Source organism: Falco cherrug, chromosome 12 (assembly GCF_023634085.1).
Source record: "Falco cherrug isolate bFalChe1 chromosome 12, bFalChe1.pri, whole genome shotgun sequence".
NCBI lineage: Eukaryota > Metazoa > Chordata > Aves > Falconiformes > Falconidae > Falco > Falco cherrug.
The window spans coordinates 35,664,458-35,735,244 of record NC_073708.1 but is presented as its reverse complement, the minus strand read 5'-3'; the positions used below and the strand labels follow the sequence as shown (position 1 = coordinate 35,735,244).

General features: G+C 45.5%; 1 protein-coding gene and 1 non-coding gene across 7 annotated transcripts; both read left to right on the top strand.

The window, feature by feature from the left end:
• The first annotated feature begins 28,065 nt into the window (after positions 1 to 28,065).
• On the top strand, positions 28,066 to 56,973 carry LOC129737180 (aprataxin and PNK-like factor). Of its 6 annotated transcripts, XR_008734740.1 has the most exons (8): positions 28,066 to 28,438; positions 30,666 to 30,765; positions 42,601 to 42,701; positions 46,950 to 47,071; positions 49,555 to 49,601; positions 50,897 to 50,934; positions 51,408 to 51,476; positions 55,668 to 55,780. XR_008734740.1 is itself a non-coding variant. In XM_055724681.1 (7 exons), coding segments are annotated over exons 2-7 (366 nt in total). In that variant the 5' UTR covers positions 28,066 to 28,438; positions 30,666 to 30,740; the 3' UTR covers positions 55,670 to 55,780. The 6 variants fall into 6 exon arrangements, 3 of the variants coding, with proteins under 3 accessions (XP_055580656.1, XP_055580654.1, XP_055580653.1); XR_008734741.1 differs by lacking the exons at positions 42,601 to 42,701; positions 50,897 to 50,934 and adding an exon at positions 55,017 to 55,065 and having other exon boundaries at positions 46,946 to 47,071; positions 51,408 to 51,480; positions 55,668 to 55,766; XM_055724681.1 differs by lacking the exon at positions 50,897 to 50,934.
• On the top strand, positions 31,189 to 31,273 carry LOC129737238 (small nucleolar RNA SNORD45). Its single transcript, XR_008734841.1, has one exon. It is a non-coding gene; the product is annotated as a small nucleolar RNA SNORD45 (small nucleolar RNA).
• Positions 56,974 to 70,787: the final 13,814 nt, after the last annotated feature.

The following is a 70,787-nucleotide window of genomic DNA, read 5'->3' as shown; positions in this document are numbered from 1 at the left end:
GTGAGCTCAAATATATTATCTTGACCTCAAATATATTATCTTGGAGTTGTCGTAAGATTTCTTAGCAAGAAGGTACAAAACCAAACCTCTTCTTTAACTAAAGTCGTCCTTATTGCTTTGGTTTACAGCACAGCCCCTAACCACCAAGGCAAGTAAAAGCGCAGTAAGTTCCAGAAAGGGGGCAAAATTGAATAAACTGATGGGAAACTGTTCCTATTTTTAAACTGAAAGTAATATCCCTCTGCTCTTCTGCATAGCTGAAGTGAGGAAGATGATGTTTGGGTGGGGTTGCTAACAGAGTTTCACACTTCAAATTAAACCAGAAGCAGAAATTTTGTCAATGTTGTCATCAAAGCTGAAATCCAGCACCACAGAAGGATGCTGCTTTACCCAAGGAATTAATGGCCTGCGATTCTAGTAAGCTCATGCTGTCATCTTCCCAAGAGGCTTTGCAATTTTTTTCCCCTCGGTAATAACTTATTAAGAATTACGTTGCTCAGTGTAAACAGCCAAAACTTAAGTAAAGCAAATCTGAAAAATCCAGAAAAATGTCCACAAAGAAATGCTTCTTGGCATTCTTGAGGTTGTCTTTTGCATTACTTCAGTGAAATGAATTTGGGTTTCTCTCTCCTTGTGCAGCAAGAGTGCCAGAAGACCATGACTACCTGATGGTGGGACAGGTGAGGTTTTTAGTGTATCATCCGTAACTCAGGGCAGAGCCAGCAATATGTAGTCCATAACTGAAATGCAGAGCATGATTCCCTAAAACTAACACACAGAAACAGCAGTCCCGGCCATTCTTGACTTCAGCTAAAGAGTGGATTCATTTGCCACTTCTTGGTCAGTGGGTTAAATTTGGTCCTGAGGACTTTAATCGTTACTTTACTGTCAAAGATTGTTATTAGCCAAAGGTGATGGGAGCTGCAAGAATAAATAGCTTATTACTAATTTGTGTCATTGACATATGAACTCAGTGCTTTCCTTCTTTTTCACCCATGTGAACTCAAATTGCTGTTAGCCCGCACGCCCCTATTTGCCATGTACCATGGCAGTTACTCTCTGGTGTCTGCCTCTCTCACAGCTGTGCCTTTCTCTGCAGCTAGCTTTCTTCCTCCTTCCCTGCTGCGGGACACCAGAGATGTGTCCATTGTACAGACGAGAAGGTGGGCCTTTGCCAGAAATTCATAATCCTCTTCTGCCAGTACTTAACCTCCATTCCAACCTTTTGTAATAACCTCCTAGTTTTCTACATTTCCCTTGCTTATACATATATATAGCACAAAAAACCCCTACCAACTTAACTATGTAGATTACACATTTTGCAAACTGATTCTGCAGAGCTGAACAAAAATGTTATTGTTAGCTTGTCTACTGTATGTCAGGGCAAGGACAGCTGCATTTCCATGCAGTGTGCTGACCCTGACTACCATCCAAGGACATACCACTGTTAGTAAAGGCAGCACTTAATCCCTGGAAGGTTTTACCAGGTTAAGTGGAGGATTTTTCATCCCTTGGAAAATGTAAATCAATGTGTGCTTTTGTTCAGCTGCCAGTTAGTTGAGGAAGTGACCAGTTTACATTATCAAGCCTGTAATTTGCAGAAGGCCAGACACGCTACGTACAGTCACCCTTCCTGGGCTGAAAATGTCCACCTCTAAATGCATAAGAGGAATGTACATATATAATACAAAGCTGGAAAATAACTGTTCTTACCATGATTATATGCATGTTAGATTTGTGAGTGGTAAGAAGTGTTGCTGTAATTAGTTTCAGTTTTGTTAGGAAGGTAACAAAGAACCGTTGAGAAACATTCCCTAGAGAATTAACATTTTGGAAGAAAAGTGATTTTTCTTACATTTTTTTTCTAGCTAAAGAAATAATTAGCTAGTACAGAAGGATGGATATTATTTTCTTATTGATGTATAGCAGTACAAATCTTTGAGCTCCAGACCTCTTGTAACACAGCTAAGACAGAGTCTCATACTACTACATTTTAATTTGTTCTGAATCAACATAAGTAAACATTGAGTATTTCTATCCATTTCATCTTAGTTAGGAAGGAAAGAAGGACCTAGATGCTTTGCTAATAAGTCAGATAAGACTAAACTCAAAACTGTTTTCAGATCTGACAAATTTTGGCAAATAATCTCTATTTTTAATTACGGATGGGATTAGGTCCGGAAGCACAAGCACAGTACAAAACAACCAACTTTCCTACTCAGCTGACTCATCTGAAACTATGGAACATGAACGGAAGCCTAAGAACATATCATCAGCCCATTTTTCTCAGTTCTGTTTTAAGTGATCTTTGAGAATCATAGTTAACCTCTGTTTCATGTGTTAATACCGTATTAAATTGCCTTATTGCTTTGTGATGTAGAGAAACTTTGGTGTTGATTTCTCTGATTCATTTCAAGAATGTTTTTTTCTTGTAAGCTTGAAAAAAGGATATTCCACTGAAATAAGTTGATTGCAAGGAGTTTCAGTAATTGAATCCCTAGATAGTTGTCTTTATGCTGGGAGGTTTTGTCCCACTTCTAATGGATTTTCAATGCTGAAACAGTTTCATTTAAAACTGTTGCCGTAAAACATGTTAGAATTTTCTAATTTTGTTGCAGGATTTTTTTTCCCCCAAAACCTTTTTAAAAGCTGAGGTTGAAGATAATATTATTACACTAAGAAATACTGTAAAATATATTCTGAGAAATTAGAAAGATTTCTACAAGATAGACCTGTTAAGACTATCATGCTGTCAGTCTGTTGCGGAGTGTTCACCAGTACTAAAACGACTGCATTTAAATACTATTATAAGTTACTGGGGTGTTTTTTCAGCGGGAAGAAAAATCCTTTGTCACCAAAATGTAAACCAAAGACCTATCTTCCACAAAGTTCAGAAGTCTGTGGCTATCCAACTGCACAGCAGTTCTGTCATCAGAGCAGCTTACCTAAACTCACCACCTGTTAAAGGGGGATGATGAACTACTTGCTTCCTTTAATTGCACCCTCTATAAAACCGGTTTCATTTCACTCCCTGCTGTTCCCTGGTGTGGGGTCAGCAGGATGCAGACAGCACCCTTCTGTGCTGTGAATTGGGGTCTGGTGGGTGAGCAGTCTGCGGGGGCAGGGTGGGGGGGCAGGAAGGGTACCGAGGTGACACCCCCCAAGCCCAGGGCACACTCGCTCCAAGGACAGGCAGCCCCCCTAATTCAGCATTTGAGAACCAGAAGATGCTGGTGAGGGCTCCCAGCATAGGGCTCTACTCCATTTTCTGTGGAGGAAAGAGGGTTGATGACTTTGATGTTTATCAAGACGAGTGCTCTATAAATTCATGTTCCCAAAAATTCATGCACTACTATCATGATTTTGGGGTGCAGAGCGCAGGAATTTAGTTGGTGGTCCTAATCCACCAAGCTAATGCAGCTTCATAAGATACTATCTGTCAGCTGAGCTACGGTAGCAACGGGTGTGCTCTGGTCAGCCTGAGTTGCAAAGCAGTTTGGCTAGATAAGCATCTTCTGATACAAAAAGTTTTAAGGGTAGGACAAGCCTTACATGACTGTTTCTTGTAATTATTCATTCACACAGATCATCTTTTTTGACATACTTTGGAAAAATTTTGAAGTGTTCCCAAGATGTAGGACAAGTGGCTGGATCGTAAGAGCATAGATATTTCAGATCCAGGTGGGTAAATATCTGAACTACCTCAGGCAAGATAAACCCAAAGTTTTGGTCCTCACAAACCAGTCACAGAAATGAAAAATTACCGTTATTGTAATATGACTATATGTAAAATGACAAACAAAATATGACAATAGGGAAGTCAGTGGCTTTGTTACATACTCTCATAATCTGGTCCTTAAAAGCTATCTCCTGGCTACATCATTGTTGCAGTGAAATTCATTGCTCTCTTTACACATCTTTGAAACTCTCATGTATCAATGACTATAAGATCAGAGTATGATCATCTTCAAGGAAGAGTTGGTAGCTCACTCTTCGCCAAGGTTGTAGAATGACCAAATCTGGACTTCTGCACACATTGTCAGGAATTTTGTCTGATTTTCTATTTTGAGGGATGTGGGGTGGGGGGGTGTGTGTGTCGCGCAGAATGTGCTCTTAATTTCCTGTATTCAGTTAATGCTGTGATCATGCTCAGGAAGGTCCTCCACTGAAGTCAGGGCAGGTACAACAAAATGAGAATTCTGGATTTGGCTTCATTGTCCAAATTCACAGTGTCTGGGAGATGAATAAGCCAGGCTGATACTTACAATGATGCGTAGCCATTCTCAGACAGTTTAGCATGATACGTTATTCCAAAATTCTTTTGAACATGCCAGCATTTGGACATTCATAAGGTTTTTAACAAAGAACTCTCTAAATGCATTTAAAACCATTTTAAGCCTTGTATCACTAACAAGAAGACCGGAAGAATTAAGTTGCTGTGACTTTGCATTAGTGGCCATGACAGCATACATTCAGTTCTGACATTTACTGTTATTCCCATGACACCCATAAATATTGCAGACAGCTAGCTGGCTGATCACACATTGCTTGGTTTAGCTGCTTCTATAATTTAGGAGGGGTTAAGTTAGCATTTGGAAAATAGAAACTTTTTTACATTTCATATTTATTACTTTGCAATCTTCAAAAGGAAAATCACCCCACACACACCATGTTCTGATCCATCCAGTGAAAAGTTCCTCAAGGACCAATAATTCCTGTTGTTGTTAGTCAGTTCTCTAATATTACAGATTAATGTGGAATATCCTTTTCTGACTCCTGTTTGTGGCCTTGCCCATGTGATTTCCTTCACGATATTTTGGGATGTGTCATTTAATCATTCAAGGTCATCACAGACATTTTGCCTCCTGCAGCAGTGAATCCCACAGTTTACTTACACATGTTAAATATATTTCCCAATAATTGTAAAACATGCCGCTTCTTTCCTTTTCTTTCTCTCCATTCGCACTGCCAAATGTTACAGTAAAAAGACCTCTAAAGCTTATTTTTCCTGCTACCATTTCAGCTAGTCCCTGTTCTTAAAATCTTTGCTTTAGCAAAGCATTTCAAATACAACAGTAGCATTGAAGAATATAAAGATGTCATATGTTTGATTTTCCTCTGCTCATTTAAAAAATGTGTTATCTGTATTTTCTGTAATTTCTGGTGGAGGCTGGGCAGAAATCGATATTGCTATTTATGTTTGCTCCTACGGAGAGGTTCTGCCTACCCAGAGCACAGTAATTGTGCTCAGTAATTGAAGTATGGGATTATTTTAGGCTAATGTGTGTTTACTTACTCCAAGTTAAATTTCATCACTGCTACTTCTATTTCCGTCTGAAATATTTCTTAATCCTCCATAATTTTTCACCACCTCTGCTGAAGCACTTCTCCAATAGTATTACTGACTGCCCTGTTTCTGTCTTCTTCCTTCCGCACATCAAATGTCTTGGATTTTTTGGTGTTATCTTAGAAGTTTAATTTCTATCTAATGCAGATTTGGACCATTATATCAGATACTGAGCCAGAGTCGTGTGGCTTTTGTGATGAGCAGTCCTGTCTCACCAACCTGCAGGTTCTAGGAGTTGACAAGCATATTGATAGGGGCTTGACTGCTGGTTTTCCAGAAGGCTTTTGGCAAGGTCCTTCACCAAAGGCTCTTAAGGAAATTCAGACATTATAAGGAGGAAGGCAGTTGCATGGTTAAATAACTGGGTAAAAGACAGGGAACAGAAGATAAGGGTAAACGTTCAGTAAATGGTCAGAAGGCTGTTTTTCACCTTCATGAGCAACTTAGGAGTAGGTATCAATGACAGATGAGGTATCGATCTTTACAAATAATATGAAGTTATTCAGGATGGAGCAACTGTCAAGGACTGCAGAAGCTGCTAACAAAACTGAGTAACTGTTTAAATGTATTTTGCACCCAGTTATTAAATGTGTTGCTTTATTTGCCTCATCTCATAAAGACAGAGTGGGAAAAAGCTCATAGGAGAACAGCAAAGATCAGGGGTATGGACTATCTTCCATGTGAAGGAAGACTGTGCAGACCAGGACTCTTCAGCCCAGAAAAGCTCCAATATGTGACAGAGGCATATAAAAGCATAAATAGCCAGAGAAGTTTATTGTTTATTTTCTTTCCCTGTGGGACAAATAGGGTTCAGCCAATGAAGCTCGCAGGAAGCAAGTTCACACCGAACAAAACCGGGTGAATCTTTATACAATATGTAGTTAAACTGGTGGAAAGCCTTGCTGTAGGATGCTATGAATGATGGCCATTTACACGATCTCAAGAGGACACTGTGTAAAAGCCTGGACAGGAAATCCTGTTGAGCTATTAAATGCAAAGATTTTCCTGAATCCCTCTGGAGAGGTCCATAAGCTGCACATTCGTGGCAAAAGTGCATACCAGGAGGTGCCACTGGAGGCTTTGCATCCCCAGGCACCTGCTGGTGGCCACGACTGGCGACAGGACACAGGGTTAGACACCGTGCAGCCATTTCTTATGGTCTGCTCCCCTCAGGACACTTGGAACAGCTTCTCTTCTTAAGCGACAGCAGATGTTGTGCCTAACTGATGATATCCCAGTCAGCAAAGTTACAAAAAGACCCGTCAGCTGTATATTGAGGCCAAGAAAGTTCAGGCTGAGACACAGGTTTTAAACACGTAAGGTCATTTCTGTTTGGAAGCCTTAGTCCAGCCGCAGCACGCTCCTGCTCACTGAAAGCTTTGGAAGCAACTAAGATTTCCCTGTGGCTGCTGAGCTCAGCAGAACGGGAACAGTTTGCTCCTGCGGACTGTCCTTTCTTTTGCTAGCTGCATGCTTCCCAAATCCCTCCCTGCTAATGAGGGCCACAGAGAGGCCACCAGGACCCTTCTAGTTGTGAAGGAGAAGTTGAGTAATTGCTAGCTGCATGTGCCCCTCTCTCCGTACCCTTCCCAGCAGGTGCGCTGGCTCTTCCCTTGCTACGCAGCCCCTCCTCGCTTCCCCAGTTGCTGCATTGCTGCCCCTACCAGATCTTGGGAGCTCTCCTGATGTTGTAAACTGAAGGAGGGTGGCTATCCTCATTTCCCACTCTTGCTATTAATCCTACTCCTCTGTCCTTGTTGAGATACTATTTCCACCTTCGCCCTGCTGATCTCCCACCTTCCAGGGCCGATGTCGCCCATGCAGCCGCCCCTGCCAGGCACCACTGCCTGCACCTGCCTGTGGCTCCTGCTGCTCTCCGCAGACCTCACCTTGCCCCCTGCGGAACAGTGGGGCTTGCTGGGCGGCTTTGCCTCTTTGCTCTGTTTTCTTCTGCCTGAGCTCTAACCGTGGAATTGTTCCTTGCTTTGTGCTTAAGGTTAAGAAGCTGAACTAGTTCCCCAGGTGTTCCTTATTGAAAATGTCCCAAACCCAAAAGTAGTTAAGTATTTATATGCCCCTTGTTACTCCTGAAAGTGAAAGGAAAACACACTTTCCCTACCATTGTCCCTGTTTGACATTTGCCATAGCAAAATTTACAGAGGAGTTTGTTGTATGGCCCATTTGTGCATCATATTTTTAATTTGGAAACACAAGAAACCCAAAGCCTCATTGCCATGAAAAAGTAATGCTCAAATCTGTAAGAATATAAACTATACTTTATAAAACAAGCTCTGCTTTTCTCTCACAGCTCCCATCTCAGGTTGCTTTCACTTGGTCCTTAGTGATAAAATGGCACCATAAACTTGTTTTATGTCCTGCTCTGTAGTAAAGCACAGTGTAGTAGGTGGCAGACACAAGAAATTTATATTCTTAGTCACTTCACTGTGAAAGGTATTGATCACAAATGAGCGGTAGCCTCAACATGTCAAATTTATAAACAGCAGAGAAAATGGAGACAGACCAAAGTAAAGGTATGAAGAAAAGTTCAGTCTTTACCAGCCCCTGATGACTGATGGTGTGATTTGCCTCTGAGTGGTGGAAGGGAGTCAGAGAGGGTCTTAGACTTTCTCTTGTGCTATCCTCCTGCAGATGGCTGGGCTCGGGGCTGGTGGGTGTGCACGTGTTCTTCGCAGAACTCTGCAAGGGAATGCTGAGATGTGGTGCTAGAAAACATGAAGCTCGGTGCACGGCAAATGCTGTGTCTGCAGCTCACTGCTTGCAAGTCCCGATGCAGACGGAAGTGGAAGGGTGAATGATGCATCTGATACTGCAACTGTGACTAGCTGTGGCTTTGGAAAGAGCAGAAAACTAGTCATGCAGTAAGTGTGCCTGAAGCTTTGATCTCCCTATAAAATTATCACTTTTCTCCACTATTGAAATAGACGTACCACATATGCATTAAGCCAAATGGAAGAGAGCATTAGTTTTTGGCCTGTCACTGTCTTTAAGCACCAGCAAGAAAAGAGGAGTTTGTTTTCCTGCTTCAGATACTACAGATTCTGTGGGACGTTGACATTTTCTTACAAGCCGTCTGTGAACTTACTCAAGAGAAGGGCAAGCTAATGAGGCAAACATTGTTTGCCTTAAGTGTCTGTTTCTCCTGTGTGTCCGGGGGCTGTGACACAGTCCTGCAGACTAAAATGCAACCCCCAACAAACACTAACGATAAAAAAGGAAAGCAAACAGAAAAATACCTTACCGTCTCAGAGATTTGCTTTTCCTTGCTCTTTCTTCTTACTTCCTCGGTGTTTTCCACATGAAATCCCGTGGCTTGACTGTCACATCACGGGCAAACAAGCAGGGCCGGTCTTTCGCGTTCCTGCACTCAGCATGGTCCCCAAAGCTATTTTGATGAGAGTTGTGGGTGGGCGAGAGGGGTGGGCTGAGCTTGGGTGGCCGCTCTGGCTTCCAGATGAAGCTGGATCTCCCTGATACAAGAGGCAGTCGGTGGCTGCAGAGCCTGGACAACTGACAGACCATCCTGAGCCCCTCACCAGAGAGCTCCAGCCATGGGAGGGATAATAACAGACACCCAGTTGCCTCCCTCTGGAAAACTAAAGGAAGAGAAAAGGCTAGCGCAACGTTTCTGGAGGTCATAATCCAAGAGCTCTGGGGCATTCTGCGGTCAGTGGGAAGAATTAGTGGCTGCAGAAAAAAAGGATCGATGCAGAGGTCAAGAGTAATGTGGAGAGCTACACACACAGAGGGGAGAGGAGGGAGGGCAGACAGCCTGGAACGTGCCTGGGTCATAGATGAGCATGAACCAGGTTTTGGTTCGGCCTTGTGGACATCAAGAAAATGATGTGTCCCTGTTGTATCCTGCACAGCGTGTTGTCGGTTTTGTGCGTTGCCTGTGCTGCACCTCTCTGGCCCTGGCTGAGTTAGTGCACAGGCAGAGACCCCCTCTCCTGTCTGGCACGCCACATCCAGCACAGCCCGGACACAGCCTGCCTGCTTCTGGTTCTGCAGAAGCTCGTCTCTTGCCTGTGTGAGACCCTCTTGGGAAAGCTGGCCACCAGAAAAGGCCGTTTCCTAACCTGGAGAAGAAGCTGATAGAGCAGGGCCCTGCAGGTAACTTCAGTCAGCTTTGCATAGTCCTACTCAGCTTCTCCTCCAGCCCAGGATGAGGATGCACAGCAAGGTAAAGAGAGAGAACACAGAGCTCAGAACAGATAGGGGGCTACCTATGTAGCTGTTTGTGCCTTAATGGCATTTGCCACCGTGCAGCTGGCTGGAGAACCCAGATAGTGTGTAAGGCACCTTCTGACCTTCTTTAGTGCTGTGCGTGTCAGCTCAGCCACATGCACACAGTCATGCTTGCAGAAGTGGCAGGTTGATATCCAACACAGAAGTACTGCGTAGTATCATTCTGTGCAAAGCCCATGGATGAAATACTGGTATTTTGCCATTCTGGTATGTATCTTAGTGACATAGTTCTGCACAGTTGCAAACAGAATTATAAAACGGGTTTCTTTCTACCTTTTCCTTTTTTTTTTTTTTTTTTTCCCCTAAAGGTGTGAAGAAAGAAGTACAAAAAGGTCAGGATGCTAACAGGCCTGTTGTCTCATCCCCTAAGAGATCAGCGGTAACAACCACCAGGCTCCGTTCACCAGGTAATTATGAACCAAAACCCACTGCTCAGGGAAGATTTAAACTTGTTGACTTTGCATCTCTTGTCAACACACTAAACGGAGACCTGCTATTAAGTGAGGACTGATTGTGTCCAAGGTTCATTAAGCTGGCTCTGAGTACAGCAGGCTTTATCATACCAACGCATGAGCTGAACAGACTTTTGTTTTCTTTGTTACAACCGCGAAGTCATCTCTCCGTCAAAACAAAGAGTTGTTGCTATTACATCTTTAAGGTCACGGGAACATTTATGTTTATCATTACAATTTTCTTATCTAACAAGAGAACAGATAGGTATAGTGAAATAAAAGACACCTCAGCTACCTGGAATGAGAGTATACTGTATATTGCCTGGGATCTACTCTTACTGTTTGCAGAGGCGCTGAATTTCCTGGGCTGTTTCTGTGCATGACTGGAAAAGGGGTTATCTATAGAAATAACCTTCGGAGTGCTATTGGGGCATTGTCAGCTTAGCCCTCAACATTGCGTACAAACACATGGTTTTAGCATTTCTGAAGAATACCTTTGCTTATTTACTAAAATGAAGGGATTTTCTTTCTATTTATGTTTCCTAAGTGTACATCAACAGATGTATAAGGTACCTAAAGGCTTTTCTAAGGCTGGCCTTTGGCTGATAACGCTTCTGAAATGCGTGGGCATGGTCCCAATGATTTCTTTGTGCTTGCAGTTTATCTCCCGTTCTGTTGCCTCATTTTTTAGACTCTACTTAAATACTTCAAATGTCATCTCTACAGCTATATGATGCTTGAGTTGTTATTATTATGGGGGGGCAGAACCCCATGTTTCTTCGTTTGATGGTAAAGTAAAAAAAATGTAGAACAGCTCTTTGGCTTCTAGAACATTCATCAAGAGTCTCTTCATGTTTACTAAACTCAAACTCTTCTTCCTCCTTCACGCCCAACAAAATCCAGAAAATGGGAGGTTAAATTTAATCTTCCCAGGCACCAGCAGGATTCAGAATTCTCCTCACGAAGCTACTAGGGTAAAAACATGAATTTACCACTGTCTTCTGAATCATACAATTTTTAGGCTGTTTTGCAACTGGTGAGATCACCAAGAGAGATCCAAAGGAAAATTTGTTGTGCAGAGTGCCTGACCAGCAGCTCACCAGCATTTATAACGGTGGGACTCCAGTTTAAGCACCAGAACTGATTGTGGTGGTAGCAGCATGTTACAGAACAGCTGATTTGCTTCCACTGGAACTGGAAAGCAAAATGAAACATAGGCGTATTTGTACTGCGTATTTCTGTTGTCCTAAGGAGGCCTGCATTTCCACAGGTCACTTAATGGTTTTCAAGGCTGAAATTTTTGGCATATCCAATTTGTAAGTCCTCAAATGTTGCTTCATTGTCATGACAGGTTGAGTAAGTGCCCTCTCTCCCACTGCACAGACTGATTTAGGATTTCTTAAGCTTGGTTGTCTGAGATTATGGCAACCTAAAAATGTTTATCACTGTAAGGATCAAATAGGAAGGTAAACCTCATCTTTATTTTTTGAGAGTAGCCTTTAGCATTCTATGAAATGACAACAGCAATAACAGAAATAACAAGCAGACAATGTTTTCACCTATTTAACAATTCCAAAAAACAATCAAAGCAGCCATTAAACAGGACAAGGCATGAGTGTAGCTGGGGCTAAGGGGCAGCCCTTACTCATGGACTGTGTTAATTGTGAGTATATACTTGTCATGTCCCCTAGTTCAAACACAAGTAGATAAAAAAGACCTGGGAGTTTTGAAGTGGATCAAAGGGGTTCGGTGATTATTTCAGCATACACGAGGTCTCCCCCCTGGTCCCACCATCAGCAAAAAGGACATTCAGGATCAGGGCCAGCATCATTAATACATACCCTGTTTTGTGCAGAGCAACAGAAGGGAGACACGAAAGGCAGAGTAAGCTTAGTAAGCTGCTTTTCAGACCCAAATGAACTGAGAAGTTCAGATTCATCCCTGAGGAGAATAGCACAATTTCATTTGCAAGGACAGCTTATAACACTGACGAGGACAACACAGAGATGTGTGCTTCAAGTGTTCCAGTGAACAGGAAAGCTAGAAAGATATAAGACAAAGCAACCTGATGGGTTTCTGTTTTCATTAAAACTGGACTGATTTCAAGAGCTTCCCTTTACACTTCTGCCTATGCCTTTTGTTGTAACATCACCACGCTGCCTCAACAACCCAAGATTTTTACACTAGAAAGACAGATATTTGTGGCCGTTGCTCCTATGAATCTCTTATTTTGTGATAATACCTACTGCCTACTGCCCAGCTAAGAGCCCCTTTACATGAATGGAAGAATCTGTAAGAAAATAGCATTCCTGAACAAAAAGGCATACAGGCTTTAACTGACATGAAAATGGATAGAGGGCAATGGCTGTGCTGGTTGAACTCTCTTAATGACAGAAAGTCCTCTCTCTCTCATCCCGTATTGTAGTATTTAGGACTTGCAACATCGTAAAGTTAGTTTTGACATGTTGGGAAACCTGGTATTCCTCCTTACAAATGCCAGTCATGGGCACAAATTGTGTCAAAGGCTGTTTTGCACTCGTGGCTCTCTGCGGTTGCAGCACGAGATACTTGGGGTCATGAGGGATCATCTCTGGAGCTAGTTCCCTGTAAGCTTAGCCTGGAGCCAGGACACAGTCCAGCAAATTGGAAGACATGCTCCCAGTGGCTCCACGCAAGTCAGGGATCTAAAAAAGTAGGAATATGCTCCTGGTGTATTGTTCTGGAAAAGCTATGCTGCTTCCCTGCCTGATGTAGTAAAATTGCCCTAAGGGTCTGTTTGCACACCCAGGCCACCGTCTTAAAAATCTAAAATATCTAAAGCACATCTAACAAAATTACCTCTGGAGCAATGCTCGGCTTCGTAAATTGGTTCTAACTCATACCATTAGATGCATCTCTGTGGAAAGATTCTTCTGGGTTTTGGGAAAGGGGTAGGTAGTATCCACAGTGGAAGACTGTCCCCTGTTACCTTCATTGCTGACAACTAGTTGGAGACATTGTTCCTGTGTTGTTTTGCAGGAACTGCGTGCTACAAGACTGTAAGACCACAAGATACTCTTTTTTTTTTTTTCTTCCTTTTCTTTTTTCCCAGATTCTTCCGTACCCAACCCTTGCTGCCAGCACAGCAGTGTTCGTTTTTCATCTATCCAGACCAATGTCCTCCATTTCTAGTAACGCATGGGAACAAGGTGTCTGGCTGTTTTCTGCCCCTTTCTTACTGACTCGAGCTCCTCGGCTAAAAGCTTGATACTAGTGGGAGGAGCTCAAGAAGTGAACCAGGAATTCCTGGCCAGTATTCAGGAATGAGCTAGAAAGCAACAACTGAGGAGACACAAGGGTAGCAACAAGAATCATTAAATCAAAGGTGTTGCCCCAGCCTGATGTTTGCAGAGAGTTCTCAGGAAGCTGAGAAGATAAAGACAAAACAGATGGTCCAAGCAGTGGCTTGAGCAACCTGGCACTACCAGAACACTGCCCTTTCTTGCTTCATCCTCCCGAGTATCTCCAGAGAAAGGAGTAGCTGACCCAGGCAGGATATGACCTTAAATTAGGATAAAGGCCTCACTTCCCCAAAGTGGCTTATCATGAGCGAGCTTTAGTTCCTGAGCCATTCACGTGAATATGACACCGTGTTTGAGCCGATATCCTGAACACAAGCTACTCCCGTGGTTCCACATCTTTATACAGGATCAGACTTGCTTCAAGCCAACCTGGAGCACGTCAGAGGAGCCAGAGTCGGTCGGGGCCCATTTCTGCGGGCAAATCGTACAGCGCTGCTGCTGTGACCGACGGTGCAGAGAGAGCAGCCATGCAGGGTCAGTGGTGTAACGGTCAGCACCGTGTGGCACCTGGTGGCATTTCTGTACAGATCTGTTTTGTGCTGCAACTTTAGAAGTGTTACAAAGGGCAGAGCAAGGGGGACTGGCAAGGTAGACTGCAGTATTGCTGAGAAAAAGAAGTCGCGAATCCCAATAGCAAGCAACCCATGCTGTGTTTGCATTCAGGGAGGGACAACTCCAGTCCCACATTGTCCTATTTGGAGGCAAAAGGAAATCTACAAAGGCCATCTGGGACCTCTGTCAAGTCACCAGACTTGGGGTTGAGGTGGCCAAAGAAATCATGTGTAGAGTGTAGACATCATCCTACTGTTTCCCACATCCACAACAGGATAAGCTGAATCTCAGTCCGGACGTGCCCATTTCTCTCACTGTTATCCAAGGGAGTCCAGCATCATGCATCAAGATGCAGACCTCTGTTGTTGTCGATGTCTAACATAGGTGAGAGGGAACCTTCCTCTAACAACCTCAGTTCTCAGTAAGACGTTCTTAGGAGAGCTCTCCCCGGCTCATAGCAGACCTTCAGGCTCAGAGCCTGCGGTGAGATGACTGTTACGAAGGTTTGAGCTTTGGCCCCTACGGAAACATATTGCGCTGTGCTCTTGCTTTTTTTGAAAGTCATTACAGATCTGTGTGAATGCTACAGACCTTTTTTTCTTTTATAGGGCTGAGTCCCAAGGGCCTTGGAAACACAGGAAGGTCATATCCATACATATAAAGGGACCCTGATGGCCTCTCCTTTGTAGGACATCCCAAGCAAAGGCCAACCACCCCAAAGAGGGGATTCTCCCCCAAACCGGGAGAGAGTCGAGATGCTGAAAAGCAGTTCATTCAGAGACTGAAGGAAGAGTGTGATGAGCAGTCCCAGCAATTAAGCAATATTCAAGGTGACCTTAAAAGGGCCAGCTGTGGCTTTGATGCCTTTGCTATAACAACACAGCACTTTTTCAGGCAGGTAGGTGCGATGAGTATTTTCTACCATTGGAAAGATACTTTGCCTTTACACCAGCCACTTGCCCAGATTTATTCCACAGTTGTTGAAACTTTGCTCTTGGGAGAAAAGCATGTAATTTCTTTGCAACAGTTATTATGATGAGGGAATCGTAATTTGATGCCATGTATTTGAAAATCAAGGTTCAGGAACTTGGAAGAGGAAGAATTGTGACTGAAGTATTTCTCATGGAGGGGTTTCAGGATGTTTTTAGGAGTAAAGCAGATGCACAAACTTAGAAGTACAAGTCCCTGACTGCTACAGCTGGAATGGAAAGTATAGCTGAGATCTTGATACTTGTGACCAAATGCAAAAACAATCCATGCATTTAGTCAACCAAAGGTGTTGGATGAAGGAAGAGATTTGCTTTCTCACAGTGCTTACCTACTCCTGCTGTTCACCACAGATCAGTCAGTGTCCCTGTTACAGAGGTGCCAGTTCCTGAAGACGTTAGAATAACATTATCTCAGCATTTAGATTACATTCAGCAGGTATAGAGAACATTAAAGGAAATGTTGCCACTAATTAGAGAAGCTTATTTATTCACTAAACCTGAGACAAAATGAGCAAATTTTAAGACAACCCTGAAGGACTTGTAGGTAGTGCTTGTTTCAAAAGCCATTTACTGATCTGGGAAATCTGGCTGGGCTCTGAGGTCCAGACCTGGTTCACCTGATGCCCATGTATTTTGTACCGTCCTGGGTTAACCTGGTGTTCCAAGTACTTTGTAAAACAGGCAGACAGTCACCAGCAGTAGGACCCAAGGTCTGGAGAATATCCCTGATTGCCTGTTTGGCTACTTCTGGAAGAGGTAAGAGTAAACTTTCAGTGTTAACTAGGATGAAAGAAACCAACAAAACCCAAAGCACAGATTCAAACAGTCTTTACAACTTCTGAAATACTTGGTTCAGTTATTCTTTTTTATATTAGTGGGAAAAGTTACCTTTGAACAAATAACCACAGTTCACACTTTTCCCTAAGCAGGAGCTGATCTTGCTAGGGGGAGCTTCAGTGAACTTAAAAAAAGGGAAATTTTTAATACGTACTGAGTATTTTAAATACCTTCTCAAGGGGTTTTCCCCATCCATTTTTCTATAGTCTTGACACTTTTGGGCTTGATGGGCATTTGTAAAGGGCTTTTTTTTTTTTCCTTTTGTTTTTTTTTTTTTTCATTCGAGCTGACTGCGGAGTGTCCTTGATTAAAGCAGAGGGAAACAAAAAAGGGAAGGGCAGTGTATGCTGAGCTTTGTCTGTGTGTTGTCCACTGGGGAGAGATTTTTCATCTCATGCCTCATTCACAACTTGCTGAAGGAATTCTGGAAGCTTGGGCATACCTCCTGTGTCTCCTCTGGGTATGTTTCCAGTGAGAACGGCTGCTGCAGCTGAGCTTTCAGATGACTCTCATCCAGTTGGCGCATGTTAGATCTGTCCTGAGAATGCCTACTGAACTGAACACCTCAGGGGACTTTATTTAACAGAGTCCTCTCCAAGTCCTGCCGGGCGTAGCTGTGCCTCGTGTTTCCAGCTCCCCTGCACCATCAGGCCGGCTGGGGGTTTGCAGTGATACTCCTCTGAATGCCCGGGGCTCTTGCAGGTGAAAAAGAATATACTTCTGGAATTTAAGCACCTTCAGGCTTGGGCAGGATTAGGTGTAGATTTTTTCCAGATCCACGGCTGGGCTCGTTTACCTGTGTTCAGCCTGAGCGTCAGTTTCTTCTGGGCTTGCCTGGTCGCCCTGGAGATATATATATATGTGCACATCATCATTCAGTGCAGTGCCAGACACCTGTATCTTGCCACTCGCTGCTGGGAGCCATGTAACACGGACCCCTCCCAGGCAAAGAGACCCCCGGCTTCCCCGGGTGGTGAGCTGCACAGTCAGCGTGAGCCCAGCAGTTACCCATTAGTCACTTAGGTGTGGTACCTACATTAGGAGTATGGTTGCTTTAGGCTCCATCTTTAGGGAATGGAGGCAGGTGAGCACTTCCAGGAGACCGTTTTCAGCACCAAAGATCTGAATTTCTGCTTGAGGTCCCTGCCTGTACTGTGGCCTCCAGGGATGCCTAAAGCTGCTGCACTTTTAAATTCAATGCTGAAGTTGAGAGCCTACATGTGATGGGATGATCTGGGAGTATTCAAGCAATCGTGTAACTGGGCAGTCTGTTCTCCTGCAACGTAGACACAGGCTTCCAGGTTTTGGAGTTATTCAAAAATACAATCTGTAGACATTTTCTGGGATGGCATTATTGTTTGAAAGCTTGAGCAAAATTGCATTGGCTGGCTTTGAGTTAGGGCAGCATGAAAAAAGAAACTTTCCCCATTATAAAAATAATACTTATGTTTTTTTCCCGAGAAGCCTGCAGGCAGAATGTTGAGGTCTGAGTAGAACTGCAGTTTGGCAAGGGAATAATACTCATTCAGGAAAAAGGTGGGGCCTTATTCCAGAGAAGTTTGAGCTTGAGTTGTCCAACTGGCAGTTCTGCTCTGCTTAGCAGTGGACCCAACCCTACTTTGGTGCTAGGGAGCCTCCTTGGGCTGATAACCAGCCATAGCCTAATTTTACTCTGTGTGTCTCTCTCTCCTTACACCACATCAAAATAATGCCCAAAACATAGGCTTTTATCTGAACTGGAGTAGAATTCTGCTGGAAAATGTGCTCCAGGCAGTGAGGACTGGGCTGAGTCTTAAAAGCAACCCAAGGGCCAGTGTTTTGCACACAGGTGGGAGCCTCCCTGTGCCCGTGGCTCTCTTGTCTTGCTCACACCGTTTCTGTTCTCCCTCCAAAGCTGGGGAAAGCACCAATGCAAGTGGTCCAACAGACGTGTTTAGCTGAAGAAAGAGCATGTCAATACGTAGTAAACAGTGTTGGCCCACACCCAGGGTTTCTTTGAGTGCTTTCTAATTGTAAGCACCTGCTGTAGCAACCTTAAGGCGGCATGACCATTTTCTTTGGGTTTCGTTGGATTTGTTCAATTGCTGTTCCAGACCACTGCTGAACACCATCCTGAAATCATCTCTTTTTCTCAGTTGTAATAGGCAAGAGTCATTAAATAGGCATCAAGGAGTTCACAGCATGTAGTGGTACTTAGCACAGACCCATTAAATGCAGCTAAACCAATTTTCTGCCTTGGTGAAGAGCCTAGGCAGTCAAAGCAAGCGATGGCTGAGGCAGCGGACAAAAAAAAAATTGAAGCAGTGGTTCTGACTTACATGTTTAGCTAATTATGAAAAGTATGATTGCAGTGCATGTGGACAGCATGGCTTTTAATTATTATTTAATTAGCAGATGGATTAGTGAAGACCCTCAGATATGCACACATGACTCCTATTGACTTTGGGAACCACTTTAAACTTCTCCTGAAGAGGAGCAGATGGAGTTTGCCCCTAACGTCGGATGTTCATCATGTCGATACAACCCTTGTGCTGTGAGGCACCAAACTGCACCAAGGCCCTGGAAACTGGACTGATGCCTTTCTGCCAGTCCAGCATGCCCAGACAGCTGGACTGTTGGAGCCCCGCTCATAAGTTCTGCCCCTGAAATTTCAAATGAGGACTCCAGAGCTGCAGGGCACGTGAGGGGAAGGGATCGTTTCTGAGCTGCAGACCCCAAGGGTGGGAGGAGGTAAGGGAAGGCGCTGTGCTGTGGTAGTCTGTCCCGTACTCTGCTGGGGCACGGAGGGGTTTCCAGACTTGCGGCACAGCCTTGTGCTGCACTTTCCATCACAGGGGAAAAACTGCTCTGGACAGGTCCTGGCATGTGGGCGCGAGCAGATCAGCTGGGAATGGGGGAACCACACAGATGTGCTGGACAAGAGCAGGTGCAGGAGGGGGCCTGGGAAGCAGGACCACAAATAACAATCAGTTAGTTGAAAGGAATGTGCTCGAGCTTGTGGGTCACAAGCCCTGGTGAAAGGGACATGAGAAATTTCTGAAGGGTATAGAAACAGGGACTAATCATCAAGTTGAGACTATACAAGGAATAAGGCAGTCAGTTTGTCAGCTTGCTCAAAGACGTGGTGCAAGAGCTGCAGACATTGTTGTCTTTATTGCTGAATTGCTAAATAGCTAGTGTGAGATCCTCGCAGGAGCTGCCACATAGTTATTGAATAAGCAAGTTTTTGAACCGATCAGAATTAGATGTAACAATTGCTTGTGTGTATATAATCATGATATTCGGCTAGTTAAAGTGACGTCTGCTTGCATCAAGCTGCATCCCGTCTCTCAGCTGTGGCAAGCAGGGACAGCACTGCAGTACCTGACAGCATCCCAACAGTTTGTGTCTACCAACACTGGGAAAGACCTGTCACCAGTAACCCGTGTGTGTGTTTGTCTCCACACCGGAGTGTGAGTTACTTTTGGGTGGGTATACAAGGCACATCTTCCAGACAAGTAAACAACATAGCGGTGTCCTGGAAAATCTGGGATGGACAAGAGAAACCTTTTCCCCCATTCAAATAACTGAGATACGTGTGTGCTTTTGTGTATTCTTCAAAGCAAGGTTTCTGCCTGTGAAGTGTCATGTCACTACCTTGTTCAAATGCTAATGACCTCTTGTGTAAGAGGCAGAACTGGTTGCACTAGTTCCAAGTCACTTGGGCTTCCCACCATTGCCTCCAAAACAGTAATTTGGGATAACATTTCAAGTGCTCTTCTCAGGCTGGGCTGACAATGGTTTATTTCCACAGCTGCCTCTGAAAGTTAGTTTAGGAGAAATATATGTATTGTTTGTGCCTGGTGGTGGCACAGTGGTAAGAAGCCAGCACTCATCAGAAAGACTGACCTTCTGGCTTTCAGGGGTACTACTTTCCCAGCATTTGCAAAATATATTAGAATTTAGACCAAGAATAGCTGTTAGGAAAGTGCCGCTCCACTTCTCCCTCATCATTATTACCATCAATGGGCCCGATTTCCTGTATGGAGCAAGTTCGGTCTTTTCTTTGCTCCTCCTGGAGACCAGAGCAGTGAGAACAACTCAACCTTTTCATTCTGTATCCTGGAAGAAATCCATGTTGGATTCACCAAGCCCTGACAGTTTTGGGATATGAATCAAAAACATTTTATTGCAAGACAAACAAAACACTTGGTTTACTTGGGAGCAAAAAATTAGAAAGAAACTTTGTCATCATTTAGGGCTTTCTAAACTGCATTTCAAGTAGAAACGCACAAGATTTGGTGCTGGGGACAACTAGTTATGGTAAAACAGTGCAGTAAGAATTGAGAGGTGCTCCTTTCCTTGCAAGCATTGCAGTGAAGGCTCTATAATGCAGCTGCTCTGGGACTCAGGGACACTCATTCATGCTCGATCTGCCCAAGGAGTGGGTCAGGGTTTGTAAACTGAAGGAAGGTGCCTTCTGCGGGTGCCCTGCTTATTTGCTGTGGGTGCTAGATGACAGGCAGTGAGAAGATAAGGTGCTGTAGAATAGAAACCTTAAAGCAGCTGAATATCTTTCCCCTCCTCATGCTCTTGAATGATGAATGATGTACTGCTTATCTATAGGATGATGTACCTATGTTTATCTAAAAGCTGGGAAACATGCAAGGACCCTTATTGCTAACATGAGGGATGTACTAATTGCGAAGTCCTTGGATCTGTCATCTTTAAAAAGGCTCTCTGGTCCTAAGTTCCTGTTGTTTATGAAAGGTGGCAAAGACAAGGACTTAAATCATGGTCACTAGTTTAGTGAGATGTGTAAATGAGTTCCTGGCATTGTAATGAATATGTAAACGATTTCCTGGAAAGTTAATGAATAGGTCTGAGTTGCTTGTATAAAGAGGGGACTGAAAAATCCCCTCGGTGTGGGTGACTTTGGTGGAGGGATCCCCCATGCACCCAGCGCTGGCAAATAAAGATAACCTCCTCCGCTCACTCGAATATTGGTGGCTGATTCTTTAAATCAATTTGGCGACCCAGGTGGGACCTCCTCTGCTCGGCTGCGGGACCCATTGAGAGCGAGCGGGGACTCCCTAGGGTACCCCCGGGGATTTTCCCGGAGGGGCTCCTCGTCTCATCTGGATCACCGCAGGAGCAGACAAGGACTCCATCTTGCGGAGCAAAGGTACTATCTTTATTCAAATATTATATTAATTGTAAATATTATATTAATATTATATTTTGAACAGTACTGTTTTGGATATTTCTGTTCTGGGACTGGTCCATCTGTAAAGCTGTCCGTAAGACATAAGATCATTGCATGCTTATGCAGGATGGCGTATGCCGGGTAGCTAGCACCGCAGGTATACATCTGATTCTGTTCTGGTATTTGTTCCGGTATTAAGGTAATATCAGAACTCTGATTCTGTTCTGGTATTTGTTCTGATATTGAGGTAATATCGGAACTCTAATTCTGTTTTGGTTGGAAGACTGACACGTTTGATGATTTGAAGTCAATCTGTGTATATAGGATTAATAATTATAGGGTTACTAATAATATTTGTTATACTCATTTTATGCTGGAAATGTGAGAACATTTCTGTATTAGGTATATCATGAATGTTGACATGTGGTTATTGTCTTGAACATCCGAGGGGTGAGTGTAAACCTCTATATGTTTTAAAGCGCATATAGTGTAAAGAATTAGTGAGTATATGGTGGGAGTTGCTGCTTAAAGACAAAATTTGTCTCTGAGCAGTTACTCTGTGCTGTTTTGGCATCGATTTTGCGAGCCAGCCAGGAGAGCTCTCCACCAGTGCTGGAATCCAGGGGCCTGGGGACCCTCAGGGCCCCCGACTGCATCTTCTGTCGGCAAGACTCCCCTGCCTCTCGGCTTCTCACACAGGTGGACAAGGACTTCTGCACAACATAAAAGGTATTTATATTTATTCTTTGTTTTGAATATTTGATTGTCTTAAGATTTGTTTTTACCCCATAAGACAAAAGACAGGGTGCCGTCTTGCAGGGTTGAGAAGAAGGGACGCCTTCTGAAAAGGGTAATAGCCCTATTTGATTATCTTAAGCTTTGGGAAGCTAAAAACTTCCTTTAGGTTGTCTTAAGATTTGAGGAATTCCTAGAATATAACAACTGAAATAGCGCTCTGTGTCTTGTTTGTTCTATGTATTGTCTTGTTACATGTTCAAAATTGGAGTTATGAAATGTATGTTGAAAAAAAAAATATTCTGGTAATTCTAGGCAAATAGCTGAAAACTTAACACTCTGCTTAAGGCCAGAAAAAAATGAGAATCTGTTTTTTGGCAATTGTTCATTGAAATGCGTACTTTGTGTGATAACGTAAACTGTCAGCATTCCTAGAGTTGTATGTAAGTGCACGGTACCGTGTAGCATACTGCCTGTGTGACTGAGGGCTGCCCAGAGAGTGTGGCGTGTGTGAGAGACGTGGTGTCACTGCAAAGCGACTGGGGAGTCCCGATCTGTGTGTCTGTGTTCCCCGCGAGGGGCCGGCCAGAGATGGACGGAGCGATTGCAAAATCAGTTTATGAAGTGTTGGAATGCATAATTAGACATTATAGCGGGAGACTGTGGACAAAACATTAGAACTAACATCATTGGAAAAAGCACGAACTAGCCTCTGCCCTTAGTGTCGTAGGTGCTGTCTGTATACTCGAGCAAGAGGTTGCAAGTGTCTAAGATATATTATCTCCTTGCAAAAAAACCCCAATAATAATAATAAGAAGAAAAATAATGAGACCAAGAAATAAGGCTAAATAGAGGTCTGGAACTGTGGTGTGTGTTCTGAGATAAGTATGGTACCTCCAGTAATAACTAACACATTGTAGAAAAATGCCAGACTTATTAGGACGATGGGGGGCAGACCGAGCCAAGAAATAAATACCAAAACACCCCTGGGATGTATTTTGAAGCATTGGAAAGAATTTGGCAGAATTCCCAGTGGAAATTTGAACAAAAAGACATATTTAAAATATTGTCAGAATTGGTGGCCTTTGTATACATTAGGTGATGGTGAAAGATGGCCACTCGAAGGAAGTCTTATATTACAACACAATTTTACACCTTATGCTGTTTCTTCATAGAGAACAAAAGTGGAATTAACACCACCTGATCTTTGATTATGGCTCTAGAAAAGGATAAGGGAAAAACTGAGACCTAAACTAGAAAGATATTCTTGTTGAATTTTTTTTTTTTGGGGGGTGGGGGGGGGTGGGAAGAGAGAGAAGAGCTGAGGTTGTGGTTCCTTCTGTGGAGCAACCAGAATGAAGCACGTTGTAAGATAAAAACTTGCACTAACGTATGTAAGACCTAAAGCGGGGTGTGGAGAGTCAAAGACCCTGTGAAAGTGTTAAAGTATTGGGGTGAGTTTGTACAAACCCCCATACCCCCTCGAAGGTGCATGCTGGACGCATGACAGGGTGTTTGCTGTTTGCCTGCGAAGGCGTGATATGTAAGAACACAGAGCAACAAGTAGCAGATTTGCATTCAGGGTAAGAAAGAGTTAAAACAGAAGTGCTGTAGCAGAGGCAGGCTTGTGTAACCTGCAGAGCAGGAAGAGCATCTCCTGCCCCGAATCCTTCTGATGGTGAGGAGGAGGGGGTTGCTGTTGCTGACGATTGAGCAGAAGGACCTGACAATGTCACCCCAATTGCTGCAGCATTTGCAGTACAATGGGACCGGTAACGGCCCCTCTAGGGCAGGCGGTGGGTCTGAGGAGAATAAAGGTGAGTCTTTGATGGGGAAATTTAGATGTTTGAAAGTTGGTTGGGAAAGACTTATCAGGATGATCTAATAGGACTAGATAAAGGTTCGAGTTGATTGTTATTAGGTAACTGTGATGTAGAAAAGTTGATAGAAGGAACAGGGAACCTGTACAGAAGGTAAGAGAAGAGCTGGGTCGTGCTGAACTGGTAGAGGAGATGAGGCAGAGACAGGAGGAATGTCAGGCAGAAGTGAAAAGTGAATCCCTCTCCTATGGGATCGGATCACTGTGCATATTGTAGGGAAAGTGGACACTGGAAGCGAGATTGCCCTAAGCTAAAGAACCAGCAAGGGGTTCTGGTGAAATAGGGACTAGGAAAAATGAGGTGGAATTTTTAGTGAATACAAAACCAACTTACTTGGTGTTAAACTTCAGTGAACAGAATTTGTTACAGTTGTGGGAGCTGCTGGCCACCAGGAAAACATCCTGAAACCTTTAAAGTACAAACTAAGAAAACAAGTAAGAATGCCAAATTCACCAAAATCTTTGTTGGGATGAGATTTATTAGAACATCTAGATGTTTAAAGAAGGAGAAATGAACCCAAAATTTAAAAATAATCAATTAATTGAAATCTTGAGCTTATCTTTATCCCTGAAGTAAAAGAAATCTTTAACCAGGTATATCCGGGAGTAAATTCCAGGTAAGGCAAGAAATGCTTCACCTGTTACAGTAAAAATGATAAGCAGGAGGCCTGCCTAGTTCAGGTAAAACAATATCCCTTGGTCAGCAGGGCTGTGGGGGATATTGGCATAAAAACTGAAATAAAACGCACTGTGTAGTAGTTCTACTACCAATGTAAATCTGTGTGTTTTACCACGACACAGACTTGTTACGGGATGCACAGATGAAACTGCATTGACAACGAAGTGCTGAATGATGAATGATGCACCACTTATCTATAGGATGATGTACCTATGTTTATCTAAAAGCTGGGAAACATGCAAGGACCCTTATTGCTAACATGAGGGATGTACTAATTGCAAAGTCCTTGGATCTGTCATCTTTAAAAAGGCTCTCTGGTCCTAAGTTCCTGCTGTTTATGAAAGGTGGCAAAGACAAGGACTTAAATCATGGTCACTAGTTTAGTGAGATGTGTAAATGAGTTCCTGGCATTGTAATGAATATGTAAACGATTTCCTGGAAAGTTAATGAATAGGTCTGAGTTGCTTGTATAAAGAGGGGACTGAAAAATCCCCTCGGTGTGGGTGACTTTGGTGGAGGGATCCCCCATGCACCCAGCGCTGGTGAATAAAGATAACCTCCTCCGCTCACTCGAATATTGGTGACTGACTCTTTAAATCACTCTGGGTAATGTTATTGGCGGAGGCTACACAGGGCCTACAGGAAGATCATTTCATCCAGTCTCTCCACCGCCGTGCCAGGGTGCGTCCCTCATTTTCCACTGGCACAGCACCTCTTGGTGCTCAGCGCTCCGCTGCTGTGGCTGCAGAGCCAGATACTCACTGCACCGTGCACTTCGGGTCTGCCAGCAAAACCCACGGCTCACCTGGCCCAGGATCTAAGGGATGTTTGTAATTGCCCTGTGCCTCAGTGCCTAGCTGTTAGACAGGGATGCCAGGGAACTGCCCTCACATTAAGAGGCCACAGAGGAAAAAAATTGTTACTTCTGATGCACTCTGATGTCACGGGTGGGATGAGAAAACAACAGCCTGCGAGGAAGATCAGCACTGCTGTCAGTGCAGAGGATAGCATGGGTGATAAATAAGGCCTTGGGCTACAGAATGCATTAAAAAGATCAGCAAATTCAGAAATGAGTACTGACATGCCTGTTCACCGGGCACAGTGGGGAGTGCTGTGCTCTACCTCGTGCTGTAGCTGTGTGACGGATCTGCCCCACGGAGGGGGCATCCACCCACCTGGGTACTGCACCGCTTCACTGTGCTGCTGCTGGGCTGCGGATGCAATTGCACACCCATCGAAGGGGCATGGGGGTGTGAACTGGCTGGAGTGGAGGTGATGATGGGGATACTGGGTATTGCGAGAAAACAGGGGAATTCCCCACTGAGGGCTCCTGAGGCGGGCACTGTGTGAGGTGGGAGTAGGACCAGGCAGTGCAGTATCCCACTCTCTGTACATTTTAGCTGTGTGCTCCTGGGTAGCCCAGGTCCTGTGGCAGGATTTTGCTCTGTGATGTGGACTCACTTGCACAAGCTACTTCCTCACTGCAAACGGGGTGATTAGAGCCCCTCTGCCTCTGAGATGCACCCCTTCCCCCAGTATGGATTCTGGTAAAATATTTCCCATCTTCTAGCCTTTGTCTTAGCCCTTGTTTCTTCCATTCTTCATAACTGCTATTGTTATTTTTTTTTCACATGCACAGAAAGCATCGTAACGTAATACAAATCAATAATTCTAATACAATAATTATGATAACTACAACAAAGGGCTGCTTCAGCCACATAAAATGAGGTAGGCAAGAAGTAAACTTTTCCCAGAGGTCAGAAAATCCAAAGGAAGTGTCATCTAGGGATACTTGATGTAGTATTTTGGGGGTTATCCAAATTTGTTGCAAATCCGTTTCAATACGTTTTTCTTGGTTAACATAGACACAGCAAGTTTGATTAATAACCATACACAATCCTCTTTCTTTTGCTAAAAGTCTGTTCAGACCCATTCAGTTTTGAAGTACTACATTTCTTAATGAAGAAACTTTGTTGGACTCCCTGTACAGCGTCCATGGTGAGTTTTTCCATTTGTTCTATTGTGGCAGAAATATTTATTATTGCTTTTTCTAACTCACCCCTAATGAAGGAAGATGCCGTCTCGCAAAACTATGGAATGCTGAGGGGCTTTTGGGTCATCAGGGGGTTATTAGTTCCTCATTTAACCAATTTCCATGGGGATCTCAAAACACCTGGTGGAGGATGCGAATGATTAAATATCCTGCCTTGGGGAACTGGTATCCTACCCCAGATTCACCTTGCCGTCAGTTAGGTAGTCTTTTCCTGGCCCTGCCATCTCCACATAACCACCATAATCCTTGATGTAAGCAGCTATAGGTCTGATTAGCGAGCATATCTAGATGCACTTTTCCACATTTCAGGGTAATACTATATTTTCCTTTTGTATTAGTTGGTGTTAGAATTGGCGGGCCACATACACTCCAATTCAGAGCAGTATAGTTTAAACTGAGCCATCCTGTCAGTGGAGCATTCATTCCCATCATTCCCTCTAATTATTGTAGAATTTCCTGATTTCTGTACTTCATATCAGGGTCCTGCCGTACTATCTGGAGATTTGTAACAACCAAATCCTGCATGATTAAATGGCCAGCTCCAATTTGCCTGTGATACCATTACACCATATAATGGAAATTCTCTACTACCTCTGGAAAATGCTGAACATACCCAGCAATCTGCCAGATTCAAAGCATTCGTTACATTATGGGTTAATTGTACAAACAGATTCTGGTCCCAAGAATGAGTTCCTATTGTACAGAACATTGTTAATATACAAACAATCAATGGTCTTTTTGTTGGATCCGAAGCCGCAGAGGTCTGGTAGGTGTTGATTTCCATTGTGACTTAGGGGCTGCCTTCGCTCTGGTGTGGCGGATCCAGGATGCTTGTTCCTTAACTCTGACTGCGGTATGGGATGTAAGCAGTATTTGGAAAGGACCTTCCCACTTCTGTTCCAGAGGTGAACCTGAAAGAGGTCTGACACATACATAATCTCCTGGCTCCATGTTATGCACAGGTCCATCAAGACCTGGAGCTCCAGTTCCTAAAACTACGTCTCGAAGCTGTTTCTGCATGCTTCTTCCATAATCAGTAAGTACTTCATTCTCAACTCGGGCTGACGCTCTGCTCCTGTTTGTATACTATAAGGTCTCCTATACAATATCTCAAAAGAACTTAGCCCTTCTTTAGCTCTGGGCTTGGTTCTAATTCTCAGGCGCGTCAGAGGCAATGACTGAGGTCAAGATAAACCAGCCTCCTGTCCAGGTTTTACAATTTGCGGCTTAATTAGGTGGTTCATTTTCCACTTGACCACTTGCTTGTGGATTATATGGGGTGTGTAACTGCCAGTCTATTCCTAAAAATTTAATAACTTGCAGAATGACTTTTTCAATGAAGTGTGGCCCCCAGTCGGATGAGATTACTGCTGGAACCCCAAATCTCTGTACTCTTTCTTGTAATAGTACTTTGGTTACTTCTTTAGCTTTGTTGGTTCGGCAAGGGCATGCTTCGGGCCACCCTGAAAAGGCATCCTCAATACCTCCTGCATGACCAGCAGGTATTATATTAGGACCCCCCTTTTGGGGTCGGTGAGCCTGGATTGCGATGACGGTGCCACCTTGTCCCGCGGCCCCACGGGGATTTCAGGAGTTCACCTGGCTCCCGGCTCCCCCTTCAGCTCAGCTGCCCCCTGCCCCGCACCCGCCCCGCACCCGCCCCAGCCCCTCCGCGCCCCGCTGGGGTCTCCTTCATGTGCCCACATGCCGGGGGGGTCCGTGCCCTGGGGAGCCCGTCCCGGCGCGGGCACGGAGGGGAGCGTCGCAGAGCCCCCCGGAACGGCGAGCGCGGCTCGGGGAACGCCGGCCGAGGCGTCCCGGGGCAGGGGGGGCGCGGGGGCCCCCAGCCCCGCAGCGGGCTCGCTCCCGGGGCTCGCTCCCCGTGCCCCGAGTAACCCCCCGGCGCCGGGCGAGGGGCTGCGAGGAGCCCGGGGGAGGGGTCGGGCCAGGGCCCCTTTCCCCGCGGGGCTCCGGCTGAGGGCCGGGGCGGGGGGACCCCGGGGCGGGCAGCGGGGCCGGCGGCGGCGGCCCCTCCCTGTAGCGGGGCGGCTGCCGGCGGCGGGGCCGGGGCGGGGAGCGGAGCGGCCGCTGAGCGCCGCCGGGCCGCGGCCGCGCCGGGGCAGGTGAGCGGGGGCCGGGGCGGCGAGCGGCGGGCGCGGGGGAGAGCGCCGGGGGGGCGGCGGGGCCCGGGCCGGGGCGGGGAGCGGGGCCGGAGCCGCGCTGGGGGGCGCGGGGCTGCGCGGGGGGCCGGGGGCTGCGCTGCCGGGGGGCGGCCGCGCTGTGCGGGGAGCGCCGGGCGGTGCCGGCTGCCGGCACTGGGCTGCGGCCGCGCTGCCCGGGCCGTGCCGGGGGCTGGCGGCGCTGCGGGCCGGAGCGGCGGGGCCCGGGCTGCCGGCGCGGCGCGGGGGGCGCTTTGCTGCGGGGGGCGAGCCCGGCGGGGGGTGCGGGGGCGCAGGGGAGGCGAGCGGACCCTGCGGGGGGCGTGGGGGTGTCTCCTGCCCGCCGGCCGCCTCGGGGGGCGGCACGGGGGACTCCAGCCGACCGCGAGCCGGGTGCGGGAGCCCCGGAGGGTCCGGGGGCTGAGGGGGGGGAGGCGGGGAAGCAGGAGGCCGCCCCCCGGGCGCCGGCGCCTCCCCAGCTCGCCAGACCCCCGAGCCTGCCGCGGCCCCGCTCGCCCCGCGCCGCTGCCCCCGCTGCAGCATCTCCCCCGCAGCCGGGCCCCAGCCCCAGGTGCCCCCGGCGCTGCCGTGGCGGCGGCCAGCCGGCCCCCCGCTGCCGCTCGGGAAGGGCCTGCGGCAGGAGCGGCTCCGGGCGGGGCCGAGCGGCGCCGGTCACGGCCCCCTGCGCTTCTGTCCCTCTGCCGGGGGCCGCGCCGCCTCGGGCTGGCGGGGGTTGTCCCTGCCCGGCCTCGCCCCCCGCGGCGCGGGTGCGGGAGGGCAGCGGGGGCACGGCCCGGTGTGGGCAGGAGCCGGGCCGGCCGGGGCGAGGCGAAGGAGAAGGAACCCGAGGGCAGGCGGGCAGCAGCTGCCTCCTGCTGCGGGCACAGAGGGCCTGGCCCTGCGGTGGGGGGGGACCAGCCCCGCAGCAGCCGGGTGCCAGCGTGCACAGCGGGGTCCGTGTGTCACCCGCGGGGTCCGTGTGTCACCCACAGCCTGGGGCGGTCCCCGGTGCGCGAGGGAGCGACGCGCCGTGTCCGGGAGGCCGCGTCTTGCGAGGAACAGCTGTGAGACACCCGGGGGTTACCGGGGGTGGGGGAGCCGAGCGGCCGGCGTTCTGCGGGAGGGAGGGAGGGAGGGGAGAGGGGGAAAGGCGCGTCTGAACTGGCACATTTTCGCAGCCGTACCAAAGCGAGAGCTGTGGTGAGTCCTGGTCCGTGGGACCCTGTCTCCCCTCTTGTGTGCCCCAGGCGCCCCCTGCCCCTCCTCTGCCCCCCCTCCCCTTCCCTGTGCCGCTGTGATTTTGTGTGGGGGTGACCCGGGCTGGACCGAAGCTGCTCTTACCGCTCCCCCTCCTCCGCTGGACAGGGGGGACAGAATATAACAAAAAGCTCACGAGTGGGCACAAGGATGGGGAGGTCACTCCGCCATTACCTCCGTGGGCGAAACAGACTGAACCTGGGGAAATCAGCGCGATTGATTAGCAGTCAAGTCAGAGCAGGAGAACGTGCCGGAAAAGCAAATCTTCAGAACACCTTCCCTCCAGCCCCCATTTCTACGGGGCTTAACTTTACTGCCGATTTCCCTGTCTCCTCCCCGCAGGGGGATGGGGAACGGCAGCTGCGGTCAGTTGATCACACAGTTGTTTCTTCTTCTTTCTCCTCCTTTTCCTCCTCCTCCCCAAACCTTGCCATACAAACCCATCGTGTTTTGATTCCCTGTAGCTCTCCATCCTATTCTTCTGTCCTGCTCCCTCTTCCCTTCTGTCTTTCTCATTCTGCTGCTCCCTTCTCTTTTACTCTCTCTGCTTGTGTCCCACTCCCTCTCATTCTCCCCTTTTCTTCATCCTCCGCCTCTGTCCTGCAGCCCAGGGCTGGTTTTCCCTTTACATCTCTGTCCTCATCTGTATCCCTGTCTCTTTTTAGGTTTTCTTCTTCTCTTCCCCCGCCCCGCCCCCCCCCCCGCCCCCCCCCCCGCCTTTCCCTAACGCCTCTGGTCTGTTCCCTGACGTTCTTTTCCTCCTTGCACCTGTACGTGCCACTCGGGGTCCAGGGAGTTGTCTGGAGGCGGGGAGCACCTCAGGAAAGTCTGTGTCCAAAGAGGCACTTACTACTGTGGAATTCCTGACTCCCCCCAGGCATGGGAATCTCCCAAGCCAACACCACAACTGACCTTTTCTTGGTGTTTTTTAAAGGTGATGCCATGAAAGGATGGGGTAAGAAAACCTGATGCCCTAAGCGTGTCATTTCCAGAGAAACATGTTGCTTATATGCCTTCATCTGGGAGGAGGACAGGTGAGTACATTGTGTTGACTTGTTTCAGCACAGCTGTGCTTTTATTAAGAGGAATGACCTTCTTTTTCTTGTTAAGAGTTAGGGGTTGCTTTTTCTGAGAATTCTGCCCGTCTGTTCAACAATCGCTGATGTGTTGCGTGCTTTTCCCTCGAGGAAAAGGACCCTGTCTCAGTCTTATTTATTCACCATTGCTCGCTCTGTTGTAGAAAAAATTTCTCACCATAAAGCTCCAGTGCTTCCAAACGGCAGGTTGGTGGTCTGCATAATGTATCTGTAGTCCCGTCTCAAGGAATGCGTTAACGGTGTTACGAATTATAAATTTGTAAAAAATTAAAAAGTAAAAAATTAAAAGCTTCCTGCCGTAGGAAGACAGTGTGTTGGGTTTGAAACCTTTGGGTAGGACAGAAGGAGGTTGCCACCCTGGGTCAGTGGTGAGTGCTGGCATGTATCGTCTGATCTAGAGCTGATGTCTGTCACCACTTTAGCTCTAGAATTACTCTGAGACGCAGGGAACTCCAGTTCCCTTCAGCTGCAGCCTTGGAGCTTTTCCAAGCAGTGGGATGAAATTCCTGTCACAAGCTGTAACCCAGCTTAAGGAGAAGGGGGCACAGTTTGAGTTTTCTTCCACGTAGGCATCTGGGAGGTACAGTTCTGAGCTTGATACTGCTACTAGGAGATGCTTTCAAGTGAACTGAGTGTGGCTCTGGCGACCCAAAGCTGGACAGGGTTGGCAAATGCTGATGTAGAGTTTTGGTGGTAAACTTGACCAGCCTGTCTTAACGAGCAGGCATGTTCTTTGTTTGCAAGCACTGTTTAGTCCCGCCTAGGCATCCCGCAAGTTTGAAGGGCCGTGGTCACATCATCCCTTGGTCACACACAATGAACAGTTGCCTGTGCTTTTTAAGGAGCATGCTTGGTTATATTTTCTCTGTTTGGCTTTGCATTTGGGAAATAATGTAACAGTTACAGCTCAACTGAAGGAGCACGATACCTGACGTGGCAGAGAAGGAGGTGTGTTTTACTAATTTTTTGGTGTGCATCAGTTTGACCCCAAAATGACATTGTGTCAAAGCTTGTGGCCAGGTTCCGCTGTAGATGTTGACTTGGGGTATGAGTGGCTCCAGGTGTGCTTTAGGAGAGCTCTGTTGGTGTAGATGTGCTGAGCAATTGCTCTGCTGTGTGTGCAGCTGTTCTGGTTTGGCTTGCAGGTGTGAGCATGCAAAAGAAAACTCGCAAGTGTGGTCAGCCTTGCTGTAAAGTCAGAACGGTTTCTACTGCTGAGAGCCTCCTGAACATTTCAGGCTGGCCAAGCGTTGTGCCCCGGTGTTTCTGAAAGTCCACAGCTCTGCAGTTCTCTAGGAGGGTGATGCCAAAACGGCACAGAGTAACTGCTCAGAGATGAATTTTGTCTTTAAGCAGCAAAGGTATTTATTTCGTGCAATGCTGGGGAGCTAGCCAGTTTGCACCAGACAAACTAGCCCCAAAGTTTTCAGTGAAAAGTCAGGTAATTTATACAGTTTTCACGAGAGGTTACAACATCTTTACATACATATTCATTTGATTTTGACATCTAATCATCATATTCATAATAGATGGGGTTTAGGCGGAGCTTGAAGTGGAGTCTTCTAGAATTGTCTTTTGGGGAGATTTTTGGGTGGTCGTTCCGTTCTTTGGCTGGAGCTTGCAAAGCCTCCTGACTCATGGCCTTCTCATCTCCTTCAAATGCCCACCTTATCTTTATTTATGACTGCTAGATTGCTCAGAGTACATTTCTCCTGTCTCTTACTTCAGTAGCATCAGCAGAACAGAACAGGCCGTGCCGTCTCTGTTATATCTCAACATAAACAGAGCATCCCCCAGAGCATGGTACCAAACTCATCCCGAATAATCTTTCAAGACCTTGCTCTGTTTCATTCCCCCTTTTTCTTAGGACTTGGGAAGTCTTTTGTCAAGTTCTGAAGACAAAGGGTTTTGGTAGACATGCATCATTGATCACATTATTTGTGTTCTTCTGACTATGATACTTAGTTTATACCACAGACAGACGTTTAAGAGAGATAACAGGATCATTCCTTCCAACATGACTTAACATGGGATGTATTAAATAGTAGAATACTTGTGTTGCTTTGGGGGAATGGCCTGCAAAGGTGTCCCACCAGTGATGTTCTCCAACTTGTTCTGCATCGGCTAAAGATGGATTTTATATTTTCAGAGTCACGTTTCTCCTGTCGAAGCATGTGTTGGGCCGTTCTGTTTATTTCTTGGACCAGTCTTTCTATGTTGGGGTGTCTAAGCATTGCTTTGAAGAGGCTAATGTTCATGCCTATTTTTAATTTAGGTATATCATGATACAGGGTATAATCAGTTCCAATTAACTGTCTGGTAGTTACAGGAACAACATAACCAAAGTCACAGCCTACAATTCTAGTAAAATTATACATACAAAATTTAGTACCATTTGCCATTTCATGACAATTATCAATACTCTTGTTACCAGAAGAAGTTGTAACACATGTGCATCCATTTCCTACATAAAATATTTGTGGCTGGGCTTTAATATGTGGAAACATTTCAAAAGCACGCATAGCCTTTTTGATATCTAAACACAGATCTTCATTCTCTTATTACTGCGTTTTCACAGATGTATCCCAGTTGTTCCCTGGGGAACATGTTCATTCCATGTTCATTGACTGCCACTTGCCTTTGGTCTGACCATAACTTGCCCAAACATTATGGCCTAGGGGTCTGACAGTGACTTTCTGGTGTATGGCTCCTAGTGTCGCAACGGGAAAGATTGCCTGTTCTTTTGCTGCACTAATTGGGAGCACATATGCTTCAGTTTGCTCCTGTTGTGGGTTGTAGGTGAAGTTTACTAGTTGTCACCAAGCCTGGTGATGTTTTTCAAACTGAGTGGTGAGGCTGGTTTTGCCTATTATTTCCCTTATTTCTTGAGATAGTATTCCTGATGTTCCTTCCTGTTGCGACGGAGGGAAGACACAGTCACTCAATATGAGTGATCAGCAGACTTCGTTTATTGTCCCTTACAGTCACCTTTTATGCCTTGTTATAATTAGCTCATACATATTACAAAAGTTAAGCTCATTATTGGTTAGTTGCCTAAATACCAAGCCCGCCCCTTGTTTCTCTTCTGTAGTTTTCTGTTCCCACCTGCAACATTCTTTTCCCACCAAAATCTTCCTGTTACTGTGTAACAAGGACAGCCAAAGACAGTGTATTTTGCTTTACTTCAGATAAGCTGAGAGCGATGCGCACTTTTGTTCAGCCAGCTGGACTATGTCTATGTGACCCTTTTCAGCTAGCCAGTTATCCACAATTCCCCCGTTTTTATTTTGGGCGACATAGGCTTGGTTGACCATTTTCAATAACAGCATTTTAACACAGGAAAATACACAGCCAACTTATAAAATCTCAGTTCAGAAGTATAATTCCTGAAATACTTGAAAAATAAAGTTAGCTTGAAGCTTTAATTTAGATGCTCTTTCTGTTCCAGTGATATAAAAAGTTTAAAAAATTCAAAGGTAATTTTAAAGTTCTGAACATGGACTAATGCAAGCTCAAAACCCAAAAAGAAACCAAACTGATGTTTGACTAGGAATATTTGCAAATATTTTAGTGGAAAATCCCTGACCATTAACAATTTTCTGTCCAAATAACAACTGCCCTTATGCAACCAACCAATCCATACATTTTCTGAAGAATTCCTCATTGATATCAAAGAATTAACAAAGGGAAAAAATTAGTTCTAAGCTATATACATTCATAAGGGGATTTTTCAATAGTTGCGTACAGATTTACACACTAAGCCATAATGGCTTGTAGGTGATACACACAAGAAGAGTACGTTGCTTATCTGTCTGAATGTCTATGCTAAATTTGACAACTGTGCCACAAGCCAAGCCTACATGGGTTCTGTGTTATGCACGTTCCTTAACAAACAGAAGTATAATAGGTAAATTCCCAAGATCTAGTCCCCAACCTAATTATATTATTTTGTAGCCAATTAAGGAAAATAACACAAATGTGCATATCTACATGTGCACACACCTTTTAGTTCAGAACCAATCTGTGATATAAGGCCTTAGCCTTATGGCATCATTGAATCTTAATGAGTACAGTAATTAAAAATGCAGTCTTACTGTAAGTGTGATTTATGCTGACATTCCCTCAAATGCTACACGTGAGTATTTCTCACTCAACTGCCTCAAGTTAAAATAGTAGTATTTGTTAATATGTATTAAAAAATCATTAATTATCTACAATAGCAGTTGACTTCCATAACACTATGTAAGCAAAAGAGGCTTAAGATGGGTTTTTTGAATACTGACAATTTATTTTAGACTGTCTAAACTCAGGTCTTGAAAGATTTCACTCTGCCAGACATAGAAACACTGTTGCGCTCCAGTTGTGATATCCCTTTTCCCAAGTTGTCACATGCACATCTTGCTCAAGCAACATTATTGTCAAAGTTTCTCTCTGCTACATAAAAGCATATTGCACTTGTGGATATAAAAGACAGCACCCTTACTTAGATTATTACCTTACTACCTCATAACTCTTAGTATCTCTGATTTCATCACTTCAAAAATTCACCAGAAGCAGATAAAACCACAGCATCAGACTAAACTACACCTTAACTGCTGATTCAAATAAAGGCATTCTCTTCAGATATGCCTAATGCTTACAAATAATTTTGGCTGGTTTTGATCAAAAAACTATTATTACAATAATGATCAAAAATAATAATCCTGTTTGCAAAATGCCTTTAAGCCAGCCTCCTAGTCCCAGCCAATTTCCACATTCAGAATACAGCATAAATACAGAATACAGAGTAAATTATCTCCATCAAGGCAAAAAGGCTTCTCTTTAAGCACAGAGATGTTTGCTAGTTCAAGGCAGAAACCCATTTCTTGTAGGGGACACCTTCCCTTAACATTCCTGTGGCTACAGATTGTATCCACTGCTGAGTATTGGATAGCAAGTGCAACCTTTTTTGCTAATGCCCCCAGTCTGATGAGATTACTGCTGGAACCCCAAATCACGGTACTATTTCTTATAATAGTGCTTTGGTTACTGCTTTGGCTTTATTGGTTCAGCAAGGGTGTGTTTCTGGCCACCCTAAAAAGGCATCCGTCATGACCAGCAGGTATCAAGACCCCCCTTTTCTTGGGAGTTCTGAGAAATCAGTTTGTCATGGTTGCCCTGGATATTTTTCTTCTCCAATTGTCCCCATTTGATTCATGTTCTCCCTACAATTTTGTCAGTCTAAATATTTATACTATGAGTCAGTGCCCCAATGGGTCTTGTGACGTTCTTCCTTCCTGGGTGACCCTCTTACAACAGCGGGGGCCATTCCTCACATCAAGGTCTGGCATGGCACATGTTCCCACCACTCGGCACCTACTGGCTTGCAGCCAACAGCAGAATTCAAGATTCTTCTTGGTGGCAAACACAGAGGCCAACCCAGTCTTGCCCTTGACTACGGTAGGAGGCACTTGACCAACCTTATTCCTTGTACTTTGTTGTCAATGCAGAGTTTCATCTGCGCATCCCATAACAAGTCGCTGCCATGGCAAAACACACAGATTTACATTGGTAGTAGAACCACTACACAGTGCGTTTTATTTCAGTTTTTGTGCCAATATCCCCCACAGCCCTGCTGACCAAGGGATACTGTTTTACCCGAACTGGGCAGGCCCCCCTTTTCATTTCTGCTGTAACAGGTAAAGCATTTTTCGCCTTGCCTGGAGTTTACTCCCGGATATACCTGGTTAAATATTTTGGTGAAATGGCATTCTGATTTTTTTTTCTTAATTTGTACTTCAGAGGTTTCACAATGCTTTTTCCTGGCGGCCAGTAGCTCCCACAACTGTAATAAATTCTTTTCTCGCTGAAGTTTAACACCAAATAAGTTGGTTTTGTATTCACTAAAAATCCCACCTCCTTTTTCTCTAGTCCCCAGCTTTAATTTAACCAGTGGATCCGCTAGGGCGGATTCCCCAGGCCTCTCAGTCTGGTTCTGATGCAGTCACCGGAACCCCCTGATGGTTCTTCAGCTTTGGGCAATCTGGCTGCCCGTGCCCACTTCCCTACGATGTGCCCACTGATCTGGGCCCGCAGGGCAGGGTTCGCTCTTTCACCTCTGCCAGGCATCCCTCCTCTGCCTCTGCCTCTGCCTCGTCTTCTCACCTTAGTCCCTCTGCCAGTTTTCACTTTTCCCGAAGCCGCCGCCGTAGCTGTGACTACAGCACGACTCAGCTTTTCTTCTCTGACCTGCTGTGCTTGTGCCGTGCTGCTTCTGTCAGCTTCTCTACATGGCGATTACCCAGTAACAGTCAACCCTTTTTCTACTCCTGTTGGGTCATCCTGATAGTCTTTCACAACCGACTTCCAAGCATCTAAATCTCCCATCACAGATTCGCCTTTATTCCCGCCCGCCCCCCGCCCCCACTGCGTGCCCTGAAGGGGCCAGTTCCCGGTCCTGTCGTGCTGCAAATGCTGCGGCCCTTGGGGTGACATTGTCAGGTCCTTCAGCTCTGGTGTCAGCAACAGCGACCCCCGCCTCCTCGCACTGGAAGGATTCCGGGCAGGAGATGCTCCCTGCTCTGCAGCAGGCACAAGTGCCTGCCTCTGCAACAGCACCCCTGCTTTGACCCTTTCGAACCCTGAACGCAGATCTGCTCTGTGCTGCTTTAAGTCTGTGTCCTTACCTGTGGTGCCTTTGCCAGCAACCAGCAACCAGCCTGCCACGCGTCCAGCCTGGCTCAGCCGCACCTCCCAGCGGGTGTGGGGCTTTGTACAAACTCACCCCAAGACTTTAACCCTTCCCTGGGGTCCTTGACTCCCCCCGCCTCAGGTCCTACATTAGTGCAAGTTTTTATCTCCCAATACGCTTCACCCCAGGAGGAGCCACAGCCTGAGGCTCTGTCTTTACAAAACACAGCGATCCTGTATTACACAAAAAACTTCAACAAGAGCATCTTTCTAGTTTAGGTCTCAGTTTTTCCTTGTCCTTTTCTAGAGCCAAAGTCAAAGGATCAGGTGGTGCTATATTAATCCCACGCTCCTTCTGCCACACTCTGTATGGCTTCTCAATGTGAAAAACAAATCTGCATGTGTCGTCCCATTTCCCTTGTCATCTTAAAAATAGCATTAACTGTAGCGAGGTGTTACAGTTTCCTGATCTTCTAAGATACATAAAGGCCACCATTGGTTATAATATTTTATCAATGTTTGCTTGACGTGTGGAATCAGACTCCACAATCTTTATCAGATTGTAAAGTAGGTATGTTTATTCAGCGCTGGGCAGCACCAGGGGTAGTCCCACCAAAGCCGTGTGCGCCAGGGGCAACAACTTGTCTCAATTTATATAATCAAATGTTGCATATACATAAGATTTCCAAATATACCGATACATATTCATAACCTAGCCCTGCTTCATATTAAAATTAGTTCCAAGAAGTCATTTCCATATGTCCCTCCCAACTGCGTTTGCGTAGTGCCTCTTGCTGGTCATGGGGGTCATGGGGATGAAGGCTTGGTAGTCTTTCTCACTCTGAACCTTCTCTCTTTGCCAGACTCAGTTGCTCCTTGGTCTTTGTCCAGACTATAGAGTTGGTTTTAGCTAGTTCTCATCACAAACTGTCCTTCAGGAGGAGCTGTAGACTCCTTGCTTCAGTTAATTTACACAATAGTTAGTAAAACAAAGCATTATTTATCAACAACAATCTAGGTAATCGTTAAGCAATTAGACCTACTAAAACTTCTTTAACCCTTTCCCTCACACTCCCACCCTGCGGTCCTCCTGTATTCTTCCAGTGAGCCAAAATACAACCCAAAGGGCTCATGTTCACTCTTTCCCCACTCTGTCGACCTCCCATTTCACCTTTATGCAATACAGTAAATAATACAAATTATCACAAGTTGCAGGTTTCAGCACTCGCTTTGTAGCTGAGCTACGTCTCAGTTGCACAAAACACTCGCACAAAAGGGCCCGTTACACACTCACTCTGCTACTCAGATAGATAGCAACAATACCATTTTATGATGGACGTTCCGACCTCAAACACCGTTATGCCACCCCAGAACGTCAAATATCAACAAGAGGTCTCAACTAATACACGGTACCGAATTTTACAACAGATGACAAAATGGCCAAAAGACATTCTTGAAGAGAACCCAAATTGGCCAAAACACACCACTTGGGAGAAAACCTGTTACCCCTCGAGAGGCCCCTTCCCGCTACCGCAGCGAGGAGAGCACCCGAATTCCCACCCCCAGCCTTTCCAGGGGCAAGCACCAGCGCTCTTTACCTCACGTAGGACGTCTCCTCACAACTTACAGGTATCCCCAACCCAACTGCAACATACCTGGTCCACCGACGATGGTCCCTGTCTGTCCTCGCAGTCATCTAGGTGAGTAGGGGAGTCCTCCTGAGAAACCCTGGGGGCACCCAGAGGAGTCCTGTCCTCAGCAGGTCCTACAGCCGGACAGAGAGGGTCTCACCTGGGTCACCAAACTGACATGCGGAATCGAACTGTACAACTCGAGGGCAGTTACAAAGAGGTATGTTTATTGCAGCGTTGGGTGCAAGGGGGATCGCTACTCCTAACTTGCACGCTGTTTCAACAAGCCGACAGATATTTATTATACAAAGTCATGCAAATACGTAAGGTTTCCAAAAATTCATTATCATAACCTCCTTCCTCTGGCGCCTCTTCAGGATGTACTTTTCATCTTATTGGGCAGTTACCTAAATTTCCTGCTTACCTTTGCATACATTAGCAGTCTGTTGTTTAGTTTCTGTTACCTACTAGAGTTCTTTACACTTCCATCATCTAACCTTTTGTTCAAGTGTAACACATCTGCTGGCTAACGATGAGCCCCAAGCTAATATGTGCCCACGGGGCTGGTTTTAATCTCTATCAAGGTCCTTTCCAGCCTGGGCTCTACTATGATTCTCTCACTTTGAAAACAGGAATGATGAGGCAGAGTTTGACCTTAAAGCTTTTAGTTCTGAAGAATGTACATTTTCAGGTCCTTCAAAATGGAACCTTGTTCCACAGAATGCTCTGGATTTCCTCTTGAGAATACCATGAGAAACATGGCAGGGAATGGCAAGACTGGAACAAAAACCCCTGGAAGTTCTGTGGGAAGAAAAGCTAGGCAGCAGCGTAGTAAATTGTCTAAAAGAGTAGGTCAGATCTCCAGTAAAGGAAATAGAATTGAGGAAACAGTAAACAAAGAGCAGATGACTGGTTCTGCAAGCCAACAGGCTCACTGGGCAGGACTTCCTGATCTTTTGGTGCCCAGGAAAGGGACTCTTGAGCCTGATGCAAATCTGGATTACAAGACAGATTTCTGATTCAACCAGAAGTGCAGATACTTCAGAAAGCTCCAAACAGGACAAGCGTAAGAGGACACCTTGCGTGTATGGAACAGGCTGTTACAGGTGAAGCAAAAATAAACCCAGCTTAAGCTAGCTTGTTATTAAGAAGTACTGTATTAGCTACCGAAAACAGTAAAGTCGTTACAAGCTTTGATTTGAAAGAAATCTTTTGGTAAATGGGGACTGATGAGAAACCAATGGCATAGCAAGAATTTTAAAAGTATAAAAGGAGGAGCCAGGATGTCTTGCTAACTTTCAATATAACCTAAACAAGGGATGATGTACTTCAGCAGATTAAACGATGCAGAGTTCTAGGAAATAAGAAACAAAGGTCCACTTCAAAAAGGAAAGAAATAAACCCCCCTGTGTGTACAGTACATGTACCGGCAGGGAGAAGAGATGTAAATGATTGAAATGCCCAACATAGACCCTGTAGGCTTATTTTATTTGCAGCTGAAACTTTTATGAAAGATGAAGTTATTGTATGCTTTGTGATCTGACTATTTAAAATGCTTATTATTTGTTATCCCTAAATAATGGAGAATTACTTCTGTTGTAACTTGGCCAATCTGCACCATTTTTTTTTTTATTTTTTTTTTTTTTTAAGCATTCAGTCCCCTCTTAAAACCAGAACAAGTCACACTTATAAACTCCCTGTGAACCCTTATCTGGTCAGTGTCTTTGGCGATACTTCAATTGAGGGATGATTTTTATTTTTTTTTTTTCTGCTACTCATATCCTCTCAATTCACAATCTGTCATACAAATGTTTTGTGCGATACAAATGTTCCAGCAAGATCCCAAAAACCCCAGTGCTGAGTGCCTGGTCTCCTGCTAGTTCTTTCTGCCCAGAAAAGATCTGTAATGCCATGTGTTAATATATTGAAGAGAAGATAGGCGTCTAGAGGTGTTCCTGAGGGTAGCAAGTGACCAGTGACCCGAGAACTGCCTTTAGGAGAAGATTTTGAGCACTACATAAATCTATGTACATTGTAAGCACAAAAGATAAGGCTAATCCAGGAAACAGGAGGTCCTGTGCTTTTTTTTTTTTTTTTTAAATATTATCACTGTTACTACTTTTGTATTTTTTACCTCTTTCCCCAAGGGGCTTGAGTGACAGTAAAAGCTTAGGTTGTTCAGCAAACAAGCAAGCACAAGTAAATGGGTTCTTGTGTATGTTTGGTGTGCCTGTTGCTGCAGGTAACTGCGTAAAGCTGTTGTGTTCATGAGCACATCAGACTTCCAGTTTTCATGTAGCATTCCTTCGCATATCTCAGTTTTTGCCCTTCATGATTATGAGGAGGACATGGTTCATTAGGCAGCCAAGCTGATCCAGTAGTACAAATGCAGCCTTTAGTTTGCTCCAGCTACTTTTCATTTTGCTCAGACAAGTTTTCCCCTCCGTGGGGGTGAAGCTGATTCAGTGCTCTGACACGCTGAAGGATTCCTAATGTTTTGGAAGGCAAGTTTTAGTTACAGGTAACATGCAATAGGAGTCTGCATGTGCACGTTTCTTCTTGGGTCTTTATTCTAAAACATTTGGCAGCAGTACTTTTGGGAAGTGTTGCTTTGTAAGAAGAAAAGAATGCTCTGAAATAGCACATAACGAAATCTTATTTTGTTGGAGAAATTTGTAAATAGGAAGTATCAAAACCATCAGCTTTGATCTTCAGGAAATGTGATGAGACTAAACCTGCTTGTTTGCAAAGAAAGGTGCTTTATCGTCTGTCCTGTATGTGCTTTTAATGCAAGACCACCAAGTAGTCATTCTGCATCAATGAGATAGCTATGTTGCAGTAAAGCAAGCCATTGCAGTTACCCATATTCTTGACAGAAGTGTACATAAGTGTGATGTGAATGGACGCTTTGAAGGAACGCATTGATAGCGTATTCAGTTTTTGATTGTGTAGTGTTCTCCTTGAGCAAAACCTGTTTTTTAGAGTTGCTAAGGAAGAGGAGCTGCTTTGAGTGCTCTTTTGAGTACGATGAGTAGCTGGTTTTTGTCTCCTTCCATTAACCTTATGAAAGGTGTCTTCTAGCACAATGTGCTGTAGGAGTCAACGTCTTAAATGAGGACTGCTTTGGTAGCCATAACATTTCCTTACAGTGTTCTTTCTAGGTGAGGTTTCATATAAAATGTCATTTTTCCAATAACTGAATGCTCTTCAGTTTTCTAATCCGTATTTTATAAACTCCTAGTAAGAGATACTTGTCTTCTGCATATGACAGGCACCTTTGGTGGGTGCGTGGTTGAACAGCACAAATGGAAAAGATGAAATGTTAGTTTAGTTGATTTTATTAGATGTCTCTAACACATAGCTGAAATGTTTAGGAAATAACTTTGTAACCCATAGCTCAGTTTCTTCATTTATGAATTTGAAAACACTGCTTTTTGAAAGAGTCAAGCTTGATTCACACTTCTCTCTGCAGAGATTCTTCTTCTTATCCTCCGTCAGTGTGAGATTCTCTTCCTGTGGCAGTCTGAAGCTTTTTCCAAATCGAAAGAAACTGCTGTTACCACTAGGAGGCAAGTGCTCTGTCTGTGTTATATCTGACTATATTTGTTGTCAAGGAACTTACTCTTTGAATACTGTCTGGTGTTCATTTTCTTGTCTGCTGCTCGCTTTTCAGAAGTTAGAAGAATAGGGATTTAAAAACAAAACCAAATCCAAACCCAACCCCCATTTCGAGTTGCGTAGTAGGGGTGTGGTACAGCTGAACTCTCATCTCTGAAACTGTAATTTCACAATTTTTGTCCACAATTCTATCCTTTGGCTAGCCTGTGGTACAGTTCTGTGCTGACTGGGTGTGTGTGAATCTTCCCTGTAACTGTCAAAGCAGGGCATGCTCAACCAGCCTTTGGATTTGTATGTGCATTCTTCTAAATACTGTGCTCTTTGTTTATGAAAAGAAGTATTTTTCATTTCACCTTCAGCTTGTAAATCTGGCAGCTACAGACTTGCATCTGTCTTTTTATGAGACCTGTTTTCTAGTAAGACTTGGAGTTTAGAACTTATAAACATCTTACACGCACTTGTGGCGTTAACTTCAGGCTTGAATACTATGGCTTTATAACTAGTGCTGGTGAGTCATTACGTTTTCCTTACCAGTTTCTTTAGTAGGCTGAGAAAATAAGCCCTTGAGATGGCAGGGGTCTCCTGCATGTGATTAAGAAGAGCCAGGGATTCTGACCTTACCACTTAAATTTGTTTTAGAAAAAGCTTTTAAGATGCTTTTGGGAGCTGCATAGATGAAAACTGTCTTGAGTATTTCACTGAGCGATGCTCAGCTGCTGCTGGAGATGACTGCATTGATTCTGAAGAACTTTGTAAGTGTTACTTGCATAATTTTTATTTGCATAATTTTCTGCCACAAATTCAGAGCTTCTGTGTATGAGAAGGCAACTCTCCTAAAACTTTATTCTTAAAATAGGCTTTTAATTGGTTATTTTTTGTGCGAGTAAAGCTTAATGATTTTGTTTTGATCAAATTAATAACGTATTCCTGTGCAGCAAGGTTTTGTTGTAAAACTAACTTTGGAGTGCAGCTTCCAGCGTGAAAGGTGCTGTGCTCTTACAACTCAGATCTCTTGTATTCAAAAAAACCCAAACAAACCCTCAAACAACCCAAACTCTTAATAAAAGGAAGAAGATTTTTGCAAGAAGGGATAATGTGTACTTAATATTAGCTGTGCATTTCTCTGCTTCTATTTATTTTGCTGGATATCGTTGCACAACATCTAGAAATGGAGTAAGTATAAATTATCCACGTAAAGGTAAGAGAAACTATGATGTTGTTACTAGTCCTGAGCATCTGAAATAGGACATGTTTAAGGTGCTTCACAGGTGATGAATAATTTGAGGAGCATCATCCACTGGCCCAAAGAATCCTGAGGCCCAGTGATAGGGTGCGTACCTCAAGACCCTTCCCTTTTTCTTGCTTCCTCCTATACAATTTTTTTTCTTTTTTCTCTCCTGCAATAAAGGCTCTTTGGTATTGGCCAAATAGCTTTTGAAGTAAATTCATGAAAGCAACTGGCTATCACCTAAAACAGAATAGGTTAGCTAACTGGCAGCTCTTAGGCCTTCTTTCCTTCATGACTATGATGCTGTGTGTATCTTATTGTAGGAATAAGTATTAAAATGATTTCACAGAGCATTAGCTGCTTCTGTGTCCCTTTGAGAAGATGAATTGTGTTTCAAATGACTGAACTCAAATTCTGGCTAACATGGCTAGTACGTTAGCTCTGTGCATTTAGAAAACAAAGCAAGTAGCCTCTAAAATGACTTGGTTTCATCCCATTTATTTTTAAATGGCAAAAGAAGTAGGCAGCCAGCCTGAATGTGGCGTTAGAAGTGATGTTTTCTGAGAACTTGTAGAATAAAAGACTGGTAAATGCAGCCTTGCAATGATATCTAGTGAAACAGTATTTACTTACCCTACAGTCTGCAGAAATCAACAGAAAAGACCAGAACCAGAACGAGGCGTCTGTCACCTGTGTAAATAGGACTAAGGGACACTGGATCTCTGATAAGTAGCTCCTGGAAGAGTTTATCTGTAGCTTGCTTGCTGAGTTTCCCGAGTGAAAGATACCAAGCAGGTGGAGATGTAAAAGTATTAATACTAAATATCTAATCTGTTTTCGGTGCCTGAAAGGAGGCCTGAATGGTTAGTGGGGCTCACGGTGCTTAAGTAATCATTTTGCAAAAGCTGTAACAAATGCTTTTTCTCTTACGGTGTTGGTTGAAATGCTGAAAATAATACTGACTGTTCCCTAGAAAGTTCATAAGAGCCCGTTGTGGTCAGTGAGGAAGCTGCTGTGTATGTCGCTAGCTGCATACGTGCTTCTGGCTTGGTGTTTCTAAATGCAGCTGTAACAAGTGCAAATGACAGCAGTAATCCCTCTGCAGTTTAAAGTTATCATTGCTCTTGCTTGAGGCAAGCAGTTCACTTTTACAGTTTGCACAAAGATGTTGATTATGTACACTGGGAATTAGTGGTAAATCACTGAAGTATTTTGTGTATATCTTTTGGAAAATCATTTATTAAAACATCTCGCTTTTCTTGCTTTCAAATATGCTTGAAAAAAGTGTCTCTAAAAGAAATCAGAGGGAAAAAGTAGATTTGCTTTTAGTACAGTATGTTCACTATGACATAATTTTTTGTAGTGTCTTTTGATCTGCCCCATGAATTTCTCCTGAAGTCGTAATGTATTTTTCTGTGTTCTTTTTAACATCACTTCTTCACAAAGTGATGTTGTTTATAGCTGCCTTGTCTTGTATGGTGCTCTCATCACTAACATCGGTGTGGCTCAGCTACACACAGAGTTATGTCTTAGGGTACAACTTCATGTCATCATTGTGATTTGGTATTTCAAATAAAATGCCACGGTAGCCAAGGCAAACCTGAGAGCATAATCAATGTAATGTCCAGGAGACTGCTCCATTGTTTTGCCAGTTGATGGGGTCAATAGATAGCACACAGAAACCAATACAGAAGATACCCTTGATGCACTGTTTGTTTCAAATTAATGCAGAAAATAAGGCAATATGCACATACAGAAGGATTAGCCTACGATACCCTGATTCAAACAATAAAACAGATAAGCAAGGCAATGCACCTAATCGTTACTATTCACAGCTAGCTGTAGTGGTTCAGAAAGATACATCACCCGTTGCCCTAACAGGTTGCCATCCTCCAGCTCCGCAGTCGCTGGGGAGCCCCTGTTGCACGAGGATCTGGAGAGCCTGTCCCGGCAGCTGGGAAGTCCTGCGCAGGGCATCTCCTGGTAGGTGAGGTCTGCAACGTCGCTGCAAGAGGGTTCAGCTTTTACACTATTAACAAACAAGCTCACGTAATTCCAAACGCGGAAACATCTGGTTTCACTCTCCTGTCAGATGCCACCAAAGCCTGGCCAGGGGTTGGGAGGAACCGAGGGAGTTCCCTTTATCGACTGGATTTTAACCACCGGTTTCCAGACAAGGCCAAACAGCTGGATTCATGGCTTTGGCCGCCCGCCTCTAAGCAAGGAAGGATGCGCTGTCTCTTCTCTCATGATTGTAGTTTATCCAAGGTGCATCTTTTGCTAATGGCCATACATGGTTCACTAATGACCGTGCATATTTCGCTAATGATTGGATACTAAATACATATATTTAAGGTTGGGTTGGCGGGTTCTTCTGGAGGTCAGCTTCGGCTCAGGGCCTGCTGCTCAGGCCCCAGCACTTCATCCCTCTGGAATAATACGCTGGCATTTGAAGTGTTCAAGTGAGTAGTAACTTGCATATGGAACAGAAGTAATGATTGAGACATGCTGCCTGAAGCTCACAGGTGATCACCCGAGAGCGTGGGAAGGCTTCAGGACTGCAGTTGCTCGGCTGCCATGGGTTGGCCCTCGCAGCTTGAGCTCAGACTTTGCGAGAGGTTTGTGTAGCACTTGGTAACTCCAGAGGGAGTCATGACGGAGCAAGCCACGGAGCGAGATTCATGCTATGGGACTACATCAGTAGATTGTGTATGTGTTGGAGGCCTGAAACGTAAAGCTGATGATGGCAAATAGGAGAATTCATGTTTTAACCTCTTGCGGCCTCTGCTGAAACAAAACTTTTCTTCAATTATCCTGAAAGCAGGTCTTACATTCTGCACCAAGTTAAACGTTAAAAGCTTCTTTTTCTGTAACCGCTGAAAATGTCACTGATTCAGTAACACCTTTCTTACCTCCACTTCTCCTGTTTAAATGGAATAGTCAGTTCTTGATCTATATTTGTCTTTTGCAGGAAGAATCCCATTCACTTTCAGCAGTTTAGTCACCCTAATGACGATGACAATCATGAAACAGAGATCGTAACTCAGGATAACAATGATAACCGGCCTGAATGTCCGTATGGAACGGCTTGTTATAGGTAAGAAGCACTGTACAAAATGGCTTTTCTTGTTTTACAGGTTAAGAATGTTCTCCCCTGGAGTTGCAAATTGACAGTAGGATAGTGATGTTAAATCTTGACTGTGGCTTTCCAAATTTACCGGCGCCAGACTGCTACCTTTATGCCACCAAGGTCTGTGCAAAGTATTTGTGATTTCAGCTGGTGAACATGAAGCCTTGACTTTTGGAACCTGTTCAGTGGCCTAGAGATCAAAACTTTCTTATTTTTCAACCTGTAGTAAACTGTTCTTGTATAGAAACAATAATTTATTGTTACATGTTCTTCTTGATATGTAACTTTTAGTTCAGATTTTGACAAAATATTTGTTAAGATTTTGTACAAAACCTCTATTTTAGTCAGTATTTGATTTGTTAGAAAGCATAATTTCGGTACCAGCAAGAAAATCCAGTTTATGGCTGACTGCTGTTTCTTTTAGCAGCTGTTGATTTTCTTCAAAAGATCCTTTTGTTCCATTTGTTTCTCAATATCTAGGTTTTACACTTGTATTTAGCAGAGTGTAAGGACTGCTTTGTAATTGATGCAATGGACAAAAGGATATATTTTGAGACAACAGCCCTTCTGTGGGGGCATATTGAAACTAACAGCTGCTGTTAAAGATTGTGCTTGAGCAGAAACATTTTCTCTCTCTCTCCCTGGAAGCGTGATGATCCTAAAGAGCGTGTTCTTTATAAAGTGTAACAAAATGGGAGTAACTTTTAAGGAAAAGCCATCTTATGTTCAACTAATGCAGAAGTGTTTCTTTTCTCAAAAACCATCTGTGAGATGAATTTCTCATCTCAGGATGCGAAATCTAGGTTTATACCGCTCCTGAAATTGCCAACATACTTTTCAGGAGTACAATGGACACTGTCCAAAACTAAAACTGTCTCTCCTTGCAGATAAGTCAACTCCTGTGCTGTATTAGTTGATCATTTCTTAAACAGCGTTTCATTCTTTTTGGGGTAGAAGAAAGGAGGCACCCACAAAGCAATGATAATTCTTTCCACAAAGCAACAGGTGTCATTTGAAGGATTTGGATGTTATTTTTGTTGTCTTTATCTGTTGGCTACTACTGGAATACATAATTGAGTTATCTAAATGCTGTGCCTTGAGTTGGGATCAAATGCTCTGATGCTACCAACACTTGCAAAACACTGGATTAAGCAACTGTTCTGTTTCAGTACGGTATTTAATAGAAAGCTGTACTTGCATGTTTTTATTCAGATAACTATCCCTTCTAATGCACATGAAATGCACTTTGGGATAGCAGTAGCTATAAAACTGTAAATCAGCTTCAAGTATGTGAATGTGTAACAAGTTATTTGATGTAAAAATAAGATTTTCTTACTGAAGAGTATTCTGTTTTTGAAGAATAAGAAAACATAAGCAACTAGTTTTACAAGGCAGTCTTCACAGCAAGGGTATTTTGTAAAATATCAAAAAAATTCTGCAGTTATAGAAATTAATCTTGTGTTTCAAGCAATGTCAAATGGTATGTCATTCTTAAATAGTGGGCTTTAATTGTTGATTCTTTTTCAGAAGGAGAAATTAGGACAACTGAACCAGTTTTCTTCCAAAGTTAGAATTTTTTTTAATTTTAATTTTCTGCACAGAAGTAAATTGAGCTGAAACAATTTTAACGTGCCGCTCTAATACACTAACACAACAGATCAGCACGGTGTAAGTGGGACCAAGTTAAAACATTAGAACAGCATTGGATAACTGCTTTAGGGGGTGGGATAAATCAGTGTGTTCATGACCTGGATCGCAGCCTGAATGAGGGGAGCATTTATTGCAGATCAAAGAGTAAGTTGACTTTAAATTTTTAATTTTCATTGCATTGATGCTGTTTTTTAATAGAAGACATACACACTTGTATATTGAACTTCCCAGATTGCAGCAGCATATTGCAGAAATGAGTAAACTCTCTTAACAGTCCTTCTTTGGCCTTTCCCTGTGATACTTTGAGACAGGCAATTCTTTTCAATTTCTTTAATTTTCCCAAACTATTTGATTTTTAGCCTTATGTTGCAGAATATGGAAGTTACGGCTGGGTATCTCAGACTTGTGATGCACTGTGTGTGCATTGCACTTTGTGCACCAGAGGTTATGTTCTGGTTTTGGTTTTAGTGAGAGTAAATAATTGGATCAGTTCTTATTATGCTGAACAAATGCATCTCATCTTACAAGTTTGGAAACTATCTCATCTCTTGGTTTTGGTCAGCTGTCTTTTTTATTTTTTTTTAAAAGGCTGAAACAAAAGGAACTCTTATGGAACCCTTTTTTTCTTCCACCCTACATTACGTAAGCTGAGACACTGCAGTAAGGCACTGGTCACAGAATTTTATTTTAAAAAGAAGTGAAAATTATTCACAAAATACAGAGGAGTTCTGGGAACTTGTTAGGTTCTTGTTAGGTGTGGAACAAGGTGGCAAATCAAGCTTTTACTGTTTTCTTTGCAGGAAGAATCCACAGCATAAACTAGAATACAAGCACAGTGCACCTCCAGGTAAGCCAAGTTGTTCAGTATAGCTCAAAGTGGGGGGAAAAAACCCCCAAACCCAGTAATGGATGCCAACACCTTGGAATAAAATGCTTTAAGTGAGAAAGTAACATTGCATTTGCAGCTTGCTCTGTATTGCCCTGCACCCTTGCTCTTCTTGAGCATGCGGTGTTGCCGTTGTCTGTGATAAGGAAGGTAAGGCTGCTTGGCCGCTGCACACTTACATTCACTTTTTCAAATGTTTTTCAACTGAAACAAGATGGTCTGGGTCAGACACCGCTGACATAGTTTGTATGCTTTATATCTTAGGATTTGACAAAAATGCCAGGTGGCAAGTGGCTGTTTTCATGAGTTTAACAGGTTTTATTGAAAACTAAGCATGGTATAGCATGGTCTTACCAGATCTCTCTATTCTGCTTCCTCCATTTGGAGCTGGAGTATTACAGTGAAAACAGGGAATATACTGAAGTATTTCTCAACATTTCAAATGGATACTGCAGTAAATTTTTTCTGTAGCTTTTTTTCCCATCCCCACAGCAAAATGTGTATATCCCTATAGCATGTATGTTCTGTTGAGGCTTGGAGGGAATATAATTAAAACTGAATCTGAGATTCTATTCTAAAAGTCTTTTTGTATTCCAGTAACTAGACTTGTTGAAAAACACAGGGGAATATACTGTTTATATTTTGTCTGTTCTTAGAGAATTCAAAGATGTACTTTGCATTCTTTTTGTGCTTTTTCTTAATTATTGGACTTGGAGGGTTTTTTTTCCCCAATTTAATTCCCAATGCAAAAAGACAATACTTTAGAGCAGAACAGTTAGGGAAATGTAATGATAATGCATTTTACTTCAAAAAATCAGGATTATGACATTACCCCTGCCCATGGCAGGAGGGGTGGAACTAGATGACCTTTAAGGTCCCTTCCAACCCAAACCATTCTATGATTCTATGGTTATTAAGGAGAAATTGCATTTATGGAAACAATGGCGTAAAATATTTAAATGCTTTGAAATACTGCAATTGTCTGCTGTAAAAACCCCAAACAGTACCGATGATGTTTGTCTACAGATGGCATGGTTCATAATTGTAAGAACAGTTCATCTGGGTAATCTTTCAAGAATCATTTAATACAAAAAAAAAGGTTTTTGGGGGCAGCAGAGTAGTTTTTATACTTGTAAATACAGCACAACCATTGCAGCATTTCTTTTAATAAGTCAGTCTTCTGTTGTAGCAACCTCTCCGAATAACCTTATTGCTAGGTTGTACTCTGTCCTGGCTAATAACATTTCTTTCTTTAGTACCTGAAAGAAGAACACGACAAAAACTTCAAAAAATGGTATGTTCTGATGTTATGAACGGGCCCATCAGCATGGGATGCAACTGATCTGCTTTGGGTTTTGGGGCATTTAGTGGTGCTGGAGATGCCTGATAATACTTACCTGAGAAGAAGGTAGTCATTATTTTAGTAAAACTCTGCTTCCTTTTTTGCAAGTAATAGTGCTGGAATTGAATTCCTGTGTGCTGAGCACACCTGTCCTTCCCTGGAAGCAGGCAGCGAAACAAACAAATGTTTTGAGAGACATGTGTGACCAAATCAATTCTTCCTTCCTTGAACAGGGTTCATAATAGGATGAAAGGAGCCAATAGTTCATCCACAGCTAGTTAAGGTTACCCCATGAAGACTGATTGCTCTTGAAACATTGAGATACTCCTTCTGCATTGCATTGACCTCTAAATAAATGTCAAAAGATATCTGCGGATGTGGTGATGAGCTTTTCTTATATTTACTCTGAGGTATTGATGTTACAGGCTTGTTAGGACTGAAGTGTCGAAGAAGGGTAATGCCTTTCAGCTGGGGCAGTGTTCCCTGTGAACTATGTACGTATCCTTCGAACTGTAGTTTCTAGACATCAGTGAGGATTGTGTAGTATCACAGGCAAGCTGTAGTCTCTCTTGATAATGTAACCTGTAATACTGTGTATGAGTATCTCCTCCATTTACCAGTAGTACACCTAGCTTGCTTTGCTGCTGCCAATAATATTAACTTACATGTGGCAGGTGCATGGGCTCCAGTTTTAAATATCCTTTAGCTCTGTTTCAAGGCATCTCTTTTATCTCAGTTTGGCTTCCAAATGTGAAGCTTCCTGTTATTTCTAAAATAATTGAAAAGTGAGCGTTGAAGAGCAGTCTGAAAGCCTGATGATAAGCCATCTTTACTTTCACTGGCCTGAACAAGGCATGAGGATGTGGAACTGCTGCATCTCGAGTGGAGGTGGGAACTGACTTGTCTTCTTTGAGATCACCAAGGTGTGGCTGGGCATTTCCTACAGAAATCTTCAAAACAGAGATCTGCCTTCTAGAGAAAGTAAAGTGCAAATAGCTGTAGTTTTCTAGACAAAGCGTTTTGGCCTCCATTCTGTTCTGCGACCTACTTTCCACTCGGGAATGTCTTTCCCATCCCATTTCCTTATCATGTGTGTGTGTACTTCTGCTGTCACTGAATGCTTGATATGGGTGTATCTGTGCGCTAGCATATTTTGAGGCATATTTGTTAGCTGTACGCTTTGCCACATCCCATGATGCAAGTATGAGCCCCATCTTGATCACCGCTCCCTTGCAGAAATGTGCATTAAAGAGTGGCAAGAATTGTAAGCAGCGTTGTAAGTGCAGCGAGCGGTTAAGATTTTAATAATGAAGCAAGCTGGACTGTGTGCATATCTGAAGTTTAAAGCGAATCTTGAAGGTTTAAAATTGTAGCTGTGTCTTTCATAAGAGGACCTTCCTTACCAGGATGGTAGATCCTGTGTGTGCAGCTCATGGCAGGTGGTCAGCCAGGCATGGCTATGGATGGAAAAGTGCTTCTCTTGTAAATGTGTAAATCTTTGACATGGAAGTGAAATTCAATCTGTTAAATTCAACTCCTCATCCTAAGAACGAACCAGGGAAAAAATGATATTCCATGCACAGTGGGAAGAAGGGAATTCATTAATTAAAGTTCTGTTCATATTTAATGATTGTTTAATTTTCTTTTTTCCCCTCGATATCTTGTTGACTGGCTTGCTTCGTTCTCTTGAGGGCAAAGCTTGTAAAAGGTTGCACTCAGCAAGCTCACGTCTGAGGCGGTCGTACCGAGCCATGCAAGATCACACAGGCAAGGTTCCATTAGCCTTTATTTCGTGCTGTTTGGCACAACTGCACTGTTAAGCACAGCAGGATTAATTTCTGTTCAAGTGCACTGAAACTCCGCCAGCCAAGAAAAGAAGGGTGCTATCTACATGACATTTGCCATGTTTAGTTTTTAACATCGATAGTCTAATTGCTGCGAGATGGATTACAAATTGCCAATAGAGAATGTGGTCTATGTTCTGAGAAACAGTCTAAGGCTAATTACTGGGGAAATAGCTGTAAGGGAGGAAGGGGAAAAAAAAAAAAAAGAGAAAGGCTGGAGTGTGTGTTGTCATTAAATTGTCACTAGTGAATGACTTCACTGCCTTGTTGCTACTTGGATGAATGACCTGCTGTGGCTATGGAGTCTGAGAGTTCTCCTGCACACTTCTGTGTATGTTTTCTAGCAAGCTGATCGGCTCACTTCCAAACATAACCCCTTGTAAAGGGGTGGTCAGCAAGCTTTTTCTCCCCGTGTGAAGGAGATACTTCCAGGGAATGTTTCAAGGTCATATTTATAAATACGGTACTAGGGGAAAGGCAGAATTGTGCTTAATGAGCAGCTTCAGGGGCTGTGGAGCTGAATTAAACTATAGCAGAAAGAGAGGAGTGGGAAGACATGGAAGGAAGTGCATCATTCACTGCTGAAATCTAAAAACACTGGTGGATGAAAACCAACATTGTATGCTCCTCATACATTTGTAGGAGAAATATGGAAGTAATCAGTATTTTTCCAGAATTCCTATTTCTGTTGTAAAATACCACCTGCAGTGCTGTGAAAGTGAAGAGCAGTTTTTCTTTGTTAATCCGGTCTTGGGTTTATTATTCTCACAGGCTTAGGCTGAGAAGAGAGATTTTGTTCTTAATGTATTTAGCATCTTTGTTTCAACTTCTCCCTCCAGACACAATTCCTTCTGCACGACTATAGTCTGTGATTCTTAGAAAAAATTCTGCTGTTATGGGTAAACATGGGCATAATTACTTTCCTCTAAAGTCTGGTAAACAGTAAACTAGCAAGCATCATATGGGATGGGATTACAGCCGAAATTGACAGTTGATATTTTCAGGATTTTCTGCTAGGTGCTATATAGGTTGCTAGCCATAGGATATTTCTCAGTTGTAGTATTGGCTGTGTCACACATGGCTGACTTTATTCTAGGAAGTCATTGGGTGCCTCTGTAGCACAGTTCACCCATAAAATTGTGTACCTTTGAGGGAACTGACTGCTGCTGTAAGTGCTTTTGAAAACCTTGCTATAGAGTATAAAATGTTAATCAGACCATAAGATAATTCTGGAATAGTAACATTCCCACTAGCAGAAAAATGTAACTGACAGAGGATGTGATCTGACTGCACCAGGTGCTGATGTTCTTGCTTGTTCACCACACGCACAGCTTGAGTGTCTGGAGCTCTGACCTGAGGTTACAAGAAGCTGCTAAGAAATACCTGAGGTTAATATAAACATGGATGATTTGGACTGGGTTGTGTAGCTGAGAAGACACATTTCTAGTTTCATATAAAAGATGATAAGAACTGCTCAACAGATAAATCATTATGAGATCATTGACAGGTTATCTCCAAATGAGGTAAGAATGCAGAAACTGGAGGCTGGGAAGGAAAGGAACAAATACAGCTTTACTCGGGGGTGTGACTTAAGGGCAGCATACCATGACTGGAATATTAACAGACTGTGGCTAGTTAGGAATTGTGGGCCTGTAAGAAAAAGGGAGGTAGCGTAGGCTGGTAGAGCAATGGTCGTGCACATCTGCCAAAGTCCCAAAGCAGTGGAAATAAACTTGTTAAAGGTTCACAGCTACCGATAAGTAAAAGGAGAAGGCAATGCTGCTATGGCAGCAGCTTTGCATCGATGCTACCAAGTCAGGTAGATAAGGCTTCTTCAAAAATCAGGCTTGCCCTGTCTCTGGGAACTGGTTTATATATGTCAGCATATTTGAGCAATTAAAAGACTACTGCAAGACAAGCTGCCTAAAAAAGTTCAGGAACATGCAGCGAGCAGCATCCATTTCTTGTGAAGAGAGGTTTCCAAGTTTTGACTCCTGCCAATGTAGAGTATTGTGACATACTGGGAAGAGAGAAGGCAATTTAATCACAAAGTGTGAGCTGTGCAGAAGATGGATAGGCAGCAGATTGGACAGCAGCGCGATAGAACAGACTGAACTGGGAAAGGGGTAGGCTGCATCCAGCTCAGGAAAGAAGTGTTCAGCATTTGTTGTTTCCTTAACGTGTGTTCAGAAAGGAAGCACAGACTACACAGCACAGATCGAAGTTGAGAACGTAGGAGGTGAGTGATCTAGCAGATTGTCTTTGCTGACCTGAAGCTCAGGAAAGAAGTGAATGGGAATTCAAAGCCATGTCAGATTCCAAAGAGCAAGAGTATAAAGTAGCCCTAAGTAAATATGGGTGGGTGAAGGCAGAAAATTTAGAGTCGGAATAGCTGTCTAGCAAGAGCTAGGGGCTAAAGGGCAAGAAAGATGCCTTGTTTAGGTATAGAAGTAGCAGGAAGATGACCAGGAAAATTGTGTATGCCACTCCTTCAGGAAAGGAGAGTTGTCAGAAGATGTTATCTGATACCGTTTTCTTCTGATATCAGAAGATGTTATCAGAAGAGGCCTGGCAACTGTTTTCCAAGTGCTGGAAGAAAAGCCACTAAGGAGAACTTTCTTAATTGATCAGACTGGTAAGCCCTGCAGTAGTGGTCAGAGAGGGATGGTACAGCTTTACATGAGAGTCTTGAAAGTCAAACACAAAATTGTCAGCATTGGATAGAGTGCTTTAGTTGAGCCTTTCTCCTGCTGAGGAGAGAGGCTAACTAGATGGCCCCTGCAAGGTCTCTTTCGTTCTGTATTTATTATTCATGAATATATGGCATTTTTGTCCCTACAGGAGAAAGGGCTGTGGAGAAAGATGCGGCGAATGAAGAGACGGGACGCAGCTTGATGCAAGCAAATGTCAATTTATTGTACAGAAGCACGAGTTTATATACACTTTCAGAAGCTGCGTGTTTTAAACAGATTGGTTCTTGAAGCTAAGCCTTGCATACTAGGCAATCCCTGATTGGTGGTTAACTACCAGCAATTAACAGCAAGGTGTTACCTTTCCTTGGCGCCATCCGTCCCCCACTCCCCTGTGCTCTGTAAACACGTCTCATCATGTTAATTGTTGTCTAGACAAGCTTGAGCACATTCCCCTCAGCTAACTGATTGCCACGCATGGTCCTAGTTTCCAGCCCGCTCCTGCAGAAAGATGAACCACATGAGTATGACCTTAATGGCGGCTTTAGAGATGATGAGGAAGAGGTGTGCAAACCTACCGATGAAGACTCTGACTGGGAACCAAGTTCAGAAGACAAGGATAACAAAGATGTTGAAATGCTTTTGCAAGAAGCGTCTAGATTTGTTAGAACCAAAAAGTAGCCATAGGGGGACAGCATTACGTATGCCCAAGCTGGTTATGTTAAAACATGAATGTGTAAGGAGGGGAATTGCTTTGAAAGCTATTTTTTCCTCAGTGATGTAGGCACTGCAGGAGGATTTTAGTCAGCGAGGGGATTCAGCAGTGTCTTTCTTTTCCATAGGGGTTTTTTTGTCTTACTAAGTGGTGGAGCCAGAGAACTGAGCTCTGAAAGTTTTTTGTGTTTCCTGCCCCCCCCCCATCTATTTCTTATGTTCTTATGCAACACCATTGGTATTTCATAGTTTGAAACACAGTTTTAAAGGTTGTTAATGCTTCATCTTCCTGTGCTTGAAAGAAATACTGGCATTAGGAAAGCCTTTTCTTTTGCTGAAGCACAGTATATACTGTGTTGGATGAAGGGGAGTTACACTGCCCACCTGCCATATCACAGACTAATTCTTGGCCATCACTGGGGAGTTTGTCTAAATTTTGTTAACGTTCTTTTGAGTTAGTGCAGTGCTACTGGCTTTCCTCTTTGGTGACATTTCTTTGGTTCTCTTGATTAATACAGATTAAATACAGATTAATACAGTTAAATACAGAATGTGTAAATCACTTGAGAACAGTATATCAGTGTATCGAACCGCATGGTTGTCTAAACAGTGACTATGGTGTATTTGCTGTAATTACAGTAGGACCTCTTTCCATGCCTGTACCTCACTGGAATTATGTTCAGTTTACAACAAAGCTTAAGTCTTGATGACTGTATTTTTGCACAATTAAACTTGTAACATACTGCGGGAAAAACGTTTGCCTGTGTCTCTGTGATTTCTAAAGACTGTTGAAGGTTCTTGCCTTCTGTGTGTTTGCAGCACGCCTGAGCTTTCAAGAAAGTAAAAGTTTTAGTGTGTTTCAGGGCAGGTGACTGGAGCCATGTGAATTTGGCACCTTTTTGGACACCATCTGGAAATTCTGCAGGGGAATTATTCTTGTGTGGCTCTGGCTCCCCTGGGAGCTGGAGACAGACATCCAAATACACTCAAGCTTTTCAGCTGTGTGGCTCAATGTGCTCTGCTTAAAATGAAATGGCTGTTGCTGCAAGCTGGCATTGGGTGCTTCTGGATGTGGGGACCATCTTCTGCCAATTGTGTGTCAGAAGCTTCTCTCAAAAATTGTAGATGTCAAAAATACAAACATTTATGATGGGGAACTCTTGCGAATTTGGAGAACATCATTCTGTTGGCCAACGGCTTACTGTTTGCTCAAGTTATTCCATACAGAAAGAATCCATTTGGTGTTTTGTACAGTGATGTCTGTGACCATAACCTTCCTCAAGCTAAAGCATTCTGTATCACAGCATTAGTCTGTGAATGGCTATTTAAGCTGCTCACAGGAGCTACTAGCCTTTACTTTGAAAGCAGAAATAGCTTTTTATTGCTAGAGGCTCCCAGTCAGATCTGTAATCACAAAAGCACATTTGGAAGTAAATGATGTTGCATGATAGATCAAGTTTTATTACTGATACATCGGGACTGAAAAACTTGCGTATGACCAAAGCAGCACACTGGGACAGTCAAAGCCGTCGTGAGCTGCTCTGTGCTTGTAGGTTGAAGTTCTCTCTGTTGAAGTGCATTTCCCTGTTCTTGTATTCTTTCCTTAAGAGCAGGATGCATTTTTATTCTTCTGGCAGGATGAACTGGTAACTCCAGGATACTGGAATACTGATTGAAACTACTCTGTTGGAGATACAGATGAGAGTACCCGGGCACTCAGGAGACCCTGAAAATTTTCAAGTTACCCAGAAAGGCAGAGGGTAACGTTTCACCACGTAGACTCTGCATCACATTACCCTGTAATACATGCTTATTTGCTCTGAAAAAAAGCAACTGGTGAAATCTTTACCCCCCTGCCTCCTCCCCAGAAAATCCATTTTGAAATACTGTACTTCAAATGAAGTGAGTAGGAAGTGCTTCTCTCCAGCTGCCACCTGAGAGGGTACCCATCTGTTTTAATAATATGGCTAAGATGTGCAAGCCTCTGTTCCTTGTGTGATGGGGCGCAGACCATAACTCCTCCCTCCTTTTATCTTGTGGTGCTACAGACTGCTCTCAAACTGCCCCCAAATTCTCCTTCCATAACACCTTTGCTTCATTGAAAGCCTGGTCAACACGGAGTGCCCTCAACCCAGAGCATGGGGAGAAGTTAATTACCTTTTGATTTGTAGCATCCTTTTAAATATTTAAAGGCCCTTAGACAGCTCTTCTGTTAAGAAGATGCTGATGTTAAACAAGTCCATTCACCCTATGATTAATCCTGTGAGACCCTGTTTCCTGAAGCCCTGACCCTTCTTAACCATAGCCTCTGGCTGCTTTCTCCTTGGCTTATGTCTTTCTGGAAGAGTGATCCTCAGAAACAGACACTGTTTCGGGTGAGAATGACAGGAGACCCCAGCCGAGGCATGATCCTGGGAGGGGTTTTCCACCGACGGTCAGTGATTGCAGAGACAAACCTCTGCTGGCCTGTTCATGGGCATGGCAGGTGAGGGGGCGCGGAGGCCGTCTGGGGTCCGTGCCCAGGTACCTGCCCTTGACAGGGGCTTAGAGGAGGGAGCTGCTCTGCTGCTCCTGTCGCACAGTCCTCTCTTCATTGCCATTGTTTGTTGTGGTGGCCTGAATACACGTAACTCTGGGATAATGACTTAATCTTGGAGTGGGACCTGAAAAGGAGTTCTTTAGTTAAACTAATGTGATTTCATTTTTAAACTAAAGGAATTTATTTTCAATTGAATTTGATTTTTCTCTGCTTTTCTTGCCTCTTAGTTCTTTACCATCCTGCCGTGACATCTGGGCAGACAGCAAAGGAGTAAGAGCTTTCCATAAGCTCAGCCGTGGATTCTGACAAAGTTTATTGCAGGTTTCTTCCAAGTTTGTCCCCCAATAGTTTTGCTCAAGGGAGTCACCGTGAGCGGTGTTGATGCTGACAGGGAAGCACGTTACAGGGCTTGGCTGAGTCCCCTCTCCCTGCAGTGGGGTGAAGGCCCGCTGCCCTCCCTGTGGCCGCCTGAGGAGGCCTCTGTGGACGCGGTGCCCTCTGCAACACCCCTGCTGTGTTCTTTGACCAGCTCGTGTGGCCGTCCCCTTGTGACCAGGCTCCTCTCGGGGAAGGAGTCGAGGGGGACTCAAACCGGGCCCTGAGGGGGCCCCTCTGCTCCCGCCCCGAGCTGTGCGCGGCCTCCGCAGCCCTGAGCCTGCCGCCCCCCCGCGCTGGGCCTGTGCTGGGCCCGGCCGGGCCCGGGGCTGCCGGCGGGCGGGCGGGCGGGCGGGGGGCCAGGGCGCTCGCCATTGGCTGGGCCCAGAGGCGTCGGGGCCGCCGGCCAATGGGGTGGCGCCTTGTCACAGGAGAGGGAATCTGAGGGGTTCCCCGGAGCGCGTCTGCCTGTTGCCAGGGCACTGCGCCTCAGCGCCTCCCCGCGGGCGGCTGCGGCCGGCGGGCGCTGCTGCCGCCGCTGTGGCCGAGCCGCCCCTGCCCGCGGGGGGAGCTGCCCTCGGCGGGGAGCTGCCGCGGCCAGAGCTCTTGCCGCAGCGAGGCATCGGAGCCGGGCTGTGTCGGGACGGAGCCGCCTCAGCGAGTCCTCCCCGGGACAGGCAGGAGCTGGTCTGCGGCTTGGGACTGGGGCTCGCCCCAGGCTTGGCTTCAGGTGGGGTTCGGCCGGGGCCGGGGCTGAGGTGCGGGGTTACGGGGGCTGGGTAGGAGCGGGCGGGCGAGCCGAGCCCTGCCAGGCGGGCTCTGCCGCGGGCGCCGCTGTCTCTCCCCTCCCTCGGCCCGCCAGAGCTGCGGGCGGGCTGCTCTGGCCTCCGGCCGGGGCTGTCGGCACCCGCTCCGCTCCGGCCCGGGCCTCCCCTCCCCTCCCCTCCCCTCCCCTCCCATTGGTGGGTGCGAAGCACGCGCGGCTTCGGGAAACTTCGGGCGGCACCGGCCGGTGCGAGGGGCGGTTCCTGCCGCGCGCGGAGCTGTCGTTAGGACGCGGCTGCGGCGCCCTGAGGCGGCGGCGGCGCCCTGAGGCGGCGGCGCCCTGAGGCGGCGGCGGCGCCCTGAGGCGGCGGCGGCGGCAGTTTCGTGGAGGACGGCCGGGTGAGCCAACACCTTGTCCGGCGGGACTGGCGAGGGGAGAAAGGCGCTTTTCCTCCGGAGCGGGCGGCGGGCAGCCTGCCTGCGGGTCTGGAGCCTGTGCCCGGCCCTGCCGTGAGGAGCCGGCACGGTGACAGGCCCCGAGTGTGCGCCGGGCTGTGGCGCTGTGTCACGCCGGGTGGTTTAGCATCAGGCCCCGCGGTTCAGAGGCTGAGCACTGGAGATAGGGACCGGGGACCTCTGGTGCTGCCAGTTTCCACCTCAAAAGAGGCCGTTGAACGCACACCCCCCTTGGCATTTGAAAACTAAACGGAGCTGGTTATGGATGTGCTGTTGATGTGAGGGGCAGCTAAGATGGTTCATGGGCACCAGTCCATTCAGAACCTGTTCTTCAGGCAGTTCTTCATGTGGAATAAATGAAGCCTGGCCCATGCCCTGCGCTACACCCTGGGGTGCATGTAGAAACGATGCCAGGGTTTTGTGCTCAGGGAGCTCCAGTCTTCCTGTGCTGGCTGTGGGGAGAAGGGTATGTGGATCACCCCCGAGGCAAGCAGGAGCTGCCTGAGCAGGCTGAATTTAGTGCTGCCCAGCTTTGTGGTGCTCCGTGTGTGTGAGTAGGTGGTGTGGAGTGGTCTTTTCCAAGCAGTGTCAGAAACATGTCTTTGCTTATGGTGTGAGTGCTTGTCGCTCTTCTGTCCCTGCTGCTGGCAGGGGGAGGAGGTAACTCGCTGCCAGGGAGACCCCCCTGCCCTCGTATGCATGAAGGTGTTGCAGGATTGTGTCTAAAGTGCAGTGGCTTGCTCACTGCTTTCCCTTTAAGTCTGCATTTACAGGATATGCTGGATTGTGGTGTTGGGGCCCAGAAATTAATCTCGGTACTTTATTTTTCTTCTGGAACAGACTGTTAAATGCCATGCAGGGACAAGCCCTTCCTCCCTTGGCCTTGAGAATGTCTATGTTCCCTGTAAAGGTAGTATATATTTAACATAAAGACTGAAGAGGGTAGCTTCTTCTCAACTCTGTTGCCCACAAAGTTGACTGATCCCTGTGCAACAGCAGTGGTCCGGGAAGAGATGCGGCATTTGTGTCCCTGTGAGGTGTAGCCTGGCTAAACGCAGGCAGCATTTCCATTCTGGGAATGGTGTAGTGCAGTTCTTTAGCACAGTAAAACCAGTGAGAAATGAGGAATTTCCCAGGAAGGCCTAGGAGGTGATGAATTTGGATGCATTCAGGAACTTTCCTGCAGCTTCCTAGGAATTATCTCTGTACGGTTGTTGGCTGGGTATTTCTGACTGAGGATAAGAACAGCTATTTCAGTGCTGTTTTCTAGAAGTGCTCACAAGGGTTTTGCAGCATGTGAGGAGTGCGTCAGCATGAGGCCCTGGAGGATGCTTGAATGCCCAGCTAGTCCTTCACAGAGTGGCTTTGTTGGGTTCCTCCACTGCCTGGCTTTCCTGGGGAGTTCACCACCTGGATTTTCTGGGGAGCTTCATTCACTGTGTATCTGTTTAGTAGTGCTTCATCATCCAGCTTTTATTAGAGTGCATCACCACACAACGCTGGTGAGGGGCTTTGCTGCATGGCCCCGGAGGAGCCGTTCTCTTCCTAGTTTCTTTGGGGTGATTCCCCAGTTGGTGTTTTTTGACAGTTCCATTGTGTTTCTTGGTGGTCTTGGAGCCCTTCAGCATACTGTGCCAGAGGTATTGGGTGTGGTACGGGATATGGTATGGAACTGGCTGTGGTACTGTGTTCTATGCATTACTTTGACCATTGTGTTGCATTTTGTATTGCCGTTAGTGTATGTATGGTGTTTTGGTTTGGATGGTAAGGTGTATTTTGTATGGTATAGTATGTGTGGTATGGTATTGTGCCTATGGTAGGTTATGCTCGTGTACAGTGTTTAGGGTATGGTGTTTAGTTATATGGTATGTACCACATGGTATGCATTGTATTGTACAGCATGTATAGTATTGTTTGGCATGTATTGTATGGAATATAATATATGTCTTGCATGTATGGTATCCATTGTATGGTATGGTATAGTGCGGTATGGTATTTTCTATTGTATGTATTGTATTTTCTATTCTATGGTATGGTATTTATATTTTGTATTGCACTGTATGTATTCCGTGTATTGGTTTTATGTACTGTGTTCTGTGTATCTGTATGTATTGTATGTGTAGTATCATATTGGATCGTATGTACTCTTTTTATGATATTTTTTCTGTTAGTGTGTTAGTGCATTGTGTTGTGTAGTACTTCTACTGTATGTGTTGTATATTTATTGTATGTATTGTGTGGGAATTTTGTTGTTAGATGTACTGTATTCTCTTGTGTGTTTTATTGTATTTTGTGTTCTGTTGTTTACTACTTTTTCCATTCTGTGTTGTGTTTTGTATTCTGTGTTTTCTTGTATTGTGTATTGTGTTGCATGGTCCGTATGGTGTAGTAGATACTGTATGGTCTGTCTCACAGGGTATGTACCATATTGTACTGCAGGTTGTTTTGGATTGTATATTGTATTGTGTATTGCCTGTGTTGTGCAGAATTCTATGCATTGTGTTGTGTGGCATAGTATTACATGCACAGTAATATGTATGTATTGTTTCTTGTGGTCTGTATTTTATTGCGTGGTATGGGTTGTATTTTGTATTGGACTGTATTTTGGGTTGCATGCGTTTCCCGTTGTACGGTTTGGTATTGCATAGATTGTATTTTGTGTTGTGTGTCATGCACTTCTGTGTGTGTTGCGTGTATGGTATGTATAGTATAGTCTTGTATTCTGGGGTATGCCCTGTATTTTCCGTTGGATGGTTTGTAATGCCCTGTCTGCATGGTATTTGACGCTTAGTATTTCCCGTCTCTTGTGTGTAGTGTTGTATTCTCTCTGTGTTGTGATGTGTTTTTTAGGATGACGTGTATTGTGTTGTGGTTTGTATGGTGTGGTTTGTCATAAATTGTGTGGTATGTGTGGTGCTGTATGATTTCCTGTGTTGTTTGGTATGTTTTGTATGTACTGTATTTTATGTAGGGCTCTTGCATTGTCTCATATGTATTGTATTGTGCTTCAGTTTGTGCCATCTTGTGTGCTGTTGTTTGTGTTGTAGCGTGTATTTTCTGTATTGTACGGTATTTATGTATGTAATCTGTTGGCTTTCTTGTATTCTATAGGTTGTATGGTATTTATTATGTTTATTCTAGGAATTGTACTGTACGTTTTGTATGTCGGGTATGGTATGGAATGTCTGGTGTGTATCTTGTTTTGTTTTGTATTGTATCTGGGGTGTGTATTGCAAGTTGTCTGAGGAGCGGCAGAGGGAAGTGGGGTTGTATAGCTCGGTGGAATTATGTGACCTCATGTGACCCTGGAGGAGCCCCTAGTCGCTTGGTAGCGGAGGAGCTGGTTCTTGCACCCCCGCAGAGGAGCCCTTCATTGCAGCGCCCTTGAGGAGGCCTTTATTAGCTTTGCACGGGAGGAGCCCCTCCTTGCGCTGCCCCAGAGGAGATCTTCATCACGCTGCCGTGGAGGAGCCCGTTGTTGCCCCATGCCTGAGGAGCCCTATATTTTGCCTCCTTCTCAGAGCTGTTCATCGTGCTGCCCAGGCCTCCTTGCAGCCCTTCGCTGTGCTGCCCCAGAAGCATTGGCTGTAGTGTGGGATGTGGTTTGGCATTGGGTATGGTATTGTGTGGTCTGCGTTGTTTTACGTTAAGTGTGATATTGCATTTTGTATTGCCTTTCCTGTATTTGCAGTATGGTATGTATAGTGGTGGGGGTTTTTAGTATGGGAAGGTATATTTTTTTATGCTGTAGGATGGCATGGTATGCTATTACAGGGTATTTCAGGTATGCTGTGGTATTTAGGTGATGGTGTGGGGAACGGTCTGGTATGTATTGCATGGTATGCATTGTAATGTATGGTATGCATGCCTTTTTTAGCAGGTGTGGTATAATTTAGCATGTATTGTGTGGTATGTAATCTAAGTCCAGTATCTATGGTATCATATGGTAAGATATTGCATTTTGTATGTATTGTATTTTCTATTATATTTATATTTTGTATTGTAGTGGATGTCTTATGTGTATTGAACTGTAGGTTTTGTACTGCATGTACTATGTAGTTTCCATGAAATGGAATGGATTGTGTTTTCTGTAGAGAATTCTTTATGCAATGTATTTCCTGTGTTCTATGTGTCCTTTGTAGAGTGGGGTGGGTTTTATTGTATGCTCTGTGTAATATGGTATTTACTGTGCAATAATGTGTTCTATCCTAATGATTTAAAACAGTCTCTTGTTTATCTTATGCAATGTGTAGTATTTCGTATTGCATTCTGTATTTAGTATTTTATTTTGAAATCCGTAGTATATGTCCTGTATTATATCTTCCATCATATGTAATGTAGTGTAGTGTAGTTTTTGTATGGTGTCTTGCGTGTATTCTAAAGAATGTGTTGTGTTCATGGGCATGTATTCAACGACCTTTGTCAGGATTGTATATTGTGCTGTATTGTTTTGGTTTTCCGTGGTTTAGTGCTTATTGTACTGAGGGTCTCTTGAGCTGTATCTTGTATTTCCGGCCTAGTGGGTATGGTGTGCGTAGGGTTGTATTTTGTATCCTATGGTACGTCTTGTGTTTTCTGCTGGGCTGTTTGTAATACGTGGTATGACGTATTGTATTTCAAGCCTGTTCTTTCCAGCGTGGTATGAGTCGTGTGGCATTGCGCTCGCGCCACCCCAGAGGAGATGCTGATAGCGTTGCTCCTGGAGAGCCCCCAGTGGCGCCGCCCCGGAGCAGCCCTGTAGCGCAGCGCCCCAGGGGAGCGATTGGCGGCAAAGCGCCTCGGGAGCCCCTCGTCGTGCCGCAGAGGAGCAGCCCTTTGTTACGCTGCCGAGGAGGAGCCGATGGTGGCAGCGCCCTGGAGGAGCCATTTGTTGCTTTGCGCTGGAGGAGCCCGTGCTAGTGCCGTTGCGCAGGCGTCCTTGTTGTCGCCCCGTCGGAGGAGCGTGTCTTGGCGCCTCCCCAGAGGTTGGCTTTGTGCCGCCGCAGCAGAGCAGTGGTTAGCAGGGAGCGCCGGAGGAGCAGTTTGTTTGATGCCCGGCTCTTCTTGGAGCCCCTTTGGTGCAGCGGAGCAGCTGTTGGTGGTGCCATGCTGGTGGGGCCCTTGGTGGTGCAGCATTGGAGGAGCCCCTGATGGCTTGGCGGCAGAGGAGCCCTTTTGTCTTTCCGCTCTGGAGGAGTCCTTGGTTGCGCAGCCCTGGAGGAGCCTTTCTTTGTGCCGCCCCGCAGGAGCCGCTTCTCGTGCTGCCTGCTAGGGCACCTGTGTCAACTTATGTTGGAGGAGCCCTGCATCGCAGTGCCCCACGGGAGATCTTCCTGACGCTGGTGATTTGGTACGTACTCTACGGTAGGTACTGCGGGTCTGGTCCCTGCCTGTGGTATCTCCTGTCCGGTCTGGGATGGTGTCGCGTTGTAGTTGGCCTGTATTTTTCTACTGTGGTACTTGTAGTTGGTATTGTAGCATATGTATTGTGTGTATGGAGTCGTAGTTCTTGTACAGTGTGTGCTGTATGGTATACATTGCATGGGATGGATTTTGTTTTCTGTAGAGTATTTTTTATTGTCTGTTCAGTATGCTGTGTATTCTTTGTGCTGTCTTTTATTGTGCAGGATGATTTTGATGGTATGTATTCGTGTTTTGTTTTCTGTTGTATGTTACATGTATTGCATAGTACCTTCTGTTGTGTGTCTTTTACTGGGTTTTGTCTTGTTTTGCCTGTATTTTCTGGTACGTATTGTCTTTTGAGGCATTTCCCGCCCAGATTCTGTTTCCTGTCCTGTATTTTGCGTCTGGTTTTGTGCGCTGTTTCTGGGAGTGTCTTGTGACATGCGCTATGGTTTGTAATGTACTGGCTCCTGCGATTTCTTCGGTGGTGTGTGTCTGGAGGAGAGGCTGAGGGAGCTGGGGTTGTTTAGCCTGTGGAGCCCTGCATCGTGCCAGCCCCAGAGGACATGTTCATCACACAGCCCAGGCCGTCTCTGTGGAGCCTTTCGTCGCCCCGCGCTGAAGGAGCCCTGAATGGCGGCACCCCGGAGGAGCCCTTTGCCAGATGTCACCGGAGGAGCCTGTCATCGCCGCATCATTGCGTTTGCTCTTTTGTATGGCGTTTGGTTTGGTGTATTTGATTGTACGGCATCTTCTGTGTCTCTTAAGTGGTCTGTACAATGTCCTTTGTCGGGGATGGGTTGTAGCAAGGGCGGGGGGTACATGGTGGAGCGTACTGTAGTTGGTTTTGTGTTCCGTAGTGCGTCGTCCTGTGTCTACTGAGTATTGCATGATCTGATCTGGACTGTATTTTGTGCTGTATGTATTGTTTTGGTTTTGCGTGGTTTAGTGCTTATTGTACTGAGGGTCTCTTGAGCTGTATCTTGTATTTCCGGCCTAGTGGGTATGGTGTGCGTAGGGTTGTATTTTGTATCCTATGGTACGTCTTGTGTTTTCTGCTGGGCTGTTTGTAATACATGGTATGACGTATTGTATTTCAAGCCTGTTCTTTCCAGCGTGGTATGAGTCGTGTGGCATTGTGCTCACACCACCCCAGAGGAGATGCTGATAGCGTTGCTCCTGGAGAGCCCCCAGTGGCGCCGCCCCGGAGCAGCCCTGTAGCGCAGCGCCCCAGGGGAGCGATTGGCGGCAAAGCGCCTCGGGAGCCCCTCGTCGTGCCGCAGAGGAGCAGCCCTTTGTTACGCTGCCGAGGAGGAGCCGATGGTGGCAGCGCCCTGGAGGAGCCATTTGTTGCTTTGCGCTGGAGGAGCCCGTGCTAGTGCCGTTGCGCAGGCGTCCTTGTTGTCGCCCCGTCGGAGGAGCGTGTCTTGGCGCCTCCCCAGAGGTTGGCTTTGTGCCGCCGCAGCAGAGCGGTGGTTAGCAGGGAGCGCCGGAGGAGCAGTTTGTTTGATGCCCGGCTCTTCTTGGAGCCCCTTTGGTGCAGCGGAGCAGCTGTTGGTGGTGCCATGCTGGTGGGGCCCTTGGTGGTGCAGCATTGGAGGAGCCCCTGATGGCTTGGCGGCAGAGGAGCCCTTTTGTCTTTCCGCTCTGGAGGAGTCCTTGGTTGCGCAGCCCTGGAGGAGCCTTTCTTTGTGCCGCCCCGCAGGAGCCGCTTCTCGTGCTGCCTGCTAGGGCACCTGTGTCAACTTATGTTGGAGGAGCCCTGCATCGCAGTGCCCCACGAGAGATCTTCCTGACGCTGGTGATTTGGTACGTACTCTACGGTAGGTACTGCGGGTCTGGTCCCTGCCTGTGGTATCTCCTGTCCGGTCTGGGATGGTGTCGCGTTGTAGTTGGCCTGTATTTTTCTACTGTGGTACTTGTAGTTGGTATTGTAGCATATGTATTGTGTGTATGGAGTCGTAGTTCTTGTACAGTGTGTGCTGTATGGTATACATTGCATGGGATGGATTTTGTTTTCTGTAGAGTATTTTTTATTGTCTGTTCAGTATGCTGTGTATTCTTTGTGCTGTCTTTGATTGTGCAGGATGATTTTGATGGTATGTATTCGTGTTTTGTTTTCTGTTGTATGTTATATGTATTGCATAGTACCTTCTGTTGTGTGTCTTTTACTGGGTTTTGTCTTGTTTTGCCTGTATTTTCTGGTACGTATTGTCTTTTGAGGCATTTGCCGCCCAGATTCTGTTTCCGGTCCTGTATTTTGCGTCTGGTTTTGTGCGCTGTTTCTGGGAGTGTCTTGTGACATGCGCTATGGTTTGTAATGTACTGGCTCCTGCGATTTCTTCGGTGGTGTGTGTCTGGAGGAGAGGCTGAGGGAGCTGGGGTTGTTTAGCCTGGGGAGCCCTGCATCGTGCCAGCCCCAGAGGACATGTTCATCACACAGCCCAGGCCGTCTCTGTGGAGCCTTTCGTCGCCCCGCGCTGAAGGAGCCCTGAATGGCGGCACCCCGGAGGAGCCCTTTGCCAGATGTCACCGGAGGAGCCTGTCATCGCCGCATCATTGCGTTTTGCTCTTTTGTATGGCGTTTGGTTTGGTGTATTTGATTGTACGGCATCTTCTGTGTCTCTTAAGTGGTCTGTACAATGTCCTTTGTCGGGGATGGGTTGTAGCAAGGGCGGGGGGTACATGGTGGAGCGTACTGTAGTTGGTTTTGTGTTCCGTAGTGCGTCGTCCTGTGTCTACTGAGTATTGCATGATCTGATCTGGACTGTATTTTGTGCTGTATGTATTGTTTTGGTTTTGCGTGGTTTAGTGCTTATTGTACTGAGGGTCTCTTGAGCTGTATCTTGTATTTCCGGCCTAGTGGGTATGGTGTGCGTAGGGTTGTATTTTGTATCCTATGGTACGTCTTGTGTTTTCTGCTGGGCTGTTTGTAATACATGGTATGACGTATTGTATTTCAAGCCTGTTCTTTCCAGCGTGGTATGAGTCGTGTGGCATTGTGCTCACACCACCCCAGAGGAGATGCTGATAGCGTTGCTCCTGGAGAGCCCCCAGTGGCGCCGCCCCGGAGCAGCCCTGTAGCGCAGCGCCCCAGGGGAGCGATTGGTGGCAAAGCGCCTCGGGAGCCCCTCGTCGTGCCGCAGAGGAGCAGCCCTTTGTTACGCTGCCGAGGAGGAGCCGATGGTGGCAGCGCCCTGGAGGAGCCATTTGTTGCTTTGCGCTGGAGGAGCCCGTGCTAGTGCCGTTGCGCAGGCGTCCTTGTTGTCGCCCCGTCGGAGGAGCGTGTCTTGGCGCCTCCCCAGAGGTTGGCTTTGTGCCGCCGCAGCAGAGCAGTGGTTAGCAGGGAGCGCCGGAGGAGCAGTTTGTTTGATGCCCGGCTCTTCTTGGAGCCCCTTTGGTGCAGCGGAGCAGCTGTTGGTGGTGCCATGCTGGTGGGGCCCTTGGTGGTGCAGCATTGGAGGAGCCCCTGATGGCTTGGCGGCAGAGGAGCCCTTTTGTCTTTCCGCTCTGGAGGAGTCCTTGGTTGCGCAGCCCTGGAGGAGCCTTTCTTTGTGCCGCCCCGCAGGAGCCGCTTCTCGTGCTGCCTGCTAGGGCACCTGTGTCAACTTATGTTGGAGGAGCCCTGCATCGCAGTGCCCCACGGGAGATCTTCCTGACGCTGGTGATTTGGTACGTACTCTACGGTAGGTACTGCGGGTCTGGTCCCTGCCTGTGGTATCTCCTGTCCGGTCTGGGATGGTGTCGCGTTGTAGTTGGCCTGTATTTTTCTACTGTGGTACTTGTAGTTGGTATTGTAGCATATGTATTGTGTGTATGGAGTCGTAGTTCTTGTACAGTGTGTGCTGTATGGTATACATTGCATGGGATGGATTTTGTTTTCTGTAGAGTATTTTTTATTGTCTGTTCAGTATGCTGTGTATTCTTTGTGCTGTCTTTGATTGTGCAGGATGATTTTGATGGTATGTATTCGTGTTTTGTTTTCTGTTGTATGTTATATGTATTGCATAGTACCTTCTGTTGTGTGTCTTTTACTGGGTTTTGTCTTGTTTTGCCTGTATTTTCTGGTACGTATTGTCTTTTGAGGCATTTGCCGCCCAGATTCTGTTTCCGGTCCTGTATTTTGCGTCTGGTTTTGTGCGCTGTTTCTGGGAGTGTCTTGTGACATGCGCTATGGTTTGTAATGTACTGGCTCCTGCGATTTCTTCGGTGGTGTGTGTCTGGAGGAGAGGCTGAGGGAGCTGGGGTTGTTTAGCCTGGGGAGCCCTGCATCGTGCCAGCCCCAGAGGACATGTTCATCACACAGCCCAGGCCGTCTCTGTGGAGCCTTTCGTCGCCCCGCGCTGAAGGAGCCCTGAATGGCGGCACCCCGGAGGAGCCCTTTGCCAGATGTCACCGGAGGAGCCTGTCATCGCCGCATCATTGCGTTTGCTCTTTTGTATGGCGTTTGGTTTGGTGTATTTGATTGTACGGCATCTTCTGTGTCTCTTAAGTGGTCTGTACAATGTCCTTTGTCGGGGATGGGTTGTAGCAAGGGCGGGGGGTACATGGTGGAGCGTACTGTAGTTGGTTTTGTGTTCCGTAGTGCGTCGTCCTGTGTCTACTGAGTATTGCATGATCTGATCTGGACTGTATTTTGTGCTGTATGTATTGTTTTGGTTTTGCGTGGTTTAGTGCTTATTGTACTGAGGGTCTCTTGAGCTGTATCTTGTATTTCCGGCCTAGTGGGTATGGTGTGCGTAGGGTTGTATTTTGTATCCTATGGTACGTCTTGTGTTTTCTGCTGGGCTGTTTGTAATACATGGTATGACGTATTGTATTTCAAGCCTGTTCTTTCCAGCGTGGTATGAGTCGTGTGGCATTGTGCTCACACCACCCCAGAGGAGATGCTGATAGCGTTGCTCCTGGAGAGCCCCCAGTGGCGCCGCCCCGGAGCAGCCCTGTAGCGCAGCGCCCCAGGGGAGCGATTGGCGGCAAAGCGCCTCGGGAGCCCCTCGTCGTGCCGCAGAGGAGCAGCCCTTTGTTACGCTGCCGAGGAGG

Coding starts and splice junctions, on each gene's coding strand:
- LOC129737180 (XM_055724678.1), top strand. CDS start 30,741: ATGCCTTCATCTGGGAGGAGGACAG. Junction 30,766..42,600: donor TTCATCTGGGAGGAGGACAG/GTGAGTACATTG, acceptor TTCTCTCTGCAG/AGATTCTTCTTCTTATCCTC. Junction 49,602..55,667: donor CAAGCACAGTGCACCTCCAG/GTAAGCCAAGTT, acceptor TTGTCCCTACAG/GAGAAAGGGCTGTGGAGAAA.